Raw genomic sequence first — 70,403 nt, 5'->3', positions numbered from 1 at the left:
AGTCCCCCCCCACCCGCTGGAGAGAAGCAGAAAATAACACAGATCAGGAATGGAGAAAGTGGGCCAAGGAAGGGAAAGACAGGCCCGAGTAGGAGGCGGAGACGTTGGGGCAGGAGTTTGGGGAACCCTGAGTCCATATGCTCAGAATCCCCCCACCCCGCAGTGCTGGAGCCCCCGTGGGCCAGGCTGCAAGTGGGGAAGTGGCTACAAGACAAGGTTCTTGCAGAGCTGAGGTCGACAAGATGGCTGGGAGAGACCGTGGGTGCCTTTTGCCTGCCTCTACCCAGCGCCTGCTGTCTGCTTCGAAACGGACATGGGCGGCCATGGGACACCCGGGCGCTGAGTGGCCAGCCCAGGGAGGCCTCTTTTCTCTCTTCACTCCCACTTTCCATCCCTGGAAACGATGGCTTGTCTGCTGCGCTGGCTTTGGGCCCAACAGCTGTCAAGGACCTGCTTCCAGGAGTGGGGAGAACCTGGTTTCCTTTCCCTCCCAAGGGGGAGCCAAGGATCTCCTGTGGGTGCCCTGGAACGAGCCTCACTTCCCATCAATCACCAAGGAGTCTCCTTTTCCTCCCAATATGCCTTCTCCTATCACAGCGCTGGTGCAGGCTGTCGTCATCACTTGTTTGGGTGATGCCCCTGCCTCCTCCTGACCCCTACTGCCACCCCACTTCCCTCCCCGTCCTCCGGGAGTTTGGGACACACCAGCCTGAGCAGGTGAGCGAGTCATTCTCCAGCACGAAACCTGCCCACGAAGACAGAAAGTGGCCCCACTGTTTGGGAAAAGCAATTGGCAGCTTCTGAAAACATTAATCATATACTTCCCATACCAGTCACTCCAATTCTTGCCAGTTATTTAAGAGAAATAAAAACATAATCCACATGCAGACTTGTCCATAAACATTCCTAACCACTTTCTAAGTGATTGCCAGTTGAAAGAAAGCTGTTCAAAAATGGCAGCAACAACAATAACTTTCCTTGGGGACAATAGGATGACGTCTTCCAAACTTAGAAAAGAAATATGCCCTTGGGCTAGGCATCCCCAGCCTCTTGGGTGAATCACACATGTGCCCACTGACATACGTGCAGGACTATTTCTTTTCTTTTTTTTTAAAGACTTATTTATTTATTTATACAAGATCCAGGGGACAGACCAGATACACGGGAGGGTGAGAGGATTCACCAGACACAGAGTGGGGAACAGAACAGGCAGACTGATGAAATACTCTGCTGAGGGGAGCAGCGGGCGAGACAGGAGAGGTCTGCTGCGCCATGTGGGACTGTTGCCGGCTAGCTGGGATCAAACCCACACTGCAGAGGCTGCAGACAGTCTCACAGCTCTATGCTCAACCGCCTGGGCCACCAGGGGAGGCCCCGTGCAGGACTATTTCTCTAGCATCACATGTATAACATGGTGGACACTAAATAAACATTGATCAACCAGAGACTGGCCAAACCAGTTATTAGAAATTCATGCGAAGAAATATTATATTATATAGCTGGTAAGAGTAACAAGGAAGCTCTTTATGTTACTGTTAAACACGTTTAGCAAAGTACACTCAGTTACCAATTGTTTCTGTGCATGCCGGAGAAATACATTTCTGCTCAGGGCCTTTGCATCGGCTTTTCCCCTGCTTGAAATGCTCTTCCTGCTGATCTCCACATGACTCATTCCCCAGCCTCTGTTAGGCCTATGCTCATGTTACTTTCTCCACAGGGCTTCCCCTGGGCACCTGATCTATGATCTCATACTTCCCTACTATCCTAGATTTCCCATCCCCTTTCTTGGATTAATTTTTTTTCCTTAGCATTTAACACCATCCAATATAATAGTTTATATATTGATACTGTTTTCTATCTACCTGTCCCATTGCAATGTGAACTCCACCAAGGCAGCAATTTTTAGTTGCTTCGAGTGCTGCTGTGTTCCAGCTCCTCTAACCACGGCCGTGTTCTGCAGGTAACGCCACAAGCCAATGGGCATTTAAATGTCACTATACTTTCACAGGCCGCCTTTGAAACACTTCATCTGCAGGGGGCCTCCCTGGTCACACAAAAAGTTAAGCTTCACCACTATGAAGCTATCTGCAGCCACTGCAGCACAAGTTCGATCCCCAGCCAGGGAGATACCCACATGGTGCAGCAGACCTCTCCTGACTCACCTGCTGCTCCCCTCAGCAGTGTCTTTCAGTGGATCTGCCTGTTCTGCTCCCCAGTCTCTCTCTGGTGAATCCTCTCACCTCCTGTACCTCTGGCCTGTACCCCGGCTCTTGTATGCATAAATAAATAAAAATCTTTAAAAAAAAAAAGAAAGAAACACTTCTTCTGCACCTTCCCACTCCCTACACTACCAGCCAGCCATTGCATATAACAAATTACCCCACAGTAAAACAACGAGGCTTCAAACAGTCTCTGTGGGCCAAGAATCCAGAAGTTGACTGGGTGGTTCTGGCTCAGGTCTCTGTCTTAAGTTACAGCCAAATTATTGGTGGGGGCTCTGTCATCTGAGGTTCTACTGGTACCAAGACACTTACACAGCTGTTGGCAGGAGCTGGATTCCAGCTAGCTTTTGTTTTATTTTATCTTATTTTACTCTGAAATAATTACAGACTTATAAAGTGTTGCCAAAATAGCATACAGAATTTCCATCTACCCTTCACCCAGCTTTCTCTTATTTAACATCTTTCATAACCATAAGAAATTAACATTAAAACCACACAATGAACTAATCTTAAGAACTTATTTATATGCATGTACAGTCACACATCACAGAAGGACATTTTGGTTTTCTTTTTAATAATTTTTAAAGATTTATTTTTATTTATTTAAAATAAATACAAAAACGGGGGTCTAGGCCAGAGATGCAGGGATGGGGGTGAGAGGATTCACCAGAGACAGAGTGGGGAGCAGAACAGGCAGATTGACCGCAGTACACTGCTGAGGAGAGCAGCCAGCGAGTCCGAGTGAGTCAGGAGAGGTCTGCTGTGCCTCTGTGGGTGGGTCTGCTCCCTGGCTGGGGTTCAAAGTCATGCCTCAGTGGCTGGTGATAGCTTGATAGTGCTGAGATTTCAACCCCTGCGCCACCAGGGAGGCCCTATAAATTTTAATTTCAATATGCTTTTCAAAGTTCTATTCATGTCCCAATACAATACTATTTAAATGAAGTATAGGTCCCAGTTGCTGACTCTGCCTGTCCCCTGCCCTTTGGCTGACATCTTTGTCTTCTTTGCCCTTGGCCATTTCCCCCCCACCCCCTCACTCCCTGCTGGCAGGACCGTGCCTGCTTATCTCCACCTCTTCCCTCTGCCCCTCCTGTCCCTCTGTCTCTGTCCCTCGGTGTATCTCCATATCGCTATCATTTTCCCTGGCTCTGCTCCACTCTGGGCTCCCCTGCCCCCCCACCAAGGGAAAGCAAGAGGGAATCATGGCCCAGTGAGTCTGGGACACCCCCTCCTTGGTTGCCAGGGCATTGGGGCCAGGGGGGCTGCTGGTTCATTACCCTAATGGCATCTGCTGAGGGCACCCAGCCAGCCCAGGAAATGGACCACTTAAGCTCACAGGAGCTGAAGGCAGCCCGGGTGCTTCTCCCAAGCTGCTTTCAGGGCTGGAGTGGGGGAGAGGCGAATGGGGAGGGGGAGAGGCAGAGGAGAGAAGTATGGGGGAGAAGAGAAAGTGGAAGAGGGAGGAGCAGGGGAGGGGAAGGAGGGAGGTGGAGCTGTCCTTCTTGGGAGTCCTGGGGACACTAGCTGGGAGGCTGGACCTCATACAGCAGCAGCACAGTACCCCTCGGGTACCCCAGAGAGTGCCATCCCCAAGGTCACCCCGGAGCTTGCACTGGGGGTCACAGTCTCCCCTTGTTGTTTGGGCAGTTCCTGGGAGCGCACCTGGGACACTGCAGCGTCACACAGGAGTGTCCCAGGGCCACACACACAAGCATCTGAGGTCACCGGCAAGAGGTTTTGCACAGGATCCTGACACACATGCAACCCTAGAGACACAAGCTCGGCCCAGAGCTCACACAGCGCACGATGCCGGTCACGCGTGTGCTCACACCCATCCCCACACGCACCGGCACAGGAGACGTGCCCAAGGGCCTCTCCGCGGGACACGCCCCCCACAAGCACCTGGACACAGTCAAATGTCGCATATGTCCACACAGACACACATCCATTCACAGTCATGGGCACACGTTGGAAATACAGTCACACACCGAGGACGTGTCCGCATGTGCCCCACACACACCCATGGCCACGGGCCCACGACACAGGGACACAGATGGAACCTCAGTGCAGTCACTGACACACGGTCAGAGTGCACACTCACGCTCACACCCACGGCCAGGCCCCAGACCACAAGCACACGGCACCTCACTCACAGCACCCAGGCTCACAGAGAACGAAGCATACACCAGGCTGCAGCCACTGCCAAATGGCTGGCACACACAGGGTGAGGGTAGGCACTCGCCGCACACAGTCTGTGCCCAGGGGCAGCATGTCCACTGCCAACACACAGGCCCACAGACTCAGACATGCGGACACACACCGAGACACTAGCAACTACAGAGACATGGGCTCTTGCCTTGCCTCTGCCTCCGGCTGTGGGCAGGACAACAAACCCCACATGCTCTGAGCGGCCAAATTTTTCTTGAGAGGTTGGAGATCTGGATTTTGTGTGAAACCATTTATAGAGGTTGGAGAAAAAGAAAAGAAACTGCTTGTGGGCCTCCCTGGTGGCGTAGGGGTTAAGTCTCAGCACTAGGAAGCTATCCGCAGCCTCTGCAGCACGAGTTCAATCCCCGGCCAGGAAGCTACCCACATGGCACAGCAGACCTCTCCAGCCTCACCCCACTGCTCCCCTCAGCAGTGTATTTCAGTGGATCTGCCTGTTCTGCTCCCCACTCTGTCTCTGGTGAATCCTCTCACCCTCCACCCCTCACCTCTAGCCTTCACCCCAGTTCTTATATGCATTAACAAATAAAATAAATTTAAAAAAGATTTAGAGGGTACAGAAACTCATGGGGAAGGGGCAAGAAACTGCCCCTGAGGTTACCATAGTCTCTTATATGTTTCAGGTGTTTACATTAAGGGGGGACAGCCCCCTCCAACCCCACCGGTAACTTTCTAGACAGAAAGGGCCTCAGTGAACATTTTCTGATGGAAATGGTCTCTGTCTCTCTCTCTGTGTCCCCACCCCCTCCCTGCACATAGGTTTGCTTTACAAAGTATCATTTCATCGACTTTTCATTTAACTGATCTCACACAGCTCTCTAAATCAATGCACATAGATCTACCCTGCTCATTCTTTTCTTTAATTGGATCAATTTTTGCATAAACAGCATGTGCACACGGGCCAAATTCCAAAGGCACTCAAGAGTGCGTGTTGACAAGTCTCTCCCCGGTCATCACCCAGATGCCTCTCCCGGGGGCGGGGGTGGGGGGGTGGGAACCACCGACTCCTTTTGCTTCCTTCCAAGATTTCAGTCTTATTGGAGCAAATATACATGTACAAATATAAATATACACTCTTGGCATATGTGTGTTATAGGATACATAATAACTACATATTACCATGTTATTTAATAGAGATTCTATGACACAAGCATAAAGAATATTTGTACATATTATATAACATACAGCATACAATCTGTATAAAATACGTACAGTATGACAATTCACTGTATGTACACAGTCAGGAGTCAACCCCAGGCTGCATGTGTGAGGGGCATTCCCAGAGCCTGCACCTCCAGCTTGGGTGTGAGTGGGTGTTTGCACAATGGTGACATCAGCTAAGACTCAAGTCTCAAAATGTATCCCTGTCATTAGGGACGTAAGACTATGTATTGTGACTATGGCCACAATAAGTTAATTAACACCCATCCCCTTACATAGTGACACATTTCTTTTCCTGTGGTGAGAACTTTTAAGATCTACTCTGTTAGCATCATTCAAATACACTGCAGAGTACTGCTATCCTTTTACATAAAGGATGCCTTTTTTCTTTACTTAGCAACCCGTCTTGGAGATTTTTCCAGCTCCATGCAGCCAAGCACCTCCTGCTTCCTATTTCCCAGCCCCTTCGTTCTTCCAGTATTCCAGCAGTCAGCTGTATCGTGACAGATAGAACCAGTTTCTTATTAGGGGGCACTTTGGCGACTTTTGAATGATGCTGTAACGGTATCCTGGGCACCGCAGCTTCATGCATGCCTGGGAGAACTGTTTGTTTTAAAATAGTGGAGAGGGGGCCTCCCTGGTGGTGCAAGGGGTTAGGTCTCAGCACTATGAAGCTATCTGCAGCCACTGTGGGTGGCACAGCATGAGTTCGATCCCCAGCCAGGGAGCTACCCACATGGGGCAGCAGACCTCTCTAGTCTCACCCGCTGCGCCCCTCAGCAGTGTATTTCAGTCAATCTTCCTGTTCTGCTCCCCTCTCTGTCTCTGGTAAATCCTCTCACCCCCTGCATCTCTGGCCTGTGCCCCAGCTCTTGTATGCATAAATAAATAAATCTTAAAAAAATTAAATAGTGGATAGGCTAGAGGGTAGATGGATGGGGGTCAGTGTTTCATGGGAACAAAGTTTCAGCTGGAGATGAGGGAAGTGTTCTGGGGGTGGAGGTGGGTGTGGGGGTGGCAATGTGCTTAATGCTGTTGAATTGTCTGCTTGAAAATGGGTTTTGATGAGAAATAAAATTATGTGATGTATAGTCTATGTTGTGTCTGTTTTACAGATTTTGTAAAAAATTAATAATTTCCAAACAGAGTGCATTCATAGAAAATTTGAGGCCCACTAAGGCAAATAGACTAAGAGGTGACTGCCAGTGACAATAGAGTTTGTCATAGACCCCAAGAGACAGGTACACTGTGCCTCACAGGGCCACGTGGGGAAGCACCAGGGTCATCAGGAGGGGACAGAAACCTTTATTGGGGTTTCCACTGGGAGGTACAGATGAGCCAAGGTAAGTGACTAGGACTGGTTAGTTTGAATAATTTGGGGCTCTGGGGCATAGGGGCTGTCCTTACTTGACTGATGCCTGACCCTTGAGGTGATTAGGGCTGGGGATAGTGGCCCCCAGCACAGGCACCCCATAAAGGAGGGGCTGGGGTGTGGGATTGGGGTTGGCTGGCTTGTTTTTGAGAAGCATGCTAGAGGACAAGTTGTTTACTGTCTCCAGGAATCAGCCACCCTTGGGAGGGGCCATTCCTGCAGGGTCAGGAGGCCCCAGGTGTCAAAGCATCAGACTTCAAAAGGCATGGCTAATACAGTGTCCCCAGAAGGGACATCTGCGTCTGGAGAGAGGGGCTTTCATCTGGGAAGAGTGTGGCCGAGTCCCCTCCTGAGCCACTGTTCTCTCAGGCTACTCCGAGGTCTCTCCTGAGAGCTAACCAAGTCCCTGGAAGGTTGCACCAAGGTCTGGAAAACACAATTCTTGAGAACTTTAACTCTTTCAGGGCAGAACTTAAAACAGGCACTCCCATGACTGCTCAAGTTCAGGGGCACCAGGGGAAATGTCAGTGAGGCTAAATGGTTAACTTGCTTTTCAGAACTTAAAGAGCACAAAAGGAAACCTTATCTAACTTTCTCTCTGAGGCTTGTATTTATAAATGAGTAACAACAACAATAACCTTGAGCTGAGCTCCAAAGCCAGCTGGGAACTGAAGACACAGGGAAAGAAGGGGCTACTCAGAGGCGGGGCACCTTGAAAAAACTGAATCCTGGGCTTCCCTAGTGGCCTAGGGATTAAATCTCAGCACTCCCACCACATGGGCCCCACCATGGCCTGAGTTGGATCTCCGGCCAGGGAGCTGACCCACATGGTGCCGCAGACCTCTCCTGTCTCGCCCGCTGCTCCCCTCAGCAGTGTATTTCATCCATCTGCCTGTTCTGCTCCCCACTCTGTCTCTGGTGAGTCTTCTCACCCCCTGCACCTCTGGCCTATGCCCCAGTTCTATGCAAAATAAATAAAATGAACAAAAATCTTACAATAAAGGAACAATTCTAAAAAAAAAAAACATAAAAGAATGAGAAGCAGGACATGCTCAGAGGAGGGAGCTGTCACTGGCCTGGTGACCATGAGTTCCTTGTCCTTGCCCTGCTCGTCCTTACTCTGTTCCTACTTATCTTTCCTTGGCGACAAAATCAGAAAATCAGGCAAAACAGACTCACACCAAGACAGAGGTAGGAGGAAAGAAGGATTAAGTCCCTCATAGCTTCTGACCATGGCACCATTCATGCCCACCAGCGCCATGACAGTGATTCTAAGAGTAAGCTTTGAGGAAAAAGGGGTGTGATGCGGCTGCTGGAAAACTCTATTTCTCAGAAATCCTGTGGACACAGACCCTCCAGCTGCTCCCCTCCCTAGCACCCTGCCATGTGAGTCCCTGCAGGGCCCAGTTCGGGGAGATGCCTTTGTGACAGGAGCCTGCCCTGTGTGCAGCTTGGCTGCCACCTGACTAAACTGATTTCCTTGCACCAACTCTTGTCTCTCAAGTTTTGGCTTATGAGCAGCGAGTAACAGACCCCCTGCTCCCCAGAGAACTCCTATCACAGAACCAGCAGCTCTGTTGAGATGAGACCTAAACCACCATTTTATTGCTGAGGAGCTGAAACTTGACCATGAAGAAAAAGGCCAATGACTTTGGCTGCAATGTCTCAGCCGTCACCCTCTCAGCTACGCCACTCCCTGCTGTGTGGTCTTACTGGGCTTTTTGAAATGTCAGCATCCAAAATTTCCCTTATTTATTTATTTATTTATTTATTTATTTATAATAGAGGCATGTTTTTATTTATTTGTTTGTTTGTTTGTTTTGTTTATACAAGCACTGGGTATAGTCAGAAGTGCGGGAGGGTGAGAGAATTCACCAGAGCCAGAGCAGGGAGCAGAGCAGGCAGAAGGACCAAAGTACACTGCTGAGGGGAGCAGCGAGCGGCAGGAGAGGTCTGTGCGCCATGCGGGACCCTCCTCTGGTGGCCAGGGAGCAGCCGGGGATAGAACTGGCGCTGCAGAGGCCGCGGGCAGCTTCACAGCCCAGCGCTCAACCACTGCGCCATCGGGGAGGCCCTCCCCCATTTATTTTTATTGTGGCAAAATACATATCACATAAAATTAGCCATTTCAACCATTTCTAGGTGCAAGCTCAGTGGCATTAAACACATTCATGTTGTTGTGTGATCATCCCCACCCAACAGCTCTAGAACGTTCTCATCTTCCCAAATGAAGCTCCGTCCCCATTAAACACTAGCCCCCTACCGCTCCCCCAGAGCTGGCACCCACCAGCTACCGCCTGTCTCTATAGCTGTGACTCCTCTAGGGTCCTCTTGTGAGAGGATCTCCTGGGATTTGTCCTCTATGCTCTGAGGGCCTAGAAAGGTAGGTTCCTGTGAGCCTCTGCTCACATCTGTATCAACTAATTTTTACAGAATTATAACTAATTGTATCAACTAATTGTTACAGAATTTGTCCTTTATGCCCCGAGGGCCTAGAAAGGTAGGTTCCTGTGAGCCTCTGCTCACATCTCTATCAACTAATTGTTACAGAATTACAACTAATTGTATCAACTAATTGTTACAGAATTAGTGACAATTACTAATTGTTACAGAAGCTTGTTTTTGTGTGTGTTTCTGTTATTTAATATATACTATTGATTCATTAGCACTTAGCCCCTGGTGAACAGCCCCATAACTCAGGCTGAGCAAAGCTTATCTAATACATGGACTTTCTCCACAAGGTACATCACTGCCTTCTTGCTCTTAGGAACACTGGGCACTTCAGCACTGAGCTTGAAGGCCATTAAAACAGCCCCCCCCCAACACACACACAAATATGAAAAACACAGCATTCAATAGACCCTAAAAGAACATCGCTGACAGGAGGAGCTGAAAGAGAAAGCAGGGTTGCCTTGCCTGACCTCAGCTGGGATTAGGCACGGAGGGCAAGTCAAAATTTTCGCCATTCTATGCATGTCCTCAAACTATGAGGAAAGTCACAGGTATTTACTTGGGGGCTTCAAATAGATTTTAGCAAACAGGAGAATTCACAAATCAAGCATCTGTAAATAACGAGGACTGGCATATATATGTATACACATATGAGTGTGTCTGTGTATGTAAATCATATACAGCTGTCTATCTCCAGCTAAAATGTCACCTGGAGGGCCTCCCTGGTGGCACAAGGGGTTAAGATGCAACCTATGAAGCTGTCCGCAGCCACTGCAGCATGAGTTTGAGCCCCAGCCAGGGAGAAACCCACATGGCGCAGCAGACCTCTCCTGACTCGCCCGCTGCTCCCCTCAGCAGTGTATTTCAGTCAGTCTGCCTGTTCTGCTCCCCACTCTGTCTCTGGTGAATCCTCTCACCCCCACACCTCTGGCCTGAACCCCAGGTCTTGTATGCATAAATAAATAAATCTTTTTTGTTGTTGTTGTTCTTATGAGGCTAAGCAGTTCCCAGGGAACTTCGACAAAGAGACTCAAAATTCAAAATCTACCACACCCAGGTAACAGCTGCCATTGTCTCTGCCAAGGGCCAGGAGCCTCCCCAGGACTCCTCACCACATCTCTTCTCAGAGCCTCCCCTCCACCGGTCTCCTCCCAGCAGTACTGGGGTGCAAGTCAAAGCCGGAAAAGCAAGAACACAAGAGCACGCGTGTGTTCAGTCGTAAGCCAAGCATGGCCACTCCACTCGGCCCCTCGTTCCCAGCAGCCCCCCATTTAGAAAATGGGGTTCATGGCATGCTGGGAGTTGTAATTCCAGCCCCTGAGACCTTCAGTGTGGGGATGGACCAGGAGGCGATAAAAAAGGCCAGGTGTGGCTTGTCTCTCTAATACTCTCTTCCACAGACCCACTTTTCCCATTTCTCTGCCTCGCTTCCTGTCTCTGCTCCCTGTCAGGGAATCTCTGTCTGTATCTCCCCGGCCCTGTGCTTGGGCCAAGGGTGTGTGTGCTTGTGCTGATGGCAGCTCCAGTGAGTGGGGTCCCCATGGCAGTGCCTGTCACCTCACACATTCACATCAGAGCCCCAGGGCAACCCACCCAGGCTGACAGCCACAGAGAGGTTTCAAGTCACACCCCACCATCTCATCTACAAAGTACAGCCTCTCAAGCACCCTGCTCTAATGCTGAGAAGGGAAAAGGAATGGGGGGCCCTACCCCCCAAGCCCCCCCAAACCTGGATGGGTGGGAATCCAGGCCCAGCCAAGGACATTGGAGTCAGGTCTCAGGGGAGAGGCCTCAATGGGGGGTTCAGGGAGGGAAGGGGACTTAGACTAGGGGTTCACGAGGGGGGACTCAAGGAAGGGGCTCACAGAGGGAGGGGAAGAGAGAGGGTGGCTCAAGGTAGGGAGGGCACGCCAGGAAAAATGGGGAGGGACTGAGGGGAAGGGGGCAGCAGGCAGCCCGGGTTCCTGCAGCAAACCAAGAGTTGTGCTCTGCGTTCCCCCAGGGGGGAGGGGGTGTGTGTGCAAGGGGGAAGGGGGGGGTGCCGCCACCCTACCTCACTGCCTAGAGAAGGGGCACCATGAGCAGCAACTGAGGTCAGACCAGCTGACCCTTTCGGAGCAGGGACCCCTGTTCAGCAGCGCCCTCCCCCAGTCCCAGAGACAGTGGAGGAGGGGCGAAGGGTTTCCAGGGGGTGTCTGTGTGTATTTTACCCCCATGGGACCCTGTCACCCTTCTGGCCCCCAGGGCAGCCCTGTCCTCCTAATCAGGCAGGGGAGCTCTGATCCCTGTGCTTCTGGCGTTCAGAAGCCCCCATGGGGTGTCTACACACACAGGTCCACCTAACACACAGGTCTTGGCGGCTCTGCGGGTCCTCGCTCAGATCCCCTCTACCCTGGCTCACGGGGTCTTCATGTCACCCCCTCCCTCCTCGCCCGCCCCGCCCTCCCAGCAGCCCACTAGGCCCCCTGCCGACTTTAATTGGCTTTCTTGAATTCACAGGGACTCTGCGCAGCCTTGCTCGGTGGGGCCGGGTCGCTCAGCTCTCCCGCCTTCCGGCCCGGCTAATTGGGGGGCTCCATTGTGGAGAGGCTGTGCCCCACCGCCCCCTGCCCCCTCCCTGTGGCTGCCGACTAGCTCCCGCAGACAAAGCCAGCAGCCGCTGTCTTCAAGGGCGGGCTGCTGCAAATCGGTCTAATTCAAACCCGGAGACAGCGATTAGTGCTAATAAACAGACCCCTACCCTGCTTTGTCTCCCCGGGCCCCCACCTCGGCCTCCACTCTCTCCCTGCCCCGCTCCCTTTTCTCTCTGGAGCCCTTGGGGAGGGCGGGCAGGAACAGAAAGGCCTCCAAGCCTGTTCAAAAAATGACTGTGGCCCTGGACCCAGAAACTGGGGTTCATTTGTCTCCCTTGTATCCTAGGGGCGGGCCAAGGATCTGTTCCTCAGCCCCACCCTCACCTAAATACCAATCAGCCCCTCCGGTAGGTGACTCTGCAGGCCCCTCCCCGCCTCTCTTTACTTCTACCCAAATTCAAGGTCAAGGTTTGTCGTGAGGCTTGGGGGTACGTTCCCCAGGTGGGTCAGGGCCCTAGCTTGCCTGCACTGGATGGGGCTCCAGAAGAGAATTCCATCAAGGCCTTTAGGCTTAAGAAAGTGTGAGAGGGTCTGGGGAAACCCACGGGGGGGGGGGGGGGGGGCAGTGAGGGGGGGCGCACTGGGGGCCCACAACATGGGGGAGGGGCAGCATGCTCTTGGCAGAGGAGGGAGTAGCTAAAGAGTCCCCAGAGGAACTGTAGGGAAGGGTGCTATGGGGAGCTGAGTATGAGCTGTGGGTCCCCCCTCCCTTGGTGCTGCTGTCACCAGGACCTGGTCGCTGGGGAGGGGCCATCCTGGGCCCTGTGGGCAGCATCCCTGGCCCCACCCACTTCATGCATAGAGCCCCCCAACCCAAGTCATGTTGACCACAAATGTCTACAGATTATTACCTAATATCCCCTGGGGAGCAGAATCGCCCCTAAAGGAGACCCGCTGGTGTACAGTGACGGTGCGGGCCCAGACATTGCTTTCAGAGACCTGGGTTTGTGTTTCAAGTCGCCTTGTACTGGAGATGGTCTAATAATGGCGTTTGTTTTCCTCATCAGCGCCGTAATGAAATGACACTGTAGTGGCAGGAAGGCACAGAGCAGGTTCTCTGTGGATCTAGCGGGCGGGTAAGGGAGAGTCCTGAGCCCTCCGTGGCTTTTTCAGGCTTTTCATGATCTTTTGACACCATTTGCAGTGCGGCAACCAGGTGCAGGGCAGACAGAGGGGGCCTCTCTGGGCTCTGTGGCTTTCTCTGCTGCTCTCCACTGCTCTCCACCTCATGGTCCTCTGCTGCTCTTATATGCCCAGAGGTGCCACTTACACGTGCCCATACTGCATTCCGGGTGTCCATCATTAGGCACGCGCACCCGGAGGCCACGGTCCCAAGCGCCTCCTGCATTCAAGGCCGTGGGTGATGGCCACAGAGGCCAGGGGCGTACACACCTGAGCGGTCTTCATTTACCCTACAGACGTTGAATCCTGGTTTTCTTATACAAGTCATTTTGCTTCAAGTCACAGCTTACTGCCCACTTACTGTCGGGGAGATTTGGGGCTACGAAAAGTTGGCCTCGCTGGAGCCATATTAAAATAGAGCTGGAGAAAACCATGGCAGGAAAAGATGCTCTTTCTGTCCTCTTTAAACTACATCTGAGCCTGGTGCTGGGCCAAACTATTTTCCAAGGAGCCAACAAGAAGCGAAATATCTTATTCGAAAGCCCTGAAAGCCCTGAGGAAGAGAACTTCCTCTTGACCTCCAACCACCCCCCCCACCCCCCCCCACCCCCGCCTTCTCACTATGACTGCTCCTGACTCAGCCTTCTCCTCCACCACTCACCCTTCTTTTTCCCTCCATAAGAATTCCCCTGCCTGGGTCCACTCTCAGCACATGTTTTAGGGTTCTACCTTCATCTTTGCACCCCTAATCGCAGCCCTCGATTTATTCCCAAATTTACATTTATTCCCAAATAAATGTATTTTGACTTACTGCCAACCTTGCAGTTCTCTACTTGAAGATTAATAAGGCAAAAGTCTTAACTCCCTGGAGCCTCAGTTCCCACCAAGAAAATGGGGTGAAGGATGGTCACACAATCTCATGGTTGCTGTGAGCGTTGGGGGAATGAGCGCATGTGAGTGATCCTCACCCGTGCCAGCTCACAGTCATAAGCCACCAGCCAATGGTTACCCCTCCTACAAGGGACGCATGTTAGAGACACAGTTATCGTAAGAGCTCTAAGTTCTGTCTCGCCTGTCACTGCCTGTTCATCTGGCTGAGGCTTTCTCAGTCCGGGCACTGGAGACATTTGGAACTAGACAGTTCTCTGTTGTGGGGCTCCTTGTGCACTGTAGGGTATTTCACACCCTCTCTGGGCCCTACCGTTAGGATGCTGATAGCACCCCCAACCTCCAGTCCTGACGGGTGGCCGAAACGTCTCCAGACATTGCCCAACACTGCCAGGAGGAGGACCCTGTGACACAGGAGGGCACAGGCCAGGAGAATGAGCCACCCCCTCCTCCCAGCCTCCAACAGGTGGCGCTGCTTCCTCTGTCCCCCAACCTTCCAACCCAACTGGAAGCCATAGGATCTGGGAGTCTGAGCCCGCAGCCCATTGCGGCTGGCCTCCAGAAACAGAAGCAGAAAGGTGACAAACGGGGTCAGCTTTGGGGACTCTCAGTCACTATCTCAGATATTTACTCCATCACCCTTCAAGCGGAGTCCCATAGGGAGTCCATGCCCCAAATAGCTCTCGATCCAGGCTGAGCGAGGGGGGTGTGTGCACACACTGCTAAAAGTTTCTGTTCCTCTATTAATCTGGGGTCTCCAGAGAAACAGACCCAACAGGAGATGGTTACATGTATTTATGTGAAGGTGGTGGTGGTGGGAATCTGTGACATGGCAGGAGAGTGAAACTCCCCTTCTTATTACAAGTAATTGTCTCCTGTGGACTGAAAAGCTGCAAGACCTCCAGCCAGCGAGCTGGAGACCCAGAACTGCCTACCATGTCATTCCAGCGCTGGTCCAGAGCTGCGAGAAGACCCATGTCCCAGTGCCAAGACAGAGAGAGTACTTCCCACCTCCTACTGAGCCCAAGGAGAATCTCATCCAGACACAGCCAGGACAATGTTTCACACAAAATCTGGGTGCCTTAGACACCTGAAATTAACCCTCCTATAAAATCAGTGGCTGCACAGAGCTTCATAGTGCAGCATTGTAACCAAGGTCAAGAAAGCAAGTGTAGCTTCCTCACGTGTCTCTCTGCTCCATGGGCCTCCTCCAGGCCTCCTTCTTGGTCTCCTTCCCCTTCCCCAGTCCCTGATCCAACTTCTCTGCTCTGCCCCACCCTTCCTTGGGTGGGGCAGGCGACCTGGAACCTCCCCTTTCCGTGGGGACCACCCTGTTATAGATTGAGGAGCAGGCCCAGTGCACAGAGAGGATGTAGCAAATGAAGTGGAAATTCTGCCTAAAGACCTATCGCATGAGGTGCTGCAAGGTATCCACGCCATGATATTTCCAATTAGAGGGACACAGGGCCAAATACATATGTCCGTGGACATTATGCCCATGGTTAACTTTTATTTTGCTTAATCCTCTTATTGCTCTCCTAATATAGAATTATCAATTATCATTATACCCATTTCACAGATGAGGATATTGAGGCTCAGAGGGGGAAAACCACCTGCCTACAGTTACAAAGAGAAGCTAAACTTCGGAGGCCACTGAGGAGAGACTGAAAGAGAAACCTAGTCCTGGGGAAATGCCGGTGTTCTGGGGGGGGAGGGGCGGGGAAAGCAGACATGGAGAATAAAAAAGCTTCCTCAGGCCCTTCCATCACTTCTTCTGAGGCATTCCATCTCTCCCTACATTCAGCCTTCAGACAGGTGATGGTTTGGTTGTGCAGAGCTAAAAATATCCCTGAACAATGCAAAGTAGCCTCGAGATGCTGTGGGGGGGTGAGAGGCAGAGAAGGAAGGAAGGAGGCCAGGAGAGAGGAAAGTTCCACGCCTCCCCTTCCCCCTCTCAAGTCTTTCCCTTTCTGTACTCGACCAACTGCGCAGGGCTTCTGTCTCCTTTATCTGCCATTCTTGCATTCCCACGACGAAGATAGCAAGTGTATTTTGAGAAGGCTGTGTCTATATTTATAGGCACTGGATGGAGAGGTTTAGAACTGGATGCTTTGGAGTTGCAATGCCAGAGTTCAAATCCCCTCTCTCTGGCTGGCCAACTGTCCGAGTTCACTGTCTCCTTGGGATTCATTTTCACCATCTGCAAAACAGGATTAAAAATCACACTTTTCAAAAGGCAGCAATAGGATGAAATGCATCAGAAGAGAGCACAGTAAATATTATCTGTTGGTGTGGTTGCAGTGATGACGGTGTGTGAAACAGAATTTAAGGACTCAAAAGTGGTAGGAATTGATGGGAAGGAGGGCGCCTGCCTGGGCTTCAGACAAAAGGCATAATTTCACGAATCAATGAAAATTGCAAAAATAGGGTGGAGTGGGGAGTTCCCAGTGAAGGAAACCTCCCTGGGTCACCAATCAAAGAATTGCCACCATGGCATTAGGAATAAATGTGATTGTTATGGTGCTGACTATCAGGGAACAAATAATTTAATTTAAAAGTGCTTGTCAACAGCAAAATTCTTCTTAGTTGAAATACAATCATGGGGGGGTGGTCAGTGTGGGGGTGAAGTGAGCAAGATTGTTTATGAAATTAATCCTTCCCTCACAGATCACAGCGACTTTGAGTCTCTGACCCTTAGTGAAATTTTCCTCACCTGGGGCTTCCCTGGTGGCGCAAGGGGTTAAGATGCTTCACTATGAAGCTATGTGTAGCCACTGCAGCATGAGTTTGATCCCCGCCCAGGGAGCTGACCCACATGACACAGCAGACCTCTCCTGTCTCCCCGCTGCTCCCCTCAGCAGTGTGTTTCAGTCCATCTGCCTGTTCTGTTCCCAACTCTGCCTCTGGTGAATCCTCTCACCCCCACACCTCTGGCCTGTACCCCAGTTCTTATATGCATAAATAAATAAATCTTTCAAAAAAAAATGTCCTCCCCTGTAAAGTGGGTAGAATGAGAACCCAGCCCTGCAGAGCTAGTTAAGATAGAGAAATTATTACACCTACTTCAGTACCTGGCACCTTAGCTATTACTATTTAACATGCCAAATAATTATTATTTTCTTATCTAATTTTTTATTGAAAAATTGATGCCACTGCAGCAAAGATATCAACTACATCAGAAATAATGTATTTATTGTTTTAGAAAGACTCAAAGCAAGATTCTTTATTCTTATCATTTTAATGGAGTTTTCATTAGGAAATAAATGTTTGTCTCAAAAAATTCAACCGTGCAAGAGGGTAGCAGAAAACAGGGAGCTCGCTCTCACCCCTTTGAATTAGATTCAAGGGCTTTTGTTTTATTTTATTTTTGCTTTTCTTGATCACCTTGAACTTCAATTAGTTGGTGTGATTACTGGCAGAAACTGCAAACAGACAAAGCAATCTGGTGTGGTTACTGGCAGAAACTGCCTTCCTCAAGAGTCTCCTGTTTAGTTCTAGTGATTTCCCAATTGTGTCTATTTTCATGTATCTCCTCAGGCAAAGGAAAACAGCCAGTTCCATCTGCCTTTTGCTCTTTTTAACTTCAAGTGTCTTGGTGGGGAGGAAGGGCTCTTTCTACATCAGGGTACCCCCCTTACGCTTCCCCTAACTCCGTTCTTTATGAAAATGAGTTGTAGAAGAAGATTGTGTATCAAAGCAATGATTCTATTGTTCCACATATTTTTCTGTACTTTTGAGAGTTTGGAAAGTAGAAACTCAATTGTGTCAAGGTGTAAGCATAGAAAGTTGGTCTCTCCTGAACCCCCATGTCCTAGCCCCCCCCGGTACCTCACCAATTGCTCCATGGTCAGCTACCCTGCTGCCCATTTCATGGGTTCCCTTCAGAGGTGTTTTGCCCATGTGTCTGACCAAGTTAATATATATTTGTACTCTGTGAATTGTGGTTCTCTAAGTGGTGTCCTACAACATCCAACTCCCCAAACTGCCCCAACTCAGAACACAAAAGGCCTTCAAATTCATTTTATGGACTCACCAAACTGTGGGTAGACATTGGGCTGTTTCTGTGTTTTTGCCCAGAAACCTATTGGATACTAGGTCTTAATTACTCACGGCCCTGTTAAGGCCCGGCCTAGATCTCCTAATGACTGGTTCAAATCCAATGACCTTTTATTTTTATAGAAGTTATCTTGATTACCTTGAACTTTTTTTTTTTTAAAACAGATACTCTAAAGCTTCAACTTACTGGATTGTTCACTTTATTGTTTTGTTTTTTTAATTAATTTTTACTTATTTATACAAGTACTGGGTACAGTCAGAAGGGCGGGAGGGTGAGAGAATTCACCAGAGCAAGAGTGGGGAGCAGAATAGGCAGAAGGACCGAAGTACACTGCTGAGGGGAGCAGTGGACGAGACAGGAGAGGTCTGTGCGCCATGTAGGACCCTCGCAGGTGGCCAGGGATTGAACTGGCACTGCAGAGGCTGTGGGCAGCTTCGCAGCCCAGTGCTCAACCACTGCGCCACCGGGGAGGCCTGATTACCTTGAACTTTATCCACACAGAAGGCAGTTGGTTTTAGTCTTGTACCTTGGACTTTGGAGCCAGACCACCTGGCTTCCAAACTCGATTCCACCATTTATAAGCTGTGTGACCTTGGGCAAGTTACTTAACCTCTCTGTGTCCCCTTGAACAAGTCACTTAAACTCTCAGCACCTCAGGCTCCTCAACCATTAAAAGGGGGGCAATTATGTGCCAGTGCCAGTATCACAGGGTCATCGGGAGAACTAAAAAATGAGTTTAAAGTGTGACAATTTCTAAAACAGTGCCCGGCAGGCATTTCCATTATTTTATGCATGTCAGTGTCAGACAAAGGGGCCTGACGCAGCCAGTCTTGGCAAGAAACGTATCCCAGGCAGAAATCATGGAACCCCACGCAGGTCCCCTCTCCCTCCCCTTTCCTTTTTCTCTCCAGTGTTGGGGGAGGCCCCAGGAATGGGTAGACTTGTGGTAAAACAGACCATCACCCTTGCTCTGCTGGAGTCGCCTGCTTGGGGCCAGGAGACACTTCTGTGAATACTGGGGTACACCGTGGAGGAAAGATCTCACTTCCAGATGCTGAAGTCTGGGGCTCAGCGGAGCCAGAAGGGAGGGTGGGGTGGGCTTCGGGAAGGGGCAGTGCTGGGTGGGAAGGGGGTGGGGGACACTGCCAGATGCTTGTGGTTCTGCTGACATCTAGTGGAAAGGTAGAATAATTGTTCTTTTCAGTCACGATTGTAGTCTCCCCCAGAACAAGTACCAGACCCCAGGCAAGCACAGACTGAGAGAGGGCGTGACGTGCTGGGTGTCACACAGCATGATGACGGCCCTGGGTGGGTTTGAAGGACCAAAAAGCCATTTTATTTTATTTTTTAAAGATTTATGTATTTGTGCATACAAACATTGGAGTGTAGGCCAGAGGTGTGGGTGATGAGAGGATTCACCAGAGAGAGTGGGGAGCAGAACAGGCAGACTGACTGAAGTACACTGCTGAGGGGAGCAGCGGGCGAGTCAGAAGAGGTCTGCTGCGCCATGTGGGTAGGTCCCTGGCCAGCGGGGGATAGAACTTATCCTGTAGTGGCTGGCAGTAGCTTGATAGAGCTGTCTTTAACCCCTGCACCACCAGGGAGGCCCCAAAAGGCCATTTTCAAGACAGGGTTTGTTTTTGCAGGTGAGTAAGCTCTCAGGCCTTGATAGGGTTCGCAGGGGTGTTCACCTTTGTCTCTAGGAAGCAACACCTTTGTTTCCTCACCTCCGCCCCCGGCATTTGATCTTTTTTGGTCAGCTTCTCAATTTTTGTTCATGATTTTAACAATTGTTCCTGGAGACCACAGTAACACGTAGAGAACGAAATTGGCTTAAACAAACAACCAACCACAAAAAAAAAAAAAAAAAAAAAAAAGCCTGTGCTGGTGGAACTCACAGTCCACTGGGGAAGACAGAGAAGAAACAAAAAAAATCTCCAAATGGGTTTATGTCAGAGTCTAATGAACCACTGAATGAAATGATGAAGTGACAGGGGCTGGGAAAAGGACAGGCTTAAAGTTAGTCAGACTGGGAGAAAAACCCATGAGGAGGTATCACTGAAACCTTGAAGGAGAGGAAGTAAATGCTGGGAATACTTGGGGGAAGCCAGAGGACACGCCTGTGCAAAGGTCCTGGGGCAGGACCAGGCCTGGAAAGTTTGGAGACCTCGTGAGAAGGCTGTGTGAGTGGAGCAGAGTGAACAAGGAGAGGAGGAGGTGAGGACTGGGAGGTAAATATCTGTTGTAAACATATGTAGACACTAAGGTGATTTTTTAAAAAAGATTTATTTATTTGTGCATACAAGAGCTGGGGTACAGGCCAGAGGTGCAGTGGGGGGGGGGGTGGGGAGGAGGGGAAAGGATTCACCAGAGACAGAGCAGGAAACAGAACAGGCAGATGGAGGGAAGTACACTGAGGCGATGGGAGGGGCGGACAGGAAAGGTCTGCCGCGCCATGTGGGTTGCTCTCTGGCCAGGGATGGAACTCGTGCTGCAGAGGCTGCCGACAGCTTCATAGGCTGCATCTCAACCCCTTGCGCCACAGGGAGGCCCTAAGGTGATATTGTAAAGAGAGTCCATCTACAAGATGAACTATTGAAGAAACTGACATCAGGATGGACGTGTGAGCAGGTTTTGTCTAGAATTGTTTTAATGGCCAGTGTTGATGAATGTAAGAAGGGGGGGAGATGTTGTGCATATTTATTGAATTTTTCCCTATATTTTTCTCACGGTAGCTGCTTCTGCATTAAACAGAGTAATGGGCGGTACAGGAGCAACGGGAAAATACCTCAGCGGGCCATAATGAAATATTGTTTATTTCAGGTGCCACAATATAACAATCTCTGCAACATAATTTCTATCTGTAAGAATACAAAGAATACGAAGAAGCATATGGCATCACATTTCCGAAATGTGTCTTTTATCACGGCCTCGTCACATTCGGCAGGTCGCTGGTTCGATCCCGGGCGGGAGAGGGAAGGCGTTTTTCTTTATCATATTGCAGAATTTAAAAAATGTACTACAAACTAAACATAATAGAACAGCCGCGCCGTCTTCTTTCTCCTCTTTTTATGAATCAGTATGGGATTTGTAGTTTTTTGAGAGCAAATTCTACTTGGTGATTTTACTTAGCAAGAGGGGAAAAATAGACACCACTCCGCCTGCGTTGGCCGGGAATCGAACCCGGGTCAACTGCTTGGAAGGCAGCTATGCTAACCACTATACCACCAACGCCCCGGCGCTCTGTGGGCTCGCGGGATGCCTTTAGTAAAAGTCCCATTGGGCCGGCCGGGCGATACCAAGTTGCGTGGGGGCTCTTCTCCCCAAAGTCTCTCCGCGCGCCGAAAACTCAGTACCTGGGACTCCCGAGGCCCCGCGGGCCGCGCCGACGCGCCCCCCCCGGCCGCGGCGCCTTGGTGCGGGCCCGGAGGCGGCCAATCCCACGGCGCCGCCTGGGCCGCTCGACTTCCGGGTCAAAGGGACCCGAGCCGCCGGGTCCCCCGTGTCCGCCGCCGCCGCTGTCCCCCGCGCCCGCCACTTCCGGGGCCGCAGTCCCGGGCATGGAGCCGCGCGCGTGAGGCCGGGACGCCCTGCCCAGCCCGGCTGCCGCCCCGCGCCGGCCTCGAGCCCCGGTGAGCAGCGCCCGAGCGCCCTGTCCGGCCTCGGCCGCGACCCCGACCCGCCTTTGACCGGCCTCCGGGGCTCTCCGCCCGGCCTCCCCGCGCCCTGGCCGCGCCGGGGGCCGGCCCCGCTCTCCGCACCCCCGCGGCGGCTTCCCCGCCCTGCGGCGCGGCCTCCCGCCCCGTCTCCCCCCCGCCCCTCCCCGGCCCGGCCGCCGCGCCGCCGCTCCCCGCCCGCCCCGTGGCTGCCCCGCCGCCCGACTCTGGCCCCTTCCGGGGGCGGCCGCACCCCAGAACCTCCTTGCCTGCTTGCTCGGGCGTCCGCGCCCCGGCACTCTGTTCCCGCGGAGAGAGCAGAGGTCGCTTTCCTGACCTGTGACCTGCCCCCACCCCTTCACCCGCCTGGGCTTTGTCTCCCCACCCACCTCCCGCAGGACCCAGCCCTTCTCCGCCCGCCCTGCGCCCCCGCCCTTGGACCTGTCCAGCCCTGCGCCTTCTCGCGCAGACTTCCACCAGCCTCGACGCTGCACGTCCACTCTGCAGCTGAACCCTAGGACGTGACCGTGCCTTCCTTTCCCTCTCCTTTCCCCTCCACCTCCCCACCCCACCTTGAGGAAGGCACTTGCAAGAACAAACTTGCTTTCGAGGAGCTGGGACTAAAGCCCAGGAAGTGTACGCTGTAGTCTCCAATCTCCAGTCCCTAGATGGGTCCTGGGGGAATTGGGCCCCGTGGGTAGACTTTTCTCCAAGATGTGGTCAGGGCATGCAGACAGTGCTGCATGACTGTTCTTCTAAACTCCAGCCAAGTAGAGGAAACAGACAGTTGGAACTCCCCGGTGGAAGGAGACTAAGTGGTAAGCCTGTCCTTCTATTAATCCACAGCGTTAAAGTGTCTGGTGCCTGCAGCTGGAATGGAGGCTTTCCGGACCCTATAGAAGGTCAGTTGTGGAGGGGGCTATAGGGGGGAGGTTGGTGGTCAGGAAGGCTGAGTTGGGGCTGGTGTGATTCATTTGCCTCCTGTAGCATATGGACATTGTTGGCAAGTGGTTTTCTAAGTCTTGGGGTCACTGCCCTCAGGGACAGTTGGCTCCAACCCAGGCCAGTGACTGCAGCTTTCTGTGTCCATGCTGGATGCTTTCCCTTCCCTTCAGTTGCCCCCTGATGGACTAAGGGAGAAAAAGGGGACCGTGTTCAGTGAGTGGTGTGGGTTCTGCCTCTGAGAAGGACTTAGGTCCCCCTTGGTGGGGTTTTAACTAACTTGTTCTGGCTGTCATGGAGTTTCCTCTGTGCCAGGGAATTTCCTTGTGAATTTCATGTAATCCCCACAGTAACCCTGGGCATAGGTTCTGCAGTTCCACTTTATAGCCAGGAACATTGAGGCATAATGGTTTAGTTGGGCACATTAAGTGGCTCCCTCAAGGTCACACAGCCCAGAAGTGGCAGAGCTGGGATTTGAACCCATACGTCTCTGGACTAACAATGCAGCCACCACTTCTTTATGGTGACATTTTGCTTCATCTCTCCCATTGTGATCTCTGTCCTATAACCAGGCACTGCTTTCCTTTTAAGCATCATAGGACCTGGCTTGTTGAGAAGGTGGTTATGGCCAAACTTGAGACAGCAGCATTCACGTGAGGACGGGGACTCAGTTATCCAACCTAAAATGTTCATTGAGTGCTTCCTGTTTGCCAAGCACTGCTGTGGGTTCAGCGAATGCAGTGGGAACAGGACAGATATGGGCCTGCCTCGTTGAAGCGGAAATCTAGTGCAGATACACACTCATTTAGCAGGGGGTCTCAGCCTCAACACTCATGATACTTAGAGCTGCATCACTCTTTGTAGTGGGGGAGCCGTGTGTGTATCGTGGGGTTGTATCGCCACCAAACAATGCCTTCTATTGGTGATGACTCAAAATATCCCCTGGGGAGGCAAATTATACCTGGTTGAGACCTCAAGTTAGGGGATTCATTGAGAACTCCCCCTACCTCCCTCCCCCACAAGACTGTTCCAACATCATCTGATCCCTTGAGGTCCTGGATGCTGTGCTGTTTAAATGTACATACTTGTTGAGGATGACTCATAGATGCTGGGGAGGGGTCACCCTAGTTTATGCTGTCTAACCCACCGGGAATTCATTCTGGTGTCTACTGTGAGCCTAAAGATCTAGCTCAATCTTTTCTCCAAATAATGAATGCAGTTTCTCCCCCTGGGCACTGCTGACATTTGGGGCCAGATCGTTCTCTGTAGGGGGCATCTTTTTTAAGTATCCAGGCACCTGCCTATGGGCCCTGGAGGGGGGAGGTTAAGCAGCATCCCTTGTCCCCAACCGCACGATGCCAGGAGTCTCCCCAACTGTGACAACAGGTGTCTGCAGACTTCACCTGGTGTTCCTGTGGGGTAGAATCCCTCCATTGACAACCGCTGCCCTACAGTGAGTGCTGGATAGAAAGACCAGGTGTTGTGATGGGTCACAAGGCAGCAGCTTTGCATTGGGTGCCAGGAGCAACCTCTGTACCCAAAGGATAAAGGGGAACAGGTCAAACCAAAAGTAGGAAAAGGGTGTCACCAGCAAGGGCACGGGCAAGCAGAAAGACCCTGAGGTGGGAAGAAGCGGGTGTGTTAAGGACAGATGAGACCAGTGTGCCTGGAGATCACAGCAAGGGAGAGCAGAGAAGGGGAGGTCAGGGAGCAGCTGAGTGTGGAACTGGTGATTTTTCAGCTTCTGGCAAGGGCCTGCAGGTGGCATCCCTGGAGTCATTTGAAACTCCCTTTTTCTCAGGGACAGCTCACCCGGGGGAAAGCTGGGGGGAAAGATGCTGGTTTCTGGCAAATGTCAGTTGGCCTCTTGAATTTCAGAGCAGCGTCTGAGCTACTGGCCTCCTCAGAATGCCCTTGGCATTAGCTGTTCCCCAAAGGCTTGGGGGAGGGGGGCAAGAATTATCCTCCCAGGATGCCAAGAGTTGCAGCCCCGTGGTCTCTCCCTCTCAGGCTCTCCTGAGGTCAGCCGAGTGGTTAATGCGGAAGGTTAAGAAGCTACGCCTGGACAGCAGCGGCACAGGAAGTTGGAGAAGGTAGGGGCACAATCTGGGGAGTTCGGATTGGTGGGGATGATACAGAGGGCCCAAATTTCCAATAATGTCTTAGGTCTGGGAAGGCCCCTTTGTTGCCCCTCGCTCCCCTACCCTCATTTCCCTGCGTGTCCCCGAAGTGCAGTTCTGGCTGCTTTGTGGGAAAGGCAGTAGGGGCTTGTGCAGGGTTTCTCAGCCTCAGCATTTTTGACATTTGGGGCCACGCTCTGCGGTGGGCTGTCCTGGGCACCGTAGGGTGTAGAGTAGCATCCCCAGCCTCTACCCACTCAATTCCAGAAACCTCTCTCCGATGTCCCTGGACATCATGCAGTGTCCCCTGGGGGCAGACTCAGCCCCAGGTAAGGACTGCTGGCCTGGTGGTTAGGGTGGGTTTGGGGTCACACAAACTTAGCCACGCCTCGTCTTCCTTTCCCGCTGACATTGGGCGGGTCATTTGACTCTGAGCCCACTTTTCAGTTCCACAATGGTAATGACCCCAGAACTCATTCCCTAAGGTTACAGTGAGAATTAAACCTAATTATCCATGCATGGCCTGAACACTTGGCAAATTCCATGTCTGGGGCCTGGCACGAGATGAAGAGGCTGCAGGAGCTCCTTGACTGACCTGTCTTGAGGTCAGTTTTCTTCATACTCTCAGACTCATTTGCTTTAAGTAAGCTCAAGCAATTGGGGAGGCAGGAAGGAAATTGAAGAAGGTTCTGGAAGGCAGGTGATAGCAAGCATAGTGTTTTATTTCTCAGACTTATGTTCTGAAAACAGGTGGGTAAATGCATCAGAGGGCCAATTTTAGTGATGGTGATCTGAGCTTCTCACTCGTTTGTAAGGCCCTGGGTGGGCACAGCTGCCTATAAAACCAGAGGTCTTCTCAGTGCTGGGGGCAGCCCTCCTGGGGCAGAGGATGGCCTGCTGTTTCCCAGGAACCCCATCTGAGGGGCACTTGGTCGTGTTTCCTCCTTTCAGAGCATGGTAAGACCCCTACACCTTATCTCCCTTGCCTGGTCTGTCCATTGCCCATCTGCTTTCCTGCCTGATTGCTGTGGCCACTAAGTGCCCCTGGCCTACAGCCTGTGCTGAGAATGCACAGTTCCTTTTTGCTTTCCAGCTGCCTCCTTATCACAGGTCCTGCTTGGTTCACCAGCAGGTGCCGCTGGGGTCTGGTGGTCCTGGCTCAGGGAGCACTAACCCATACAGAGATCATGGACCTCCCACTGAGCCTTAACAGTGCCCAGACCCAGAGAGCACCGCTCCTTGCTGCTGGCGTCACTGCTGTGAAGCTGTGAGGCTTCCCAGTGATTGGCAGAGGGAAGTGTAGGTGGATCTGGCCTAAGTGGCTAGGAATCCGTTTTCATTTCCTCAGCTGTGTAAACTCTTGACTCAGGCCCAGCAGAGGCTGGCGCTGGACAGGGAGAGCGAGCTCAGACTCGCTTCAGACTGGCTGCTCTCCGTCCACCTGTCCCTCCTCCTAGACCCTCTTGTGTCTTGCTTTGCCTCTGGGGAAGAGAGCAGTGAAGCGGGGCCGGGGTGGAGAGCTCAGCTTTAGCCTGTCTGGGAGCTGAAGCAGCCTGGCCACATCTAGAAGATTCCTAGAAGTTTCTTCCAATGTTTCATTTCTTTTCTCATCTCGTGGATCGGGTTTTTGCTCCTTGGGCACTCTGCGGTAATCGGAGGCAAGATGACTTTTCTCATTTTTTTTCACTTTGAAAGTAAGACGTGATTTATGAGTTCTTACGCCAGGCTTTTAGCTTGTAGGGTTCCTTTGGAGGTCTTAATCCACTTTATTGCCATGGCCAAGGCTTAAATTGCTACAGCAGAGTTTTGGGGGGCCCTGTCAGGTAGAGGAGTTCCCCTGGCAGGGTATCTGGGCTCCCTGCCAACAGCACTTGGGGCCCTGTGGGTTTTAGAGCATTCAGCCAGTTCTGGCCCTGGCTCCTGTCTCCCTTGAGGTAAACTACAGCCCTGCAGCTGGCCTGGAGGCCTGTGTGTGATCCTCGGCAAGCTCCTCTCCACTCTGGGTTTGGTATTTTTGATCTGAGGGCCCTGACAGCACTGTGGCCTGTAGTCCGTGTCTTCTGAGCCATCACAGGAAGAGCTCAGTCAGCTGTGCCTCCATGGTCTGGGGTGGGGGGGCATACTGGTTCATGTCTCTTTCTGTGCTGGCCTCTTCAAGCAGGCAAGGGTCCTTTCTCTTGCATTGGTTGCTCTGGGGGATCTCTATAAGCAAAGGACAAAGCCTTCTGGAACTCAGAAGGCACCCAAGTGGAGGGAGCACCAGCCCAGTCCTTTACTTCTCAGAAGTCCTTGACCCCAAGTCATCCTGGTCTGTAGGGAGTAATTTCTCCCTCTACTTCCAGACTTCCAGACAGTGAGGAAAAAACCTCCATTTGGAACCTGCCCACCGACTCACTACCACTAGCCTCCCTCTGGTGTCACTAGAGGACCCTGGTGCCTCTAGAACCAGGTCACCATGGCTATGTTTAGATTTCCTTAGAACAAATATTTGCCTGGCTAGTCTAATCCAGTCAAGAAGTGTGTTCAGCAGGGAGGGTGGGAGTGGGGCGGGTGGGGAGCCAGTGAAGGCAACAGCTGCTCCCCAAGCAGAAGGGGAGAGTGGTATGGCCTGGGAGGAAGTGCTCGTTTTTCCTCCCCCTAGAGTTGCCATGGTCCCCATGCTTCTCCAAGCGCTGCCAGTGAGGCCCCAATTTCCCCTGCTGGATGGCAAGCAGGTTTGGTGATTGGTCCGTTAAGCGTGGCTCTTTGCACATGCACAAGCGTGTCCCGTGGGCTCAGTGACACAGTCACGTCTCTCACTGTCTGGAACACCCGCTGTGTGCATCAGGCGACCCAAGGTTCTGGGGACACAGTTGTGAACAGATTAGGTGAGGGGGCGGTAGATGGTACCGTCTTGGCAATTGCTCTGAGGGTAGGGAGCACCAGTGCCCCGTGAAGGGTTAGCAGCGAGTCCAACTTCGATGTGGATGGTTGGAGAAGGCTTCTCAGGACCCAACAGGACAGCCATTGCCGCATAAGGGCATTTCCATCCATGCCAATCCACATACATAATGAGGGTCCCAGGAGGCTGTACCATGTCAACTCGGGGTAGAGTGGCTGTACCATCAAAGTTTGTGTCATTACACTCTGAAGTTCTTACAGTTACAGAAACACTTGACAGAACATTTCTCAGAACGTGCCTCTGTCATTAAACTACGCCTGACTATATTTAAACTAAAATCTGATTAAAAGTTAGTCAGGCAAAGGGAGGTAAAACGTGTTCCAGGCAGAAAGGACAGCATGTGCAGAGGCCCTGGGGTGGAGAGAGGCTGGCCTGTTTGAAGGGCTGAGAGAAGATCAGTTCAGCCAGGGCATAGTGCTGCCCAGCAAGGAGTGTTCGAGTGCCCAGCAGGGCTCCACAGATGGGCATCTCGAAGGTCATGATGAGGACTGGTGTTGACTCAGGGGCTATGGAAAACCCAGGAAAGGGTTTAAGCAATGGAGTTAGACTAAAATAAAGGTGGGGAGTCCAAATGAGAGATGCTTGTGATAATTTAGCGGAGAGATGACAGTGGCTTGGCCTTCTGATGTGTACGTGGTACTGGAGAGAAATAGAAGGACTTGAAGAATATTTGCGGGACGTTTACATGGGAGGGCTTGGAATGTCTCCAGGGGGACAGCTTGTGAGTGGAGCTCGGGTGCCACCTGCCTTCTCACTTCTCGCCCTCATCTTGTCCTGTACCTTCCTCCTCATAGCTTCTCACTGAACTCTGACGGGGCGGAGAGGATGGCCACTGGGGCCAACCGGGGTGACGCAGTAGAGATGGAGGACCCGGCCTCCCGCTTCCAGGTCCAGAAGCACTCCTGGGACGGCCTCCGGGGCATCATCCACGGCAGCCGCAAGAACTCGGGCCTCATTGTCAACAAGGCTCCACACGACTTCCAGTTTGTGCAGAAGACTGACGAGTCGGGCCCCCATTCCCACCGCCTCTACTACCTAGGTGAGCCCACCAGGCCCCCAGCAGACCCTCCTGATGTTCTTAGACCCTCCAGGCCCTCTTAGGCCTCCCTCACTGCCCTTGGCCCAGGGTAGTGTTTCAGGCCAGGTGTTGAGTTCTCTTGTCTCCAGAGGTCAGTTAGACCCATTAGTTAGAAGGTCCAGACAGATGGCCTGGCCCCAGGCAAGCTGACCATTGAGGCCATGCAACCCATGGTGATGTCTGCTTACCACGTAGGGCTGGGGTAACCACCCCCGAGGGGGTCAGGTGTGCAGGTCAGCGGGGCAGAGGACAGTGTTCCAGTGGCACCGTGGTCCAGCCCAGTCTGTGGGTACAAGTCCTGAGATTCTTTCTGATACTAATCAGCTAGTCCAACTCTGAGATACTTCCCACTCCCTGGGTTGGGCCAGGGCTTGTAAGCAAGTGGGAGTTACAGGTAATTCCAGGTGGCACTCACCTTGAAGTGATGTGTTAAGGATCCTGAGGCTCTAGGAAGGGTGCCTTGTGATTACACAACCACATCCTCCATGACTGCGTAACCACGTCCCCATCATGGGCTAGCCACAGAGGGTGGCCTTGTCACATGTTTGCTGTCCCTGCCCTAGCTCCCTGGATAACCATGTTAATTGCTGTCACTTCCTCCTCTGGGAGCTGCACAGTCTGCATTATCTGCAGCAGTTTACGAGCAGGTGTTCCCTTCTGGACGTAAGAGAGCCTCAGGGCATGAATTAAACCCTGTGCACATCTGTTGCCTCAGCAGCTGGGCCACACCAGGGCCCGGCACCCAGTCAGTGGACAGTCAATTGTTGAGCAATTGAATGTCATCCTACTTTGCCTAAAGGTTCTACAGGCTGAGAAGGAACAGTGTCAAGTGTGTTCCTTTGAACACATTACTGTTGACCTGAGCCAGGTTTTTAGCTTCAGCACCCTCGGCATTCTGTGCCATGTCATTCTGTGCCATGTCATTCTGTGTCCACAGGGCTTGGGATAGTCCCTGGTCAGGCCTTCGATCACATTGGAAGGGGTGACGGAATCAGTGGGTGAAGGTCATCCTCAGCCAGTGGCTGACCATGACAGTGAACGAGTAGGACGCCAGATGGCTGTCCCTCCCCATGTGGAAACCAGATGGTGATTGGCAAGTATGGTCAGAAGTGGCATGGTCTAGAACAGAGGTTGGCAGTCACCAGCCACCTGTTTCTGGAAATTGGGTTGTATTGACGTTCAGCCACCATCCTTTGTTTATATACTGATTGTGGCTGCTTTGAGTATAGTTGCAACAGATCACATAGCCCTCAAAGCAAAAAATATCTGCTCTCTGGCCCTTTGCAGAGAAGAGTTTGCCCACTCTAGAAGAAATTCGCACTGTCCTGTAAAGTTTCTTTTAGCTAAGGGAGAGTTTGCTGTTAGACTGAAAGTAGCCAAGAGTTATGGCCCATGGTGGCCTTCCAGACTGGTGGGATTTTGCCCTTCTTTTTCTTTTTGGTTCCATGTCCCCCACCCCGGTCCCTTTCTCCCAATGCAGTCTTTCTTGGCTACAGTCAAGATTACTTTGTGGGCCCACCTGCATAATCCAGGCTAACCTCCAGTCTCAGGTGATCGAGTTTCTTGGAGCTACTGAGCAAATCACTATGGACTCAGTAGCTTAAAACAACAGAAATTTTTTCTCTCATGGTTCTGGAGGCCAGAAGTTTGATATCAGTTTCTCTGGGTTGAAGGGGAGAATCTGTCCCTGCCACGTGCAGCTCTGGTTGCTGCGGCCACATCACTGATTTTTGCCTTTGTAATCACATTGCTGCCTCTTGTCAGTGTGAAATCTCCCTCTGCCTGGTTGCTACAGTCAAGATTACATTGTGGGCCCACCTGCATAATCCAGGCTAACCTCCAATCTCAGGATCCTTAACTTAATTCCATTTGTAAAGTCCTTCTTGCCACATATTGTAATGTAGTCATAGGTTCTGGGGATTAGAATGGGGACACTTCAGCTACCCACAGTCTGGAGGGCAGAAACCTCCAAGCTAGTTTGAGCCACCAAGGCACTTCATAATAAGTACGTGGGTGTCCCAGGGATACAGGGCAGAATTCCTTACCCCCGTTCCCCCCACAATCCCATCCCTGGGCTTCATGACACGGCCCTGAGAACCTGAAGCAGCAAAGCCTGGCATCTGCCCATGTGTGTTCTCCTTCCTGTGTCTGCCTTACTGTCCATCTGCCTTCTGCTGCCAGGGCCCTGGGGTCACATGTTCCCGCTGCCATCAAAAATGGAACGGCTTTCTCCAGATTTCCCAGAGTGGGAATCTGATGGGCTCAATGCAGGTTTGGTGTCTACTCAGCTGTGACCTTTGCACATGTCTGGGACTTAGCTGGTGGGTCCCTGAAGTCCACAGAGGCCCTGAGAGCCCACCCCTGTGAGTTGGGGCAGCTCCACCACACAAGGGCTGTGGACCCAGCAGAGACTCCAAGACATTTCTACAACAACCTAAAAGTCATGCCATTGATGTTATCACACTTGAGCTGATACAGCCTTTATCACTTAACACCCTCGGGTACCATGGACCTCACTTTACATCTGAGTTCCTGGGGCAGGCCCCCCTTGAACTCCCAAGTGTTTATAATAATGTCTTTGCACCAGCCCAGCCCCTTGTCAGACATTAGTGGGTTGAACATAACCTCAGGGCCCATGCCCATCCTGCTGGGACCATCTTTCCCCTCTGCCTCCCCGGGGACGCTGCCTCTCCTGCTGGCACTGGCTTCTTATTTGGGGCACGTGGAGCCAATCATGGGTTCCTTAGGGAACATTCTTTCAGATGGAGGGTGATGAAGCCTGATGAGGACAAGACAGCAGAGAAAGGCGTGGCTTCAGCTTCAGGGCTCAAGCTGCACTATGGGATGCCCATTCTGTCTGTGTTCCTGCTCCAAGTGGCTTGGCTCCTACAAACTGGCATCTTATCATGGCCAGGGGAGGACAGCTCTGGGAATCCCTTATCAAGAGAAAGTGAGACCTCTTGGGTCCCAGTGTCTTGTGTCCAGACATGGAGTCACAGCCCATGGTGAAGAAAGTGTTGCTTGCACAGGCCTGGGCCATGCTGGTGGCTGTTGGAGTGGGTGCACTGTCCCCAGAGATGGCACTCAGCTAGTCGATATGGCAGGAGGGGCAGTAACGGCAGAAATCAGCAACTGTCAGGGGCTGCCTCAGACCCCTGCCTCAAAGGCTGACTGACACTGTCACAGATGCCTCTCCCAGGGAATGCTGAGAGAGGCCGAATGGGGTCACACTTAATAATCTAGTGGTAGGGGGAGGTGGCCTCGACTTCCTTGGTGAGGCTGTGCCATTGACTTCCTATTTGGAAAGTTCGCTCTCCCAGCTGTCCAGAACACCTGACTGCTCACTTGAAAATGGTCACCTGCTCCCTCCCCGCCCTCCACACTGCCCTGTGACACCACATCCCACGAAAGTCACTTTTTTTTTTTTAAAGATTTATTTATTTATCCATTCATTCGTTTATTTAATTATACAAGCACTGGGTACAGTCAGAAGCGCGGGAGGGTGAGAGAATTCACCAGAGCCAGAGCGGGGAGCAGAGCAGGCAGAAGGACCGAAGTACACTGCTGAGGGGAGCAGCGGGCGGCAGGAGAGGTCTGCGCGCCATGTGGGACCCTCCTCCGGTGGCCGGGGAGCAGCCGGGGATCGAACCGGCGCTGCAGAGGCTGCGGGCAGCTTCGCAGCCCAGTGCTCAACCGCTGTGCCACCGGGGAGGCCCTCACGAAAGTCACTTTTAAATGTGGACATCTTAGTGGTTTTGATAGTCGTAGTTTAGTCATAGTGTAGTCATCACCATGATTTAATTCCAGACCACTCCGTCACCCAGGAAAAAGTCCCATCCCCATTTCGGTCACTTTCTATTCCCTTGAAAGGGGCTTCCTGTGGAGAAACCCACGTTGAGAGTGGACCACAGGGGCCTCGCTGTCTGTGACCCATGGTCAGTGCAGGCACAGGGGCTGCTACGGGCCTTTCTTCTGCTGCTTGAGGGTCCACCTTTGGGGTGCGCTGCTCTGGTCCCCCACCTTCAGCAGAGTAGAGAACCAAGGCTTATCAGAGAGAGTCTGCATCTGCTGTTAACTTTACTAATCACAACAGTAGTGTTAGCCATTACTGGGTCCTGCCAGTTGGAAGATACACCATTATTTTATTTTCCAGTATTTCAGCTGTTACTTTATGCTTTTACTCCCTTACTCCACACAGAATCCTCACCAGGCAGCTAACACTTTACAGGTAAGGTGAGATTAGATCAGTGGGTTCACCTGAGCTCGAGTCTGCCCTTGGGGGATACTGGGGACATCTCTGGTTGTCATGACAGGGAGTCAAGGGGCCAGGGATGCTGCTCTGCATCCGACAGTGCCCAAAACAGTCCCCTACAGAGAGCGACCCAGCCCTGGTGTCAGCAGTTCCTGTGGGGAGAAACGCCTACAGTAGGTTCAGTTCCCAAGTCCTCGCTGCCTTTGCCCTTACTCTACCCCAGATTGGCTCCTGGCCTTTGTAATTGCTATTCAGAGAGGAGACCAGAGCCTCACCCATCGGGAGTCAGTGGGGTCACCCACTGCCCCTTTTTGTTTCTCGTGTTAGTTCTTCTGTCGTTTAGGCCAAGCACAGACATACCAGGTAGAAGACCCTTTCACTGCTGCAGACATGCTGCGACCTGGGGTCCAGGCATCCCCAGGGAGGACCACCAGCAGCCAGGCCTGCCAAGGAGAGCCTGAGGCCTGAGCCCCCCTGAAGGCCTCCCATCCTGGACAAGGGCACCCACTCTGGTTTTCTCCTCTTCCCCCAAGGGATGCCTTATGGCAGCCGAGAGAACTCCCTCCTGTACTCTGAGATTCCCAAAAAGGTCCGGAAAGAGGCTCTGCTGCTCCTGTCTTGGAAGCAGATGCTGGATCACTTCCAGGTGAGCTGTCCGGGGAGGGAGTGGGCACAAGCACACGCACCATTTTGCGGTCAGTGTAGCCCCTGCAGGGAGGAGGTTCCAAGTCCCCCAGTTCCTGCTCACGCCCCATGCCAGGGCTTCCAAAGTCCTTTAAGAATGCTTATCAGAAGCGTCTCTTCCTTTTAAATGATTAACCTCGTCACTGAAAGTTGGCCATCTTCCAGGGTATGGTGGGTAAGGGATAGAGTCCCTTTCACTTTGATTTACCTTTGTTTATTCTTGATTGTAAAAGTGACACAAGGCGGGGGTGGGGCTGGCATACTCTGCTTCTCCCTGTGCCAGTACAGTAGCTGTCACTGTGGCCTGTGCCTTTGGTCTGTAGCTTTCTTTGCACCACAGTGGTCATTTTGCTTTGGGTTGTGCTTTTCCAGAATGTGTTTCTCTGTGTTAATATTCTTCCACATCTCCAAACCATCTCCTGAATTCTCCTTGGCACAGCTGTGTGGTGTCCACAATAATTTATCTGCCCAAACACCCCCAGGGCTGGGCATTTGGGTGACCTGATGGCCCTGAACTTGCCCCACCCACCACCTGTGCAGAAAGTACACATGTGTAGCAAAAAGAGGTTACGAATGGCTGGGCAGAGGTGGGGTGACTGTAGGATTGGCATTGGGGTCCAGGGAGAGCTCCCCAGCAGTGTCCCTCTGTGCTTTGGAGAGGTTCCAAGGGGGAGCAGAAACAGGCCAGCCCAGAGACGGGCTGAGAGGCAAGAAAGCTCTGCTGAGCCCCAGAAGCCCCAACAGCCATGCCTTCTATCCAGGCCCACTGGACACCCTCACGACCTCCATGTTCAGGCTCCCTCTGACCACCCTGTGGGGGTCTCTGCTGCCCATTTTGCTCATCAGAAAGTTCTTTCTGGTGTGGAACAAAGCTTGTCATATTCTTCCCGGGAATGCCAAACCAGAGGCTCTTCTAGCCTGGGTGCTAGGGCCTCTGGTGGCTAATGCTGGTGTCCGGTCCCGTGTGTTCCCAGGCCACACCACACCATGGGGTCTACTCCCGGGAGGAGGAGCTCCTGCGAGAGCGGAAACGCCTGGGCGTCTTTGGCATCACCTCCTATGACTTCCACAGCGAGAGTGGCCTCTTCCTCTTCCAGGCCAGCAACAGCCTCTTCCATTGTCGTGACGGTGGCAAAAATGGCTTCATGGTGAGCCCTGGGCACTGGCTGGGGTTGGGCAGGCAGGTGGGTGGCATCCTGGACCCCCACCAAGACAGACCACTCTGTCCCCAGGTATCCCCCATGAAACCACTAGAAATCAAGACCCAGTGCTCTGGACCCCGGATGGACCCCAAGATCTGCCCTGCCGACCCTGCTTTCTTCTCCTTCGTCAACAACAGTGACCTGTGGGTAGCCAACATTGAGACAGGCGAGGAGCGGCGGCTGACCTTCTGCCACAGAGGTGAAAACCAGTGGAGGGTGGGAAACTGCCTCACTTGGTCAGGCCAGGGAGGACTGTTATTACTGCCAATCCAGCTTCTAGAAAGATGCCCCTCACCACTACCACTGCCACCCCCAGGTGCCTTTCAGGCCCTGCACTCAACTGTCCCCCTCCTGTGCAGCCCTCTGCTGGCCTTGCAGGAAGTCCAGCCAAGGGACCCTTCTCCTTGTGTGTGGTTTCCTCTGCTTGACTTGGCCCAGCCACAGCACCTGCTGTGCCGGGCACTTGCTCTGCATAGCCGCTCATTCGGTCCCTCCCTCTGCCACTCTGCCCACCCTGCTCCAGCTGCTCCCTGGATTTACCCTCACCATTACTCAAATGCTCCAGAACTCTGCCCCAGCCCTGGATCCTCACCCTTCCCCAATGTCCAGGAGCCCTTTCTCTAAACCCAACCTCAGCTGGGGGCAGTGTGGACTCTGGATGTGTCCAGATACACTTTTAGTGGAAACTGCTGGGTGAGGATTCTCCTGGCATTGAATGGGTGGAAGAAGCTCACTAGATTCTTCATCGCTCATCTGACTCTCCTCCTCCAGGTTTATCCAACGTCCTTGAAGACCCCAAATCTGCAGGTGTAGCTACTTTTGTCATCCAGGAAGAATTTGATCGCTTTACTGGTTACTGGTGGTGTCCCACGGCCTCCTGGGAGGGTAGGTCCCTTTCCATTTTTTAAAAAACACTTCTGTGCATACTTCTCTAGTCAGCAGAGTCACAGTCCACCAGCTTTCCTGTTCTTTTGCTCTTTTCAACTCAACATAATCTCACCAACCTTTCTCTTGAGATCAGTTTCCATTTGGCTAGGTGGCTTGCAGACTTACTTCTTACAGTCCTAGAGGCTGGAAGTTCAAGGTCAAGGCGCTGGCAGATTCAGTGTCTGGTGAGAGCCCAGCTCCTGGTTCATTGATAACCGTGTTCTGGGATCCCTTTATAAAGGCACGATCCCTCTCCTGAGGGCGCCACCTCGTGACCTCATCACCTCCCGAAGGCCCTGCCTCTTGACAGCATCACGTTGGTAGTTTGGTTTCAACATGTGAGTTTTGGTGGTGGTGGAGACACATCGGCCCACTGTCCCACTGTTGTCAGCACACAGAGAGCCCTAAGTCTGGAACTGTCCAGGGACCGTGGGTGTCCTGCAGTTTATTTAACTAGTTCTATGCTGAAAGACTCTGGGTTTTTGGCCCAGTTTTTGCTTTTGGTTTGGCTTTGTGAACATCTTTGCACAGATGTCCCAGTGACCTGGGAGCATATCAGTGGTTCCCAACCCAGGGCAATTCTGTGGTTGTCCGAGCTCCTGGCATCAAGAGGGTGGGAGCCAAGGATGCTGTTCCATACCCCACAGTGCCCAGAATGTCCCCCACAGAGAGTGACCACAGGGTAGAGGACCAAATATCCTACCATAGCCAGAACTGCACTGCTCTGAGAATGGGTGCAAACCTCATGCATCTTAACTCAGGGACTTGCCAGCAGTGTGTGAGAGAGGCCAGGCAGCAGGCCTGTTTGTGTGTTTTTCTGCGTGTATAAGGTGGGGGCGTCTTACCCCCTCCACACCACTCAAGCCAAGTCCTCTAAGCATGGGAGGTTGTTCCCTGGGATACACTAGACTGATGGCACCAGCAGGAGTGGGCTTGAGGTCTCATTGTTTACACGCACCCCAGCCAAAATTTCCCCTGTTCTGGGGGCCCAGTTTCGACTCAGACCTCTGCTGCTAATTAGTTTCCCCATGGCCTCAGTGCCTCTGTGTGTTTTGGGGGGCACATGGCAGTGGACGCCGAGCTTCCAGGTGTCAACTCTCACTGTCCACCATCGCAGCCACATGCTCTCATGTGCTGTACCCTGCTGCCTTTGTGTCAGCTCGCCTTTTCCTCAGTTGGCTGTAAAAGCAAAGGTGATGGTCCTGCTGTAAATGGAAAACCAACCTAGCCTTCCATAAATAGAAGCTAGGCATTAGAATCCTGCAAAGGGGAGAAATTGGCACCATGCATTCTAGTTAATTCTTAGGGAAAGATCAGTTGCAAGCACCAGTGAGGCATCCAGGGCTGCTGGTACCGCAGAGACCTAGAAAGGATCAGCACGTGACTGGGGAGAACCTATAACCACTCCTTCCACCTGGGTCTTTAAGGCACTCCAATGCCGTGTGTGCCCTCGTGATCTGTGCCTGGGGAAAGGGCCCCAGATTAGGAACTAGGGTCCTGAGGTCATGCAGCCAGCTCCCTCTGAATCTGCAACAAGTGTCCCCCCATCCTGGCCTGTAAACTGGCTGAGAACGGGGCTTCTTGTCTGGAGCACTGTGGACACTGGGGCCCGTCACTCAGTGCTGAGAGCCAACCTGGGCTTGGTAGAATATCGAACAGGATCCTGGTTTCGTCTCACTTGATGTCTTGTCCAAATAGGACAACCACAGATGTCTCCCAGGAGGCCACCAATGGCTCTCAGTTGAGATCCACTGGCCAAGACGACTTCAAAGGTTCTAACCCTAATACTCTATGGAAGCTCAAAACATCTCTGACACAGCCCTCTTGAAGTGCTGGGGTCCAGGAGATGCTTGTCCCTCTTGGGCCCCTTTTTCTTGTGCTGAGTTCCTGGGCTGCCCGGGTACCATCTTGCATGGAGGTGTTCAACAGGGCTTTTCTCAGACCGTGGCCATCTGAGAAGGTGCGTCCTGAGGGACAAACTTGAAGGGCCCGGAATCCTCTGTGCCCAGAAAACAGATGCAGAAGTCCCAGGCACTGAGTTGGAGCCTTGGTTTGTACTCCCAAGCCACGTGGCCCAGCCAGCCTCTCAGCCCCCCAGCAGCAAGGGCAGAGCCGGTCCTCAGGCTTGGTTGGCCCCAAGTCAGTCTTAAGGGAGGATGTGGGAGCTGCAGGTGAGGAAGGAGAGGGCTGGAGGCGCCGTCCCCACGGAAACGGCACTGTCAGCACAGACTTCTTGATGAGCTGCTCCACCCAGTGACGCAGCAGGACCAGTCTACAATCCTCTCTGGGCCTTGCCCCTCAGTTTGCGTGGGCTGCTGTAACAAAGTTCCAGAGACTGGGAGAGTTGAGCAACAGACATTTCTTCTGTCTTAGTGCTGGAGGCTAGAAGTCCAAGATGAAGTGTGGCAAAGCCTGTTCCTCTTGAGGTCTCTCCTTGGTGTGCAGATAGTCACCTTCTCCCTGGCCTCACGTGGCATTTCTGGATGTGTCTGTTCCGATTGCTTCTTATAGAGAAGAAGCAATAGAGACACTGGTCATGCTAGATTAACATCTACCCTAATGATACTATTTTAACTCAGTCACCTCTTTAAAAAACCCAGCTTCCAACTGTACTCACGTCTGAGGTTCCAGGTTTAGACTCCAATGTAGGAATTCGGCAGAGACACAGCCTAGCCCGTGGCACCCACAACACGGCTGCCTCTCATCCTCTTTGTGCTGGAAGTAGCTCAACTCTGGTTCCCGCTGAACACATAAGCCAATTGAGGCCTGAGCTGCTTAACGTCTAGTAAACTGCTGAGTTGGGCTCTTGTCTGGGCTCAGCCATAGAATGGTGTCCTGGTGCATGCAAGAGGAGACCCCAGCCCCCTCAGCAGCCCTGCCCACCCCCTCCCCACCCTCCAGGTTCAGAAGGCTACAAGACACTGCGAATCCTATATGAGGAGGTCGACGAGTCTGAGGTAGAGATAATTCACGTTCCCTCTCCCGCACTAGAAGAAAGGAAGACAGACTCCTACCGATACCCCAGGACAGGTGAGTGCAGTGGGGCTGGGTTTCACCCAGAATGGACCGACAGTACCCTGGCAGGGATGGAGTCAGAGACTCGGGACTAGCAGCAGGGCTAGTGCCCACCAGTGGTGACCTGCCCTCGCCTAGAGCCCAGGCAGTAGGAGCCAGGGGGGCAGCAAGGGGACCCTGTCCTTGGGCATGTTGTATTCTCCACTGAGCGAGAAAACAGACTTGAAAGATTTTTCAAGAGAAACCAGAAATTCAGACTCATCCGAGAAATCTCCGTGCTCTTAAATGTCACTCGAGTTACAGTGGTCCTCACTTGTCATTGACAGGTTCTTGGAAACTTTAAGTGCAATAATTCACAAGTGAACCTAAATCCTCAAATAACATCATTTTGTTCAAGGTTGGCTGGGCTTTCTTTTTTTCTCATTGACATTACTTTGCAGCAACATTGAACAAAACATTATTCTAGCACTTGCTGTACTAAAAATACTTAGCGAGCCACAAAGTACACATGTAGGCCAGCTTCGGCCTCAGGCCTCCTGTTTGTGGCCTCCGTGGAAACACACAGAAGAATCGTTAGCATGATTCTGTAGTGAGCGCCGACCAGGTACTGTGCTAGCCAGGGCTTTCCTAGTGCAAATTGGGAAAGTCATTTTCCACCCTCCACAGAGGACAGAGGAGAAAACCGAGCTCAAGATGTTACTCTCCCAGGAAGCTAGAGCTGTAAGGGCCAGAGATTTGTTGTAGAAATAACTGGAGCCTGAATGAAATCCCCCCTCTGGAGTTTGGTCCCAGCCAATAAGCCACCCGCCTCTGGTAGGCCTTGCTCAGCTGTCTGCCACCTTCAGCGTCACTGATGACTTCATTTTGGATGTGACCGTCTTCCCAACCAGCTTTCAAGCCTCCAGAGGCAGAGAGGCATCGTCCGGGTGTTTATGTCCCCCAGAGATTCCCCACCAGCACAGAGCCTGTGTTCTTAAATGGGAAAGATGATTCCTCAGGTCACTGCCAGGAACCAGATCCAGGCTGGAAGTCAGAAGCCCCGCCTGAAGCCCTTCATGCCGGGGCCAGAGAGGCAACACTTGCCGGACTCAACCCACTGTTGTTTTTGCAGGCAGCAAGAATCCCAAGATCGCCTTGAAACTGGCTGAATTTCAGACCGACAGTGAGGGCAAGGTAAGAGGGCCTGGCGTGTCCCAGCAGGAGCTTCCTGCAAGGAGAGGAGGGTTGAGGACTATGTTGGGGAGAAGTGGTGACATCAGCAGGCCCCTCACCCGCTTCTCGGGGACAGGTGCTTCCCCTGGCCAGCTACACCTGGCAAGACACCCCCTGGAGCCCCTGCTCCCCTGCCACCGCTCTGAACCCCACTCTGAATTGAAGGGTGAGCCAAGCCCCGCCCCCCGCATGGTCAGGAGGCACGGAATGATGATGTGAGTGAGTGAGACTGAGCAGGGGTCTCTTTCCCCAGGAAGGGGGTGATCTGCAGATCCAGACCTCCGACCCAGCTTCATAAATAGAGCTCTGTGGGCATGTCTGGAGGGCCCCAATCTCAGATTGGTTTGCTCCCGCCACCCCAGGAGTTCGGCAGATCCTCACATATCACTTACCTGGGCCCATTAGTTTTTTGGATATTTCTCTCTCTCAACTTTGAGGACGGGTGTTCCTTATGACCCAGGAGTTGTTTGGGACCCCAGAGGCAAGAGGGCAAAGAGGCATGTGACTGAGAAGGAAGCTGAATGTAGGGGTGCCAGGTATCAAAGGGAAGCATCCATCACCCCCAAGTTACAGGTCAGAAATCTCAGACCAACCAGGGAGGCCCTTATATATATTTGCCAACATGACTTCTAGTGTGCTGTTTCAAACAGGGTGAGATCACGTGGTCTTGTGTCCCTTTATGATGAGCATTCATTCTGCGGAATTTGTCCTCAGGCATGTGTGCCGTTGTGCAAATGGCATTGCGTATAATGGCACCAAAATGGTGCAGCCACTGCATGCCTAGTCTTTGGGGCCGCTGTCGTGCGTGTGGCCTGCCATTGGCTGTAATGTTGTTCAGCACCGCGTGGTTGCACAGCATGCCCTCCCATCATGCTGGTTCTCAAAAACCAGGCTTTTAGTGAAATGACGTATGATAAAAGCAGGTCCTCAGTTAACATCACTTTGCTCACCTTTGGCCAAGGTGGTTTTTCTCATCAACATTGTAACAGAACAATGTGGAATGAAGTGGTGGTGTTTGAGGGCCTACTGGACACCTCTGTGTTTCATTATGGGTATTGGTTTTGTCTTTGGCATGTCTAGCCCCTAATCAGCTGGAACATCCTGGTCTTTACATGGATTCTCCCTAAGTGACTTTGCTGAACCCCACACATAGAGCCACCTGCCAGCTGTTGTAAATGGAGCCTGACCCCACATACTAGCTGAGTCCTGAGGTGGAGGTGACAGCACACATGGGTAAACGTGCTGGGGTCGGCTGCCTTTCTCCCTTCGGTCCTCCTGGGCAGATGCTGTGCCAGGCCCGCTTTGTTCGCGGAGGCTGCGGCGTCCAGAGGCTGTGTACTGCCCAAGGCCACCTGGCTCTACGTGACAGCCCAGAGTAGAACCCTCAGTTTCCAGCCAAAGGGCTATGCTAACAAAGTACTGCACACTGGGGGTTGGACCAATAGAAGTTGTATGGTCTCATTCTGGGAGCTGGAGTCCGAAATCAAGGTGTTGGCTGATTCCTTTTAAGAGGGAAGGGTCTGTTCCCAGCCTCTGCCCTTGGCTTATAAATGGTGGCCCTCAGTCTCGTCAGAAGATGCTCTCCTCCTGTGTGGTGCCTGTGCCCACATCTCCCCTTCATAAGGACACCGAGCCTATTGAGTCAGTCTCACCCGTCTTCAATATGGCCTTGTTTGAGCTGTTGACATTGGTAGCTACCCTGTTGGCAAATGAGGCCCATTCTGAAGCACTGGGGGCTAGGACTCTGATATACGGAGTGGGGAGGAGACTGCCCCATCCTGGGCAGCGAGTGGTTAGGGCAGAGTGTGACCCAAACGCGCTTTCCCTTCAGATCATCTTGACCCAGGAAAAGGAGCTGGTGCAGCCCTTCAGCACGCTCTTCCCTAAGGTGGAATACATCGCCAGGGCTGGCTGGACGCGGGATGGCAAGTAGTGAGTATCTCTGTCCCATGCACTCCAGGAGACTCACATTCAGGGCCCAGGGGCCCTGGGTGGGCCCATGAGCCAGGAGTGGCTTCTGTATCTTTAAATCATTGGGGAACTCCAAAGAATAATGATATTTCCTCACACAGGAAAATGCTTCAAATCCCCATTTCCACAGCTGTCTGCCTTCATGTAGGGAGCACGTGGGCAACCTTCCCACATGGTGGCGGAGCTGAGTAGTTATTGTGAAAGAAGCTGTGTGGACCACAAAGTGGACACACGCCCTTGCCGGCCTCTCGGCATCGCTGGGCCTCCTTCCCAGCAGAGGCGACTCAACGCTGAGGCCCAGCGCCTTTGGCAGGGGCCCCGCATCCCCACCGTGTTCCTCTTAGGTTTGGTCTTAGTCATCCTGTCTCTGTTGAGATGTCTCTTCTCACGTGCACGTAATGGTGCTCTGGTCATCAACAGACCACATAGACCAAAGTGGTGCCCAAAAAGCCATACCTCACGTAGGCAACATGCATACAGTACCTGGGGCATGTGTTTGTGTTCCATGATGTTCACAGCACTGCATCGCCTGGCAGCGCGTTGCCCAGAATGCACCATTAATGTGTGACTCTACCGGCAGGTCTCCATTTAAAATACAATTAAGTTAAAAAGATGTCCATTTAGAACAGAATATGAGATATAGGACAGTACGTGTGGGCTAAGAACTTGGCAGAAATTGTGACGTTTGCTAACTGTCTGAGACAATGACATGGGGTGATTGCAGCACAATGGGACTGCAGGGTTTGTCAGCCCTCCCCTCTTCCCTCACCAGCACTGTGCCAACCGGGAAACCTTGGTCAAGTTCCCTGGGTTTCACTTGGTTGTGTGTTGGTGAGGTTGGCAGCTTCCTCTGACAGTCCCCAAGGACCCCAGCTTCTCTCTCATCCTCAGCGCCTGGGCCATGTTCCTGGACCGGCCCCAGCAGCAACTGCAGCTTGTCCTCCTCCCGCCAGCCCTGTTCATCCCCACCACCAAGAACGAGGAGCAGCGAGTCGCCTTCGCCAGAGCTGTCCCCAGGAATGTCCAGCCATATGTGGTGTATGAAGAGGTCACTGACGTGTGGATCAACGTAAGGGCAGGGAGGTGCCGGGTGTGTGTGCCCCACTGGGTATCAGGGTCACGCCCAGCTGGGCCAGGGCTAGTGTCAGGTTGCGTCTGCCCAAGCCAGGACACAGGTTCAGGCAGGAGGGCCTCTGGCAGGGAGAGAGAGTCCATGGCTTAGCCCACCTCAGAAAGCTGGCAGAGCTCTCGCAGCCTCGCCTTCCTCCACACGGCACGGCCCCACCTGCTGACATGTCTCCTCTCTTCTGCCTGGACAGGTTCATGACATCTTCTATCCCTTCCCCCAATCAGAGGGAGAGGACGAGCTCTGCTTCATCCGTGCCAACGAATGCAAGACTGGCTTCTGCCACTTATACAAGGTCACTGCCATTCTGAAACCCAGTGGCTATGATTGGACTGAGCCCTTCAGCCCTGGGGAAGGTGAGCAAAGCCTGAGTAATGCCAGTGCTCAGTGCTCCACCATCTGAGGTTCTGTGCACCATTTGTTTACTGATCCCGCCCATGGCCGTGATGGAGCATGCCTCAGGAGGGAGGGGGCCGATGAGTAAGAGACCAGCCTTTCCTGCAGCTAAGCCATGGCCTGTGGGGCTCATAATAGCCAGCTTTTCCTTCATGCAGTCAACAGTATTTATTGCGCAGCTATTACTTGCCAAGCCCTTTGCACACCAGAGACACTGCCCAAAGATCACATCTGACCCACTGCCTGTTTTTGTAAATAGGTTTTATTGGCACATGGTCATGGTAACTCTTCACATATTATCTGTGGCTGTTTTCCTGCCACGACCGCAAAATTGAGTTGTCATATCAGAACCAGCATGTTTCAAAAAGTGAAGTATTTACTGTAGCCACACGTCACCTAATGACAGGGATAGTTTCTGAAAAATGGGTTGTTAATTGATTTTGTCATTGTGTGAACATCATAGAGTGTAATTTCATAATTATAAAATTTTACCTTTATGCCTGCCTACACTCTGTGTGGACCACCATCCACGCACCAGTCATTGTTGATTAAAAAGCCAGGATGCGATACATGACTCTGTCTGTCCCTTTGTAGGGAAAGTTACTGACCTTTGCTTTAGCTGCTAGAAATATAGAAAATGAATAAGAAAAGTTCCTGTTGTCATGGAGTGTTCTAGTATAAGAGACGGGCAGTCATTCAAAAACAATTAAAGATGTTGTCTTGGGAGAAGGGAGATGTAGCAGGTCAGAGAGTGAGGGACTTTCTCAAATGGGTGGTCAGGAAGTTATCTCTGGATAATGTGCCATGGAGCAGAGCCCTGGAGGAGGTAATGGAAACAGCCACAGAGTACTGCAGGCCAAGAGAACAGCCCATGCAAAGGGCCTGGGACCGGATGAGGCCTGGTATGTTGGAGGAACAGTGAAGAGGCCAGTGTGGCTGGAGCAGAGTGAGGCGCTGGGAGAGAGGGCATGGGGGCGGGTCATTCAGGGCTTTCAGGGCTATGAGGGAGATTGGCTTTTACCATTGATCTTATATCACTTGGAAATTATTCCTGGGGTTGCTATGTGGAGCATAGCCTAAGGGGCCAGGAGATGTTACAAGTGGATTCACTCCTAGATGCACTTGGACTGCTGAGCTTACATGGTTTGCCAGTAGAAGGGACATGGGGTTGGCAAAGATGCTTGGAAGGTGTTGCGAGGTCCAGTCTGAGACAGAAGGACTGAGAGGGACAGTTTCAGGAGATGGCAGCATATGGATATGCCGTACAGAGAAATGCCGCATGGACAGGTTCTTGTGCCCTGAGTTCTGGGGAGTCAGATGGAATTACAGAGGGGTGTGAGCACATGGGGTGGCATTTCAGCCTAAAATGCAATGAAGGGTTCTCTTGAGCAGGAAAGCAGTGTGGTCTGAGAGCCAAACCTACACTCTCTGAGGTCAGGGCAGGGCTTCCCCCAGCACTACGGACATTGTGGCTGGACCATTTTCAGGGGGAGGGAAGCATCCTGGGCACTGTGGGGTGTTGAGCAACATCTTTGGCCCCCACCCACTTACTGCCCGTAGTACTCCCCAGTTATAACAACCACACATGTTGTCAGACATTGCCCAGTGTACCCTCGGGCAGTGTCACCTGAGATGAGTCCTGCAGTTTAGATGCCAAGCCCAACACAAGCCTGCGGCAGTTGCTAGCACAAGGCACAGAGACCTGGGTGAGGGTGACATCCAGGCTGCCAGGAACCCAGGGGAGCGCACGCATCAGGATTGGGCAGTACCACAAACTGCCTGATCTTCCATGCAGCAGAAATGCCACACACAACTCCCCTTCCTCCCAGTGCCTGCGTGGCCTGTTTGCTCCGGTGGGATTTGGAAGGGTCCCTCTGACATCTCTTCCTCTCCTTTCCTCCAGATGAATTTAAATGCCCTATCAAGGAGGAGGTCGCGCTGACCAGCGGTGAATGGGAAGTGTTGGCAAGGCATGGCTCCAAGGTACCAGAGTTCCCACACACCTCTGCACACACACACCTGCATACTCCCACCCCCGGTCCCTGTGACATCTCACTTCCTTCTTGGCTCCTTCAGCAAGCCCAGGGCCATGGCGGCCGTGGAGCTGACCATCTGGAATCCCATGGATCAGGGCAATGGGCCATTCTGCTTGGATCCCGGTGAGGGGGCCTGGCCTCTCCTCAGGAAACCACCTTTCCTCAGGAGAGCAGTGTGTGGGGCATTCATGCTACTGTGGAATTGTCCCACAGCTGCCAACCAGGGCCCATCCCCACACCAGCCCCCAAGAGGTTCAGAAACAAAAGATTCAGCTGCAGATGAGAGGCCTACCATCACCCCATCACCCCAGTTACAAGCTGCCTCAGACCAGAGTGGCTTCCCTGAGGTCCTCTCTTCAAAGTGCCAGATCTGTGGAGGCACCCTACATGCCCCTCAGTGAGCCTTACAGAAGAGGGAGGAAACCGCACAAATGACTAGGAGATGTAGGGAGCTCTTCTCCAGCCAGTGTGTTGCTGGGGCGCCAAGAGAAGGGGGCAGGACACAGGGCAGCTCAGAATTGCTGGGGAGCAGAGGTGACATTCATTAGTGTTCCCCGTGCAACCCCAATTCTAGTCATGGGCCCCTGAGGTCTTCCAGAGCGCAGCCAGGTGTTTGTACTCAGGTGCGCATGCCCGCGCCCCTTACATGAAAATGAGTGAGCGTGGGCGCAGCGTGTAGGTCGCCATATCAGCCAGTCAAGCCCCACCTGCCACTGCCTGGTCACTCTGCAATAGTGGAGTCTTGCGGGAGGCATCATGGGTTTGGAGCCTGGCGCTGCCCCCCATTAGCCAACTCAGTTTCCTCATCTGTAAAAAGGACCATCAAAAGCTCCAGTCCTCTCACCTTCACATCAGGGTCTCTCCTCAGTATCATGGATGTTGAGATGGGGTTCTCCTCTGAGGGAGGGGCGTCCTGGGCACTGTAGGGTGTTGAGCAGCATCCGTGGCCCCCACCCACTGAGAGGCTTTCATGTATTCCTTGGGGTCAGGACCACTGTGAGGAGAACCCGGCTTTAAAGTAATTTGAAGTCCTTGGCATCTGGTCTGTCACACACACAGCTAGTGTTATTCCTGTTCTCGCCTCTGTTTTACTGTTTGCGCACTTAATCTTTTCAACCAGCAATTTTTTAGCAGCATTTTAAAGAATAAAAAAGGGAGAGAGTGGCAGTATAAAGTCTGCTCCCAAGGCCTTGGAGCCAGCCCGTGCTGGGGGCGAGCCAGCCTGGGGAGGCACGAGGCCCCACATTCCTCCTTTTGAGTCCACATTGTCCTTGTGACAAAACTAAGGTGTAACTACAGGTTGTGGGTTCTTGAGCAACATCCTCTTTCTAGAAAACCGTCATTTATGTTTAAAGTGTAATAATAATAAATTCACCATATCATATTTGTGGTAAAAAGTGATTCCAGGTCAGACTAAAGTAGGAATCATCCTTGATGCCCATACCCAACCCCTTGACCTCTCCCCTTGAGTGAAATCACTGAAAATTGTTCCTGTTTGTTAGCTCAACACAGGAAGTACATAGTCATCAGCTTAGGGATTTATGGGTTTTTTGTTTGTTTAGAAAATACGGTTTCATTTGGCCACAGATAACTGTACCGTTATTATGGAACCAACCCCATCCTTTTGGACATTCAAGTTGTCACCATTTTTTAGCATTAAGGACACTGAGCATCTTTGTGCTTCCATTTTGTATTTACCTCTCGAGTGAAGTTCTTAGGGACAGTTCCCAGGGGCGCAATTGCAGGGCGGAAGGACACACCTTTCTTAATCATTTTGCCACCATGTTGCCAGGTCCACCCCCATGGCCGGAAAGGCCACAGCTGGACCATCCCCAGAGCAGTGCCGAGTCCTGCCTGAGCCTCTACTCCAATGTCTTTCACGCTCAGGGGGCCCCTGGCACCCCGGGCTGCCTCCGTTGGCCTCTCAGGCCCCAGACACAGTGTCCCCCATCTACGTGCCAGACCAGCGTGGGTCCTTGATCAAGCAGAACTGGTTCCTTTCTGTCAGTCGATCATCTGTGGCCGGCCCCTCAGTGGCATTGCTTTTTGGGACAAAACTGTCCAGGCACATGTCCACCAGGGCTCAGCTTGCCTAAAACCAGAGGGACCCCTACTGTTGTGAGCAGTCCCAGGTTCTTTGCTCTTGCTAAGGGCACCACCTGAGAACCACATTGGGGTCTACTGGGGGTAAGGGTGGGGGTTCGCCAGAATATGAGCAGAGAAGGGAGTTGCCACTTTTTAACCTGAGCACCTGGGTTAGGGGGGTGGGATGACCCCACCAGGGACCAAGGTTGAAGACTCGTGGCTCCTCCCTCAGCCTCTACCCTTTGCAGGACACCCTGACTCTGGGCAGGTCCGGAAGGAACTGTCCGGATCTGGAGTTTTGATTCCAAGTCCACCAGCTAGATCAGGGCCTGCTTCTGCCCTGTAGGGTCTGGGAAGCACATCCTTCCCAGGTGATTCTCTAGTCACTGGACTAGAGCCCACTCAGGGGAAAAGGAGTCCCACTCTGGGAAGCCCAGGGCCCTCTCACAAGGAGTCCCTTGTCCCTGCAGATATGGGTCAATGAGGAGACGAAGCTGGTGTATTTCCAAGGTACGAAGGACACACCGCTGGAACACCACCTCTACGTGGTCAGCTATGAGTCAGCTGGTGAGATTGTACGCCTCACCACACCGGGCTTCTCCCACAGCTGCTCCATGAGCCAGGTGGGCAATTTCCCAAGTCTCAGTGAGCCCCACCATCCCTTCACCTGTTCTTAGCCTCCTGGAACATTCTAGAATGGAACAGCACAGGCCTTTTTTAGTCCAGAGCAGGCATTTAGTGCTACCTTGCTGGTGGTACAACCAGCAGGAGGACCAGGCATCAGACAGATCTGGGTCTCACCCTGGGTCTGTCAGTTACCACCCAGGACCCTGATCAGGGACCGATTCCTCTCAGCCTACTCTGGTTACGTGTAAACGGGGATGATGGTGTAAGTGCCCACCCACACAGGTGGGGCTTGGGGTTTTAAATGTGTGAGCACACAGAGTAGACAGGTTGGGAGCAAGGGGTGTGGAAGTGAGGGTGGGATACCGGTGTTGCGTGGTGCTCAGTGCCCCTGTCCACCCACAGAACTTCGACATGTTCATCAGCCACTACAGCAGCGTGGGCACGCCGCCCTGTGTGCACGTCTACAAGCTGAGCGGCCCCGACAGCGACCCCCTGCACAAGCAGCCCCGGTTCTGGGCCAGCATGATGGAGGCAGCCAGTGAGTAGCCCAGGCCCTGTGGGACCTTCCCCTCAGGACCCTCAATTTGCCGGGGGTCCATCATCAGCAGGGCCTTGGGGAACAAGGGACATCTTGTCAGGAGCCTGCAGAGTGACCAGGACTCTGCTTAGGTGATCTTGGGTTCAAGCTCTGCAGCTAAAGACAGGTCAGTTTGTCTCTGTTAAATGTCCCCTCATCTATGGAGTGGCACACCAGCAGTGCATAGGATGCAAAACCAACATTCCGTACAACGACCTGCAGCACAGGAATCACTCAGTAAAAAGGACACCCTTCCTTGAGCCCAGAGCCTTGCCTCTTGATAATCTCTAGAACATTCTAGGAAATAGAAGTTCTTGCCATTTGCAGGTTGTTTTGTGACTAGAAAGCATTTTGTGATACCGTCACCCCCTGGGACCCCTGAAAGGCCTCCCCATCCCATAGCTCAGGTCCATGACTCCCCACATCACCATGGGACATGGTAGAAGAGGAACTCTGGCCCTGGTTTTACAGATGAAGAAACTGAAGCCAGGGAGGTTCTGACCAAACACAGTGGGGCTAGGGGACAGTGATGGAGCTGGGGTGTCCTGACCCTCAGCTCTGGCCCTGCAGGAATGTGCACTAGGCAACCGTTTACTATTTCCCAAAATTCCCAATCTTGCTCTGTTTGAAGACCAATCTATAAGTTTGAGAACTGCGGCCCCTGGCAAATCTGGCCACATCCAATCATTACTTGACATCTGGGGCCACTTCTGGGGCCACTCCAGGACCTTCTGGGCTTGTAAAAGCTGGCCCTTTACAGAACACATTTGCATCCCCTGACTGCATCACAGCTTGCTTATTTTACTTTTAAATTGATTCATCCTGTTTATCTAAACAGATTTATCTTAAAGTTTGTTATCATGATTGAGAAACAAGTGTTGCTTTGCAAAATTGAAGGTATCAATAAAAGTGTGAAGCGAACCATAAAGTTGGCTGTTAGATCCCAGAGGTGTTCTCACCTCCATAGAAGGTCAGCAAGTGTTGTGTTGCTACTGGGGACTGGTTCCGGCCACACTGAGGCCTGGCTCAAGCGTGTCCAACAGAGTCCTCTCTGGCTCTCAGGTTCTGATTTAAACCATCAGGAAGCACAACAGATAGACAGTTTCCAGTCTGCCCCCCTAGCCGAGGGCCAGGCAGTGGAGTGAGGGTTGGGTAGATGTGGGCCCAATAGCCAACAGCCATCCTGTCTCCCACAGGCTGTCCTCCTGATTATGTGCCACCGGAAATCTTCCACTTCCACACACGGTCGGATGTGCGACTGTATGGCATGATCTATAAGCCTCACTCTGTGCAGCCAGGGAAGAAGCACCCCACCGTCCTCTTTGTGTATGGAGGCCCCCAGGTAGGTGTTGGCCCTGCTCCTCAGCACCCTGCTCTCTATGCTAGGACTCAGGCCACAGCCAGTGTGCCCTGGCCACCTCCCAGTGTCCCCCATCTCCACTGACTACAGAAGAGGGCCCTCTTCCTCCAGTCTCTGGATCTCAGCACACTCCACACCCCCCAACCCCCCAGACAACCTCCCTGCTCCCCCTTCCCAGCTGATACTCTCTCATCTCTCTGGGAAGCCCAGTGCCCCCTATATGTCTGTCAGGGCCACCTGTCCAGCCATGGCCCTTACCCCTAACACCAATTTGGGGACAGAGGTAGCTGGTCCTGGGCCCAGTTCTCTGAGGATTGGACAGGGCAAGGCAGGCAGATGGCTAAGCGAGCTCTTCTGAGACAGCAGTTCTTACTGGAGGCCCGCGCCCTCGACCCAGTGATACTGGTACATGTGGGGTTGTCGCCCTGCGGCGGAGGGGCACGTTCCTGCCATTGAGTGGCTGAGGGATGTGACCAGCACCCTGCAGTGCATTGGGTGGCTTGCACAGAAAACCATCTAGCCCTGAAAGCCCTGGGGCACAGTAATGCTTGAGCTGATTGCCTGGCTTGAGCTACTCAGAGAAGCAAGCAGTTGCCCACCACCAACCTGCTTTCCTCCCTGCAGCGCCCAGGCTTTGCGTCTCTTTTTTAGCTACAACTAAAAGGCAGAAAGGCAGAGAAATACAGAAACATGGGAGTAATTCCATAGAGGACCTGGAGCAGAAAAGGGAACATATTTGGGACCTCCTCTTTGTAGTCCTTCCCAAGAGCAAGACTTGATGCAGGGGGACCCTGTCCCCGACCTCCACCCCCCGGTGACCTTTCCAGGCCCTTCTAGGGCCTCCCACAGCCTTCACGGCACAGTGCAGTGCCCCAGTCAGGGTGGGAGGCGCCACTCCCGTCCCTGTGGCGTCCGGCCCACCAGCCCACACTGCCTCGAGCCTCATTCTCAGCACTCACCCAGCACCCGGCCTCGCCACACCCACAGGTGCAACTGGTGAATAACTCCTTCAAGGGAATCAAGTACTTGCGGCTCAACACGCTGGCGTCCCTGGGCTACGCTGTGGTGGTGATCGACGGCAGGGGCTCGTGCCAGCGGGGGCTTCAGTTTGAAGGGGCCCTGAAAAACCAAATGGTAACTTCTCTCCCTTTTCTGGGCTCCCCCTTTGTGGCGAAGGAAATCCTGGGTCTGTGGGTAGCCGGGATGCCAGGCCTAAGCAGGGTGGCCTTTTGAAATCAGTGGGGACGTCTGCTCTGCTGCTCATCCCTGAGCTGCACCCCACAGGGAGACAGGAACCGGTGGCTGTGGGGTGGTGCTCATGGTGATTCTGGTGACTGTAATGCTCGTGTGGGTGACGGTGGTGGTGGTGGTGGTGGTGGTGGTGGTGGTGGTGGAGGTGATGATCACACTGAGGGTGGTGGTCGTGGTGAAGATGGTGGTGATTGATGCAGTTAACGCTAATGGTGTTGATGAGAAGGATTAGATGAGGAGAAGGAAGCTGGATGATTATGATGGTGATGACAAGGGTGGAGATGATTGTGGCAGTGATGACACCAGCCATTCACTAAGCCTTAGAATGTGCCGGGCCTCTGATTAGAGGAAACGCACCGTCCCATTTAATCTCCACACCCATTATAAAATGGGCCTGCTTCTGTTAACATCCTCATTTTAGCAATGAGGAAACCCCATGTAAAGGGGACATGACTTTCTCAGAGTCACTCAACTAGGAGGTGAGAGGACAAGACTTGTGCAAATCTGTCTGACCACCGCCCCAGAGGGCGAGCAGGTTTTGAACAGGGCCGGAGAGAAGGGAAGCTTCCAGAAAATTGTTTTTGATCCGAGAGAGAGAAGGCTCCCTACAGGAGAGGTGGGACATTAGGGAGGAGGCCACTGAGAGGTGCCCGGCCTCGTCCCCAGGGCCAGGTGGAGATCGAGGACCAGGTGGAGGGCTTGCAGTTCGTGGCTGAGAAGTACGGCTTCATAGACCTCAGCCGGGTTGCCATCCACGGCTGGTCGTACGGAGGCTTCCTCTCGCTCATGGGGCTGATCCACAAGCCCCAAGTGTTCAAGGTGGGTGCTACCCCTGCCCCCCGCCCTCCTCTCTGCCCAGCGCCCACCCGTGCCCCTCGGAGCCCGCCCCCCTGGGGAGGCATCTTGGCAGGGGCCTTGCCACGTGGCTGTTTCTCCCCGCAGCAGCCCCATGGGGCCGAGCCCCCCTCCTCATTGCCCGCCACTGCTGACCCCAGGATGGCATCCGGCTGCACAAAACCCCGCCAGCAGCTCTCTGTGGGAGGCTGAGCCCGGGACCCCGGCCTCGGATGGGCAGAGGTGGGGCATGGTGTGAAGAGCGTCGGGGGAGGGGCCCCCAGGCCGGCGGCACTGTCAGGGCACCGCGGGCGGCGATGAGGAGGAGGAGGCAGGAAGGCAGTGGGGCCAGGGAGGGGCCGATCCCGGCCTGAATGCGCTCGTTCAGCTCACCCGCCCTCCCTCGACAACACATGGTCCATGGGGGACACACGGTCTGAGGGCCCCTCCCCTGCCAGCCCCACCCACCCCAGCCACCCCCGTGTGCATGCTCCTCACGAACTCCTGGGGAGGCCCCAGGACAGCCAGCCGAGCACGGGCTCTGGAGACCTGACCCGTGTGTCTGTGTGTGTCTCCCTCCTCTCTCTGTTCTGTCTGTCCACTGTGGCACTCAGGTGGCAATCGCGGGTGCCCCGGTCACTGTCTGGATGGCTTACGACACAGGGTACACGGAGCGCTACATGGACGTCCCGGAGAACAACCAGCTCGGCTACGAGGCCGGCTCCGTGGCCCTGCACGTGGAAAAGCTGCCCAACGAGTAAGGCCCCACCCACCTTGCCCTCTGAGTCACCTAGGCCCCTCATGGCTCTCACCACTCCTCCCTGGCCTTTACCTTTTCTGGATCCATGATGCCCTCCTGGGCTGGCCCCTGAGAAACAGGGTGTCGCTGGCACTGCTCCGATGCCAGGCAGCACAGCCTCCGCTCCTCCCTCTCTCTGCATGCACCTGGCACCCCCACATGCAGCTCTCTGTCCTCAGGCTCCTTAGGGAGTGCACACCTGGGGTGCGCTCTGGGAGGAGAGCAAGAGGCACCCAGCCCTAAGGAAGAATCTAGACTCGCGCTACTTTGCATCTCCAGGCTTCTCCTCACCCCCCCCCCCCCCAAAAAAACACGCAGCCCACTATGAGCCCATTCACCGGTTACTTGTCATGTCTGAATGGCTGCTGTCGTGGAGATTTTGACACTGCTTCGGGACCCAGGCCCACAGCTGACTGCTCTGGTGTCCCCTGCCTGGGGAGCTCTGTCTAGTGAGCATCCAGCCTTCGGCACTGGGGCTCTCACTGCTGCCTGCCCTGCCGGCTCCCTCTCCCGGGGAGGCCACTTTGGCCTACAGTGCGGCGCATGCTCCCTGGGATGCCAGTAAGCAGTCAGACGCAAATCCAGCCAAGCACTAGGCCTATGCCATCCAGTGTGGAAGCCAGCATCTGCATGAGCCATTTACAATTAAGTTTATGCTCATTGAAAGTCACTGAAATAATAAACCCACCAAGTCAGACCAGGTCAGTGGTTGCCAGGGGCTGGGCTCATAGCTGGGGATTGGCTTTGAGGTGATGAAATGTCCTGGAACTAGATAGAGGTGTTGGTCGTACCACATTGTGAATGCATCATCATCCTCTTTAAAATGAGGTTATTTTAGGTTTTGCAAATTTTACCTCAATAAGTTTGTAAAAAGTGAAAGAAAAAGGTTAGTTCTGCATTCATTCTTGCCACATTTCTGGTGCTCAGTAGGCATCATAGGTGGTGAGTACGTGGGGTGGGGCGAGGCTAGACCATTCATCATCCAGAGTGCGTAGCTCAGGCACCCCACAAACACTGCCTCACACCCCACCCCCTTGCCCGAGAGGAAGCTAGGGGTGTCTCCCCCAGACCTGCTGGAGCCCCGGCTTTCTCATCTACCTCCACGTGACTGCCGAGCTGCTGCTGCCACCCTATTGCTGCCAAGGCCAGGGGTGGGTCCGCTCTGCTCCCTGAACCCTGGCTGCTGGAGAAGAGGCTCGCCTCAAACCCTTACCCACCTTCTCTTCCAGGCCCAACCGCCTGCTCATCCTGCACGGCTTCCTGGATGAGAACGTGCACTTTTTCCACACAAATTTCCTCGTCTCCCAGCTGATCCGAGCAGGAAAACCTTACCAGCTCCAGGTGGGTGGCTCCTGGGTGCTTCAGGACCCCTCCCCTGAGCCGGCAGTGTAGACAGTGGGCATGCCGCCTGACAGGCTGGCCCTCCACTCCCCACCTCTACCTGCTTCCCACTTACCGCAGCGCCCCTGCCTCCCAGGGTCCGCCCATCCATTTATTTAGCTGTTGTGTGTTGATGGTCCCCGTCCTCACTGCCTCGGTGCTGGGAACATCCTGGGAATGGGCCAGACTCACCCAGCTCAGCCTCACAGAGGAAGCCAGGCAGCACTGGAAGTTGTCACAAAGACACGTTTTCTTTTAACCAAGAAACTTGCTGTGACTGAACCAAACAGGATATTGAGAGCATCTCAGGAGGTGGGGGGATGTGTTACTTGATCAGAAGGTGACATTTAAGGGTGCTTAGGAGAGTGGGGAGTCAATTAGAGAGGTGGGGGGAGCAAGGAGAAGAGCGGGGTGGTGGGCATCATGCCCAGAAAGTGAGCAGGTGGCTGGGAGAGCAGGAACGGAGCAGGGGGAAGAAGAGGCTGGCCCTGGCCCCGGCCCCAGGGCCAGGGCTGCAGTGGTAAGGGGTGGGACCCTGGAGGTGGCCAGGAGGACCCTGGAGGTGGGCTGTGAGAGGCGGGCCTGGGAGGCGAGATGGGGCTTCATCAGTAAAGAGGCGGCTGGGGTCGGGGGAGCGCTTGGCTGGGCTTTGTGCAGGGCGAGAGGTGGGTGTGAGATGTGCGGGCCTGTGTGCGACCACGACTGCCCTGCTCCCCTGGACCAACAGCCTCTGGCCACCCCACAGCCTGGGGCCTCTGGGGGCTGGCGGGTTGTGACACTGTCCTTGCAGGATAGGGTCAGCAGTGGAAGCTAGAGCCTGGCGGCTGTGAGAGGCATTCTGGAGGTGAGGGGCAGATTTGTTGCACGCTGCTGCCACTCAGCCTCTCTGCTTCCCAGATGCCTCGACACATTGGTCAGGTCGGGTCGGGTGCCAGGTTGCCGTTCAGCAGGTCAGGAAGCTGAGTGCTTGAGGCTGTAGGGCAGGCTTCTGGAGCTGTGGCCTGTTGCAGAGCACTCCCAGAGGACTGATGATCTCCTGCCGCCTGGCAGGCCTCCCGTCCCCAAACACACACTCTCCTGGCAAAGAGACCGGAGAGAGCTCAGAGCATCCCTCCTGACCTGAAACTCGAAGTTGTAGCTGTGACAGCTGTCCCCTCCCTAGGTGACTTCAGGTGGTGCCAACTTCAGGCCTCACTTCCTCAAATGGGGACAGTGAGGCTGTGGGGGCCTAAGGGACTCACTCAGGAAAGGTTTTGACCTGTCCCCCTGACTCTCCAGGGGAAGGAGAATGTAAGATGAGAAACTTGGAGGGAGCCGGGCAATGTTTGGGTGCCCACCTTCTGTTTCAGAGACCCTGAAACAGTTAGACTGGGAGGCTAGTGGCCCAAGGTGCTCTTTAGTTCATATACTACATTTGTCTCATGCCAGGCCAGGGCTCAGGGCTGGGGCCTCAATGGAGAGCCAGATAGACCCACTCCCTGCCCTCACAACCCAAAAGGGGGAGGAGGTAGCCAGGGGCCAGGACCCAGGTTGGCACGATGGGGTAGGGGACAGCAAGGTCTGTCACAGGCAGTGCAGGGCCCCAGTGGGCCTGTGAGGCTGCAGGAGCAGCAGGACCCAGGAGGCAAGTCCTTGTAATAGTCTGAGCTGGGAACAGTTTAATCAGACTTGTGATTCATCCCAGGATGGATTAAAAAAGGCAAATCTGAAGGATGGGTACCAGTGGCCAAATGATATATTCCCAGAGGCATGAACAGGGACGGTGGCTGCGGATCAGGAGAGAAAGGAGTCATATAGTCAGAAACCCATCTCACTGTTGGGAGATGAGGAGCAGGCCACTTGGCAATGGTACTAGCCAACCCCAGGCACTGCTGGGCTGTTGGAAGGGAGGAGACCTTGCCTCATAGCCCAAGGCAAGACCCTTGTGCCTGCCGCCCTCCACCCAAGGGCCCAGGCGTCAGCTCAGCCAGGTCTCTGGGACTGGGTGATTCCTTGGGCATGGCCTTTGGCACCAACATGTCATCTCCCCACCCTGGGGATGATACCCCTTTAGGTGGTAAGAGGACCCAGAAAGTATCTAACAAAGTCAATGGAGGGGAGAGTGGAGGGAGCAGGTGACGTGGGAGCCTTGGCATGCACAGTCCAAGCCTGGCCTTTTGGTGAAATGGAAATGGCCGGGGTGAGGACACCAAGAGTCCGGCCCTTGAGGCCCCCTCCTCTGCAGTGCTGGGCTCACTGCCATTGCCCTCCCCGGGTCTGGGGGAAGGGACGGCAGTTCTCTTCTCCTTCGTACTGGCAAGTGCTCTGCGCAGAGGCTCTGCTGAGTGCGCACACAGCCCCGGGGAGGTCAGTAGCCCCACCCGGTGTTCCAGGTGGCTGTGGCCAGGAAGTTTGTCGCCGCTCAGAGCGAGACAGCAGGTCGGTAGCAGAGAGGGGATTTGAACCCTCTGCCACAAGTTCCAAAGTCCTGGTGTTAGGCAGGAGGCCCCCAGCAGTAACACCCTGAGCCAGAAATGGGGAGGACCTTCCAGGCGCAGGGGAGGGCGAGCATCTCGGGTCAGCATCCCTCAGTGCCACCAGCCCTGCCTTCTCTCCACCCAGATCTACCCCAATGAGAGACACAGCATCCGCTGCCCCGAGTCTGGCGAGCACTATGAAGTCACACTGCTGCACTTTCTACAGGAATACCTCTGAGCCCCCACCCCACAGCGGGTTGGGCCTGCACATTCAGAGCACAAGTGGCTTCTGTGCCGCCGCCACCACCAGTGGGGACCAGCCAGGAGTGACCCCCCCACCCTGCTGGAGAGCCCTGCCTTCTCTGCCTGAATGCCTTTTATCGTTTTCTTAATGCTCCCGGGTGTTTTGCCTGCTGCTTCTTGGTTGCCAGGATGGAGAGATGAGGCTGGTATATCCGTGAGGCCCTCCCTTGGCCGGGAGGAGGAGGCCTCGACTCCGGAACTCTGGAGCAGCCAGGCCAGAAGAGACTCAAGGCGCCGGGCACTTCCACCTCATGCTCCCCACCATCTCGGCCCTGGCTGCCCCCCACCCAGCACAGAAGCATGCCTTGCCTCCCCCACCGCCCCACTTCATATTTGTGTTTTGTTTCGGGGGTCGTTTTTCATAATTATTTGAAAGAAAAGAAGCAGGGTCTGCTGCCTGGTATTGGGGTTCAACCCAGCCAGTCCTGTGGGGGGTGTGAGTCGTGCCCTAGAGTCTGTGAACGTCGGGCATCTCTGCTGGGGAACCCCCTGCCCTTCTTTTCCCTGGTGGGCGGCTGCTGCCCACTCTCTGGCCCAGCCATCAGGCTCTCCTTTCTGCCTGACCCACACAAAACGGGGTTCTAGGGGTGGAAATGGAACCATACCCCCTCAGGGTTGTTCTCCCCTCCCCTTCCTTTCCTCCCTGCCAAGACTTCTGCCAGGCACGGGGGGGAGAAAACAACCCACCAGAAAAGAACCACCTCTACATATTATGGAAAGAAAATATTTTTGTCGATTCTTATTCTTTTATAATTATGCGTGTAAGAAGTAGAGTCATTAAATGATTCCAGACGAAGTGTGGCCCTCGCCTGAAGTTCCTTCTAAGCCCTGGCTGGTGACGGCGCCTCAGGAGGCCAGGAAGGTGACAGAGACAAAGCAAAGGGGGAGGGGCGCCAGCTTCCTCTTTGACAGCCCCATCCCAGATCCCGATGCCCCTGTGCTTGTCGCTTAGGGACCCAGCACAAGAAGGGGGTTGGTGGGGCCCAGACGGGACAACAGCACACGCCCAGGTGTGGGGGGCTCCATGCCGCCCCCCACTACTTTTACACCTGTGCATGGTCCGAGGCTTGATTCAGATCAGAAAAGCTGATCAGGGAGAGCGGGCTCTGTAGGTCTTCATGCTGGTCCCAATCGCCCCGACCAGGAGCTCCCCTACTCCCTTAGGCCCCACTTGTGGCTGGAGCATCAAACAGCAGCTGGTGGCCTTGCCTTACCTCACGCCATCCCCTGCTCCATGCTTTGGACTCCACTTTATTTTTCACTTGTATTGAAGTCGCATTGGTTTAGAACATGGAGGTTTCAGGCTACTGCATTTTAATTCAATATCTGCATATACTACACATACTGTAGTGTATACGCTACCTCCTTTACCTGACTTCCCTGATTCACTTTTATCTTAATGGCTTAAAAAAATAACATTTAAGTACTAAGGGATATACAATTAACCCTTGAATATCACGGGACCTAGGGGCTCCAATAAACCTCTGCAACCCAAAATTCACATACAACTTTTGACTCCCCCAAATCTACTAACTGTAGTTGTCCCTTGACAGTATCAGGGAATTGGTTTCAGGACCTCCTCGGATACCAAAATCCACTGAACTCAAGTCCATTACCATCAACCCACATGTCCAGGGGTTGAAATCCGTGAATGTGGAGCCCTCAGATATGGAGGGCAGGTGTATTCAGTGGGGGGAAAATCCATTTTTAAGAGGATCTGTGTTGTGCAAGGATCAAATGTATAGAGAAAAGACACCCTTCTCCCCAAGTCTCTATTCTTAATACCTGCATACTATTCTACCCTGTGAATGTGCTATGATTTATTTTGCCAGACCTCTTTCAAGGGATACATGGATTATTCTAGACTTCTTGTCTAAATCAGGGATCAGCAGCCTTTTTTCTTTTTTTGTAGTAAATATTTTAGGTTTTATGGGTCAGACTTCTTGTAACTACTCAACTCTGCCCTTCTAGTTCAAAAACAGCCTCAAATATTGTGTAAATGAGTGGATGTGGGCTGTGTGCCAATAAAACTTTATTTACAAAACCAGGCAGCTTTACACAGACTGACAGGCCAACCCTTACTATCAATGACAGCTACAAATAGCCTTGTATGTGTTTTAGACATATTTTATCACTTATAAGGGTGAATTCTTAGAATTTCTCATTTTGAAGAAGATTGCCAAATTGCTTTCCAAAAAGAACACCTTAATATACACTTCTGCCAAAGGGGAGAATATTTCTCCATTTCTTCACTAGTGTTACACATTACATTTTAATCTTAGTCAACAGTGAAATATAGCATCTCATTGTAATTTGAACTTGTTTGTTTTATGTGTAGGAATGTTTTTATATTCCAGAACACCTGTATACTAGTAATCATGATTATGTTGTTGGTTCAAAACTCCAGAGTTCCCTAGATGGTGTGTAAAACAGGCCTCTGTATACAGGACAAGAAGAGAGCAAAGACAAGTAAAACATTCCAGCTTGATAGGTTACAGTTTTAATAAGAGAACTTTCAACCTTGTCTTTTTTTTTTTTTTTAAGATTTATTTATGCATACAAGAACTGAGGTACAGGCCAGAAGTGCGGGGAGTGAGAGGATTCACCAGAGACAGAGTGGGGAGCAGAACAGGCTGACTGACTGAAATACACTGCTGAGGGGAGTAGCAGGTGAGACAGGAGAGGTCTGCTGCGCCATGTGGGTAGCTCCCTGGCTGGCAGGGGATTGAATTTGTGCTGCAGAGGCTGCGGATAGCTTCATAGTGCTGCGTCTTAACCCCTTGTGCCACCAGGGAGGCCCCTCAACCTTTTATTTCCACAACCTCCTGTTGGAATCTTGAGTTTCTAGAGATACCTTTTTTTTTCTTTTTACATTTTAAAAGGACAGGTTTATTAGTAAAAGGAGAAAGAGAAAAAAAAGAGGGACCTGCATAGACACAGATGGGCAGTCTTGGGACCAGAGCTATTATCTAGATACTTAAATATCTAGATATTTAAGGGTTCAATTGCATATACAGCTTAGGTGGTCTCAGCCACACATTACTCCCTTGGGGGCTGCCTCTGTTACTGACCTGTACAAAATCAGGCTTGTGTGCCCAACGCCTGGTTAAGATGAACTGTAATAGAACATTGGCGCTTGAAGCAGAGTCAACAAGCAAGACATGAGTGGGGGCGGGAAAACACTCAAATCTACCTCCCCAATTGGGCCTCCCCAGTGGCATCGCAGGTTGAGCACAGCGCTATGAAACTGTCTGCAGCCTCAGCAGCGCCAGTTCTATACCCAGCCGCCAGGGAGAAGCCAACATGGCGCACAGACCTCTCCCGTCTTGCCTGCTGCTCCCCTCAGCAGTGCTTTCAGTCCATCTACCTGTCCTGCTCCCCACTCTGTCTCTGGTGAATCCTCTCACCCTCCCACAACTCTGGCCTGTACCCCAGCTCTTGTATAAATAAAAATAAATCTTTAAAAAAAAAAATCTACCTCCCCAATTAAGAAAGGAAATGAGATCATACAGGTTTGGGGGGCCAGGGTTGAGAACAAAGGAGTTAAATTTTATTAAATGAAAAAGCGGGTTGGGGCCAAGAAATGCAGACTTGGCTGAAGTTCACGGCTAGTCACAGGGCGCTTCATTCCTGAAGAACGAAGAAGATTTTCTCCAGATAACCAGAATTTTCAACTGCTGTTGGTCCACCCCTCCTCTGGGGATCCCCCGCCTCTTCTTGCATCTCCGTCTCCAGGCACCCTTAGAGACCAACTCAAGGTTGTTGAGAGACTTCCAGCCTTTGCTGTGTCTTTCAAAGAAAAACCACTTTCAAAGAAAAAAAAAGTTTAGCTAAGGGTTTCTTTGTGCGTGTGCACAGTTTCAGAAAGGGAAGTGGGGTACCCACAGGAAAAAATGAATGATGAGCAGCTACAAAAAGACAAGTGTGTGCTGGCAGACAGTCGAGCTCTCTGAGGTGGCCGGCTAGGAGGTGTCTGTTTCCTCCGGGTTGACATAGGAGTGACTCATGTTCCCCGCCACTGGTGAGGGTTCCGACAGCGGGAGGGTCTCCTAGGCAGTGCTGACTGCTGATCTCTTCCCTAATTGGCAAGAAGCCACATGCATTGAATGTAAAGCCCAATGTTATATCGGTTGCAGATTTGTCAGTTGCCTTTGAAACATGTTTGTGGTATTTAAAAAAAAATAATTATAGACACATAGGAAGTTATAAAAATAGTACATCTTTTTTTGGACATTGCACATTGTTCAAACAAGGAAACTGACAGTGATAGAGTTAACTGAACTCTAGACTTTATTCAGATTTCATTAGTTTTGACATGGGTGTGTTTGTGTGTGTGCATGTGTGCAATTCCATTCCACTTTGTTATCATAATTACAACAACAGAGCTGTTTAATCACCACAGAGACAAGTCCACGACATTTTTCTCCTTTTGGATAGCTAGAGTTCAGATCATGATTAGAGAGAAATAGTTGGAATAATTCCCCCCTTAATCTCTCCAATATGACTTTTATTTTGGTGGGGGAGAATGGAGAGGTAGGGAGACAGAAAAACACCAGGAGAGGTTTGAGTTCAAAGTCTTTCTGAAAACATGCACACCTCCTCCTCTTCAGCGGGATACTCAGACAGTTCTCAGCTGCAATCTCTTGGTAGCAACAGCTCTTGCTCATTAATTGAATCTTTCGTGGAGACAGACTGAAGGTCAAATGCTGTAGTGAGGTAATAGGAAACGCACCAACAGAACCGGGCCGTGTAAAACACCGGGGAGAGGGGACTGCAGTCCGCCTATTTAGGGAGCCAGTCTTCATTGAGGCCCTAGCAGGGAGTTGTAAGAATGAAATATTTCTCCTTTTTTTTTTAAAGATTTTTTTAATTTATGCATACAAGACCTGGGGTACAGGCCAGAGGTGAGGGGGGTGAGAGGATTCACCAGAGACAGAATGAGGAGCAGAACAGGCAGACTGACTGAAATACACTGCTGTGGGGAATAGTGGGCGAGACAGGAGAGGTCTGCTATGCCAGGTGGGTCAGCTCCCTGGATGGCTGGGGATCGAACCTGTGCAGCAGAGGCTGCAGGTAGCTTCACAGTGCTGTGCTTTACCCCTTGCACCACCAGGAAGGCCTGAAATATTTCTTTACACAAGCAGGTATTCCAATTTAGATCAAGCTGCTGCATAAAAGCATGTATCCTGGAGTCAGGGTTATCTGCCCAGCACTCAGCCTCCTAGAGTAGCCTCCTGACCTGCCTGAAAATTAGACAATATCTAATATTGTCAGGGGAGGCCCAAGGCTCCAGCTCGGTGAAAATACTCCCCAGCCCAGCTAAAGCCAAGGCCTGCGGTGCACTGGGGCCCAGAGCTCAGCACACAGCCTGCAGGCAGACACAACAGCCAGATATGAACTTAGCTGGCACCATTCAGATGCAGTGGAGACTTGCCTGTAGTAAGGTGTGGAGTCCACCACCTGTCCAACCTCAGCACAGGTGTGTTTGGATGTGCTGGTGGAATTTCAGCTCTTGAATACCATCCTGGAATTGCAAACTGATCAATCAGGTTTAAAAGACAGGTATCTGAGGGGGTTTAAGCTGAGGTTTCAGAAAGGTTTAGATACATTCTTCCGGACTCAGAACTTCAAGGACTTTGCAGAGCTTCAACACCTTCATGTCAGACTTCTGGCCCTACCTCTGACATTGCCTGCTGACTGGCATCATTGGCCTATGCCCGGTGTCAGGCGTAAAGCAGCAGCAGACAGCTCTTTTAGAGACACCTGGGAAACCTCAGCTTAAACCCTTTAAACCCCTCTGAAACCTCAGCTTAAACCCCCTCAGGATACCTGTCTTTCAAACCTGATTGATCAGTTGGCAATTCCAGGATGAGATTCAAGAGCTGAAATTCCACCAGCACATCCAAACACACCTGTGCTGAGGTTGGACAGCTCTTTTAAACACTGGTGCCTGGTCCTCTGGCATTGCTGCCTACTGATTGGTGCTGACTGGCAATGCTGATCTGCGTCCAGCCACTTCTGGGAGCTGTCCACTGCTTGCGATCCTCCAGCACTGCCTCCTCATGGTGGTGTCTCTGGTGCTGCCCAGCCCAGCCTTCAATTGCTGCTGCTGACTGCTGTGGGGCCATTTCAGCAGCACCACCTGTGATCACCTCCAGCTGCGACACGAGTTAGATCCTGGTCCACCACTTAGTGCGCCACCAGCTCCAGGCTCTTCTCGAAAGGAGACCACCATTTTGCATGATTGGACAATCAGCTTTTGATTTGGAGTACTGAACACTGCGGACACTACCTGGGGTAGGACAGCCGGCCATGTGTGCCCTTAGAAACCCTTTCCTTTTCCCCAATTGCCCCTTTGTTAATAAACCCTGTTGTTGTTAAACCTTGAGGCTAAGTTGTGTCTTGCAGTTGTAAGTGCATGGATGAAGACCCATAACCATGACCTACCTTCCCATTCTCCCCACCCCTCACACCCCCCACCCCAGGCTTGCATGGTTTCAGACTTTATTTAGGCTTGGCCATTCCTCCCTCTAATGTCTTTTTTCTGGTCCATGATTGTTATGGACTGAATATTTGAGTGTCCCCAAGATTCATGATGTTGAAGCATAACCCCTAATGTGCTGGTATTAGAAGGTGGAGCTTTTACTAAGGATTAGGTCTTGAGAGTGGAGCCCTCCTTAATGGGGTTCATGCCCTTATACTAGAAACCCTGAAGAGCTCCTTCACCCTCTGGCATGTGAAGCTGTAGCAAGAGGACAGCCATCTATGAGCCAGGTAGTGAACCATAGAGTGTGCTGTTGTATTAATCTTGGGTTTCCAATGCCCAGAACCAAGAGAAATAAAAATCTTGTTGCAAGCTTCCTGTTGTGTGGGATTCTGTGACAGCAATCCCAGCTGAGCCGGGATTCAGTCCAGGACGTGGCTGTTTTTGTCTCATTTTGTGATGGTTCCTCAATCTTTGTCTTTCATGTTATTTCTTATTTTTTTGGAGGTTGTCTTGTAGAATGCTTAAGTTTGTCTGAAATTTACTTACAATTACATTTAAATCAGTGCATTTTGGGTAGGAATTCTGCAGGTTTCCTCCCCTGTGCCACTGAGGTGTCAGTGCATTGGTGACTCCGTGATGCTGCTGCCTCATGTTTTGGTGACATTAAGTTGGTACATGGGGCCAAAGATGACACTCCATTGTGCAATTACTATTTTTCTCTTTGTAATTCACATAGATCTCAGGGAGCAAATACCTGGAGACTCTGAAGATACCATTTCTACTCATGCCTTTGATACGGGAATTCTGGCCAACCCATTGGCCAATAAAAGGAGTTTGAGAAGGAAAGTAGTCTAATTTTTTGATAAATTGAAGAGGGCAGCAGACTAGTGTCTGGAGGCCCACCTTCCTGCTCTTTGGCAGAGCGCAGGGGTATTTCTCCACTGTTACAGGGAGTAGAAACAAAGTGGGAAACGAAGGGCATGTCCATTCTTGTACTCCAGCTGCCGCCAGCCAGCTTGTGCTCCTCACCCTCTGGTGGTCAGCAGTTCTGATACTATCTTTCCAATGAGGCTCTTTACCCTTGGAATGTAAAAATACAGGGTTTATTAAGCCTCGAGGGAAGTTACCCGGGGAGAGAGAGAAAGCCATGTACTTTGTTGCTGTGTCACCTTCACCCACCAACTTTTAACCATCCCAGCACCTGCCTACTCTGCTAGCGTTCAGCTTCATCTACCCATCTTGACTACAACTGCTACAAGTTTGCTCAGTGGGGTCTTCCCTCATTCCATCTGCATTTACTAATTTGAATTTTAGTGCAGAGCTTGTCCTCATCCTTCTCATTGGAAGCGCCGTGGGGTCAGTGACACGCACGGCCAGCGCGAGGGACACGCCTCCTCCTAGCTCAGGAAAGCAGCTCCAGGAGCCACCGGCCACCCAAGCTCCGCCCCAAGATGGCGGCCCCCAGGGCGGAGGGGCGGGGCGCTCCGGGTCACGTGCTCGCGCCTACGCGGACGTGGCCGTCAGCGGCCGGCCCACGTGTCCCTCGCTGCGCTCCGTCCGTCGCCCCCGCCCGGGGAATCGATCCCAAGATGGCGGCGCCCAGCGAAAGGAGGAGCATCGGTGGCGGGGTCTCGAGCTTGTGGGCCGCGCTTCTCCTGGCAGCCCTGGCGCTGAGGCCCACGGAGGCGGTGTCCGAGCCCATGACGGTGGCGTTTGACGTGCGGCCCGGCGGCGTCGTGCACTCCTTCTCCCAGAACGTGGGCCCCGGGGTACGTGCCGCCGCCGCCTCGGTGGCTTCAGCTTTAAGGCCGGAGGGGACGTGGCCCGAGGAGGGGTACAGAGCATCAGTGGCGCGGCCGGAGGAGCCAGCGAGGGCTGTCAGGGCCAGGGCTTGAGGAGGTGGCTGCGGCTCGGCGCCCTATGGGCGGAGTCATCAGAGAGACCCGTCTGAACTCGAAGGAGGTGGGGCCTCCTGAGGGCTGGTGACTGGCCTCAAATCCTGTTGCTCTTCACATCTCAAAGAGCCCAAGCAGCCCCGTCCTCCAGACCCGGGAGGGTTCCGGCATTGGAGGGCAGGGCGGCCCCGGAAGTGAAGGGAGAGGTGCAGGAGGCTGAAGACTCCAGGTCCTTAGAGATCTAACTAGGGTGGGAAGAAGTTGTTTCTCTCTCCATTCCACAAGATTCCTACCCCCCCTTTTTTTTAAAAGATGTATTTGTTTTTATACAAGAGCTGGGGTACAGGCCAGAGGCGCGGGAGGGTGAGAGGGTTCACCAGAGACAGAGCCGGGAGCAGAACAGGCAGATGGACCAATGCACTGCTGAGGGGAGCAGCAGGAGAGACAGGAGAGGTCTGCCACGCCATGTGGGTATCTGCCTGGCCGGCCAGGAATCGAACCCGCGCTGCACAGGCTGCGGGCAGCTTCACAGTGCTGCACTCAACCCTCTGCGCCACCGGGGAGGCCCAAGATCCCCCATGTTTTCATAGAGGTGTAAACCCAGGCCCTCCTTACCTGGAGGTACCAACCCTGTCCCCAGCTTGTTGGAGAAATCGTGTTCTCTACCACCTTTTCCAGTCTGTTAGGAAGTTATCTGTAGTCACTTATTTGTTTGTTTAATAATTCCTTATGTGCCAAATGTTTTATATCTTAGGCCCATTTTTCACTGATAAAGAAACAGGCATAGAAAATTTTGCACTTGTTCAGACCACAGCAGAGCAGATATGGACATGTGGGAGCTTTTAAAGTCTGTGTTCCTAAAGGACCAGAAAGGGTGTGACCTCCCCTGTCCTACTCATCCCCCAGAAGCCACATGGGTTGTTTGTCCTGACCCAGGAGCTCAGTAGTAGGGGGCAGGCAGGGGAGTTCTAAGTCTGCAGCCTCTGGGAGGCCAGCCCAGTGACACTGGCCACAGGGGTCGGGTGCCACTTCCTTCCCTTTAGTGCACATGCTGAAAATGGGATCTTGATCTGGATTTCCAAAGGATGTCCTGAGATCCTGCACGTTAAGCATTAAGCATTGCCTCCTTATCAAGACTTGTTTTCTCCCTTCCATTCTCCAGGACAAATACACTTGTACGTTTACCTATGCTTCTCAAGGAGGGACCAATGAGGTGAGTTGTTCAAAATTTCATGTGGTTTACTATCACAGTAGCCATTGTCATACAGTGTTCCAGGAACAGTGGGCTTGGGTGATACATGTTTTAATTTACACTCATTAAATGTTTCTTGCTTAGCCCAGTAAGAGAGGGAAGACTCAAGTTATAGTGATGGCAGATTCCACAGAGTGAATAAATATCTTGACAGAGAAGGTGTGAGGTATGAATCTGCTGTTTTCATGAGCCTCTCGTAAGAGTATTGTTTGTTTTCTGTGCTGCATAACAAAATATCACAAACGTAGTTGCTTAGAACAACACTCATTTCTTTTCTCATAGTCCTGGGGGTCAAAAGTTCCTTTTGGCTCAACTGGATGCTTCATAAAGCCAAAAACAAGGTGCCAGGTGTCAGACAGGCTGCCCTCTGTATTCTTTGATGAAGAGGCCTCTTCTAGACTCTTTAAAGTTGTTGGCAGAATTCTGTTCCTTGCCGCGTACAATTGAGGTCTGTTTCCTTGCTGGCCTTTTTCTCCACCTGGTGGCAGAGGAGGAAGTAAGAGAAAATCCAGAGCATGAGAGGCCACAATGATCAGTCGCTGGCTTTGAGAGGACTACATGGCAAGGGGTGTGGGTGACCTGGAGAAGCTGAGAGTGGCCTCTGGCTGGCAGCAAGGGAATTGGGGCTTCAGCCCAACAACTGCAAGGAACTGAGTTCTGCCACAAGTACATGAATTTCATAGCATAAAACTGTTTTCCAGTTCGCAGAGGCCTGGGAATCATAGACAGGTGTTTTTAGAAAGAAAAAAAATAAGTTGAGGCAGCAGGTATGGCCTGTATCTGTCCCCTTGTCTTGCCAGTATAATTGGCTCCTCCATTTGTGCTGCAGGCAAAGCGCATCAGTGACCATTTGCTCCCATTGTAATTAACATAAAAGCGGCCTTGTTTCTATTAATGAAAAGTTTTGTCATTAAACCGGAAATACCAGTAACCTGGGGACCTTTATTACTCTTGTGTGGGAACTATAAACTCATTTTACTAGCAAAACCTAAAAAATGCCTTAGGCAACCCAGAGTGGAACAGTAGGCTTTCCATTTCCTTTTGGCCCAGCCTTTAGAGGTGATGGAATTAGAATAAACTGGTAGAGGTGTGTTTGGCACCATTTTAAAAATCTTAATTTTTTTCATTCATGTTTCTGGGGTTTTCATTCTTTTTTTTTAGCATTCACATTGTTCAGAAAGAAAAACATAAAAAGATTATGGCGCTGCCTCCTTATCCAGTTCCTACCCACATCCTACATGTGACCACAATTATTAAAATCTTGTACCTGTGCCTTTTTTGTGCTTATACCAACAGGCATGAATAGAGCATCTGCCCTTTTTTTTAAATTTTTCTTAATAAACTTTATTTTTCGGGCATTTTAGGCTCATAGCAAAATGAAGCAGAAGGCACAGAGATTTTGATATACCCCCCTTGCTCTCCTGCCCCTCACATGGGCAGGACAGCCCACTATGGACATCTTCCACCACAGTGGGACATTTGTTACAATCAGTGGACCTACATGGACATGTCATCACCCCAAGCCCAGGTTGAGGATAGGGTTCACTCTTGGTATTGCACATACCGTGGGTTGGACAAATGTGATGTGTGTGAGCAAAGCGGGGATCTGGCATCGGGTCCAACCTGGAGGCCCCAGAAAGCATCACCCACTTTGCACAGCTGGCAGTTCAGAACTAGCCCATGCTCGAAGAGCCCGTGTCCCTGACTGGCTGTGTCTTTTCCTCTCTTCCCAGAGGTGGCAGATGAGTCTGGGGACCAGCGAAGACCACCAGCACTTCACCTGTACCATCTGGAGGTGAGCCCAGGGTCCTGAGGTGCAATCTTTTTTCAGAAGAGGCCTCTTTGCTGACGGCTACTGTGGGCACATGCCTGGGGTGAAGCCCAGCATTGTTTCAGGCAACAGTGAAGACAGGGGAAGCCAGACCATGAGGGTTCTGCACCTCTGGAGGGGCACACAGGCCAGTGGAGGTGACGTGACACAGTGGAAGCAAGAGGGGTTCTTCCACACTGCTGGAGGTTGGTGGGATGGGGAGGGCTCCTCAAGGGTGTCCATGTACTGAGGTTGACAGGGGTGGGGATATTGGGAAAGTATGTTCCAGGCAGTGTGAGTAGCTCAAGTAAATAAGTGCTCAAAGTGTTCGCGGAGGGAAGGGACTCAATGGGGCTGCAGCCCCAGGATAAGGGACTGGGCTCCTGACTTGCTACCCTGCCCTCGTTGTCACCCTCAGTCATGTTCCTTGTTGAGGGCTTCATCTGCAACCATGGAATGTTTGTCTTTTCCATTCTTATCCCTTCTGCCTGGCGCCCAGCTTGATGACCGAGTGGCAGGCGGGGCGGGGATAGAGGAAAGAGAGGGTCCACCACCAGTGGGTGTCAGAGCCGCAGGGAATCCTGGCCTTTCCCCCTGGAGCTCTATGGCCTGGAGTGCAGTGCACCAAGAAGAACCTACTTCTGGAGCATTTATTATATGCCTGGAATAGTGTGGACACTTTGGGGGTACACAGGAGTCATCCAAGCTGTGTTCCCCCTTCAGGGGACCAGGGTCAACATAGGGGGGCAGGTCAACAAATGAAACACCACTAGAGCACCCTGATGGTGGCATTTAATTAAAGGACAAGATGTGTTTTAATCACACCTGTAGGCGTTGTCCCACAGTTTGCTGCTCAGTGCTTAACAGGTAGCAGGTGTTTACTACAGTTTGGAGGGCGATTCTTACCTGCTCTGTGCCCCCCAGCAGAGGCCCCAGAGGCAAGGAGCTGGGCCTTTGTGATTTGCAGGGAGGTCCCGCCTTCTGCGTGCCTCTTTCTGTCTGGTCACTGCCTGGCATGGGATTCGGTGTTCCATAGTGTATGGAGGGGCATAATCCCTCGCTACCCAGGCCCTGGGACATGCTGAACCCCACGTCTGCTGCCACACTCCACTGAGGGGCTGAGCCTAAGTGGGCCAGGCCTCCAGATTTCAAGCACTGGCTGACCCTCCACTCACCAGGCCTGGGGCAACCACCAGTCTTGCACAGTCACAATTCAGGGATGTCCCAGGGTCGACCTTAGGCCACTTGAATAAAGTGACCATTGCAATAAAGTGAGTCACACAAAGTTTTTTTGGCTTCTTAGTGCATGTAAAAGTTATGTTTAACTATGCTGTAGTCTGCTACGTGTGCAGTAACATTAGTTCTGAAGGCACAACACTCATACCTTAATTAAAACTACCTCATTACTAAAAAATGCTAACCAGCATCTAAACCTTGAGTGAGTCTGATCTTTTTGCTGGTGGAATGTCTTGTAAAAAAGGCAGTGCCTGGGCCTCCCCTGGTGGTGCAGCGGTGGAGCGCTGGGTTGCGAAGCTGCCCACAGCCTCTGCAGCGCCGGTTCGATCCCCGGCCGCCGGGCGAGGGTCCCACATGGCGC

At 52.5% G+C, this 70,403-nt stretch overlaps 2 protein-coding genes across 7 annotated transcripts in view; both read left to right on the top strand.

Moving 5' to 3' along the window:
• Positions 1 to 24,767: 24,767 nt before the first annotated feature.
• DPP9 (dipeptidyl peptidase 9) lies at positions 24,768 to 57,297 on the top strand (the record flags this gene model as incomplete). Of its 6 annotated transcripts, none has more annotated exons than XM_084249231.1 (20): positions 24,768 to 24,823; positions 28,586 to 28,830; positions 33,655 to 33,767; positions 34,780 to 34,953; positions 35,038 to 35,173; positions 35,779 to 35,892; positions 38,836 to 38,968; positions 40,065 to 40,122; positions 41,993 to 42,093; positions 43,024 to 43,201; positions 43,452 to 43,614; positions 45,558 to 45,637; positions 48,246 to 48,398; positions 48,805 to 48,940; positions 50,176 to 50,321; positions 51,327 to 51,473; positions 52,257 to 52,409; positions 53,039 to 53,181; positions 54,453 to 54,564; positions 57,205 to 57,297. In XM_084249231.1, the coding sequence occupies 20 exons, from the start codon at positions 24,768 to 24,770 to the stop codon at positions 57,295 to 57,297; spliced, it is 2,634 nt and encodes an 877-aa protein (XP_084105357.1). The 6 variants fall into 6 exon arrangements, with proteins under 6 accessions (XP_084105357.1, XP_084105358.1, XP_084105356.1 ...); XM_084249232.1 differs by having other exon boundaries at positions 35,038 to 35,206; positions 48,285 to 48,398; XM_084249230.1 differs by having other exon boundaries at positions 35,038 to 35,206; positions 51,333 to 51,473.
• Positions 57,298 to 65,438: 8,141 nt separating this feature from the next.
• Positions 65,439 to 70,403, top strand: part of MYDGF (myeloid derived growth factor) — a gene marked incomplete at its 5' end in the record, with an annotated part of 7,601 nt that continues 2,636 nt past the window's right edge. The window contains 3 exons of the mRNA XM_084250542.1: positions 65,439 to 65,618; positions 66,907 to 66,957; positions 68,730 to 68,791. Of these exons, the coding sequence (XP_084106668.1) occupies positions 65,439 to 65,618; positions 66,907 to 66,957; positions 68,730 to 68,791 (293 nt within the window). The remainder of the gene's footprint in view (positions 65,619 to 66,906; positions 66,958 to 68,729; positions 68,792 to 70,403) is intronic.

Source organism: Talpa europaea, assembly GCF_964194135.1.
Source record: "Talpa europaea genome assembly, chromosome: 12".
Taxonomy (NCBI): domain Eukaryota; kingdom Metazoa; phylum Chordata; class Mammalia; order Eulipotyphla; family Talpidae; genus Talpa; species Talpa europaea.
The sequence above is the reverse complement of the archived record's forward strand: the minus strand, read 5'-3'. Positions and strand labels throughout refer to the sequence as shown.